Source organism: Bos grunniens, chromosome 21 (assembly GCF_055505025.1).
Source record: "Bos grunniens cultivar Pamir isolate PY7600 chromosome 21, Bosgru_T2T1.0, whole genome shotgun sequence".
Lineage (NCBI taxonomy): Eukaryota > Metazoa > Chordata > Mammalia > Artiodactyla > Bovidae > Bos > Bos grunniens.
Genome location: NC_141185.1, coordinates 22,151,169 through 22,223,257, shown reverse-complemented (window position 1 = coordinate 22,223,257; position 72,089 = coordinate 22,151,169). Strand labels below are relative to the sequence as shown.

At 43.1% G+C, this 72,089-nt stretch overlaps 2 protein-coding genes and 1 long non-coding RNA gene across 4 annotated transcripts; 2 read left to right on the top strand and 1 right to left on the bottom strand.

Moving 5' to 3' along the window:
• The first annotated feature begins 18,932 nt into the window (after positions 1–18,932).
• SSTR1 (somatostatin receptor 1) lies at positions 18,933–25,330 on the top strand. 2 transcript variants are annotated; one of them, XM_086363460.1, is made up of 2 exons: positions 18,933–21,000; positions 21,819–25,330. In XM_086363460.1, the coding sequence occupies exons 1-2, from the start codon at positions 20,555–20,557 to the stop codon at positions 22,948–22,950; spliced, it is 1,578 nt and encodes a 525-aa protein (XP_086219586.1). In that variant the 5' UTR covers positions 18,933–20,554; the 3' UTR covers positions 22,951–25,330. The 2 variants fall into 2 exon arrangements, with proteins under 2 accessions (XP_086219586.1, XP_086219587.1); XM_086363461.1 differs by having other exon boundaries at positions 20,859–25,330.
• Positions 25,331–48,723: 23,393 nt separating this feature from the next.
• Positions 48,724–51,185, top strand: LOC147349218 (uncharacterized). The gene is made up of 2 exons (XR_015149700.1): positions 48,724–49,832; positions 50,726–51,185. It is a non-coding gene; the product is annotated as an uncharacterized LOC147349218 (long non-coding RNA).
• A 15,060-nt stretch (positions 51,186–66,245) lies between these two features.
• Positions 66,246–68,188, bottom strand: CLEC14A (C-type lectin domain containing 14A). The gene has a single exon (XM_086363459.1). The coding sequence runs from the start codon at positions 68,145–68,147 to the stop codon at positions 66,675–66,677; it is 1,473 nt and encodes a 490-aa protein (XP_086219585.1). The 5' UTR covers positions 68,148–68,188; the 3' UTR covers positions 66,246–66,674.
• Between the last annotated feature and the right edge of the window lie 3,901 nt (positions 68,189–72,089).

Sequence of the window (72,089 nt, the reverse complement as noted above, 5' to 3'; positions counted from 1 at the left end):
ACCAAAGACCATTCCTAAGAACATCTTTACAATCCATTCATTTTTTTTTTTTTTTTGGTTGCTCTTCAAATAGTAATTAAACCCTGTTATGTGGCCAGGAATGTGATTTCTTTTTTACTGAGGATTCAAATAGAAAATCAATTATACTTCTCCTTCATATGATTACTGTCCAATTGAGGCAGGGTAGGAACTGAAATATACATTGTAGCAATACAAAAGCTATTGGACTAAAGCTATTAAAGAGTGGAGAAGGGAGTTCTGATAGAATCTGTGGGTGGGGAGGAAATACACACCCTGCTTAGAGTCACTGTGGGAAATCAAGGGAGGATAAGTCCTTCAGCTTTGAGAGAACCGTTAGTCTTACCAACAGGAGCACAGCCAGAGGAGATGAACCTAAAAGGGGGCAGGGAGTTAAATCAAGTTAGTCAAAGAAAATGGAGCCTTAAGCCCGAGAAAGAGAAGAATTGGTGTGGAAATGACAGTTGAGTTTAAATGTGCAAGTGCTGTTTTTCAGGAAGACAGATGTGGTTTTTAGCAGCGCCAGACTGTAAAATTTGGAAATTATCACAAGTATCAGATAGTGGGCTTCCCCGGTGACTCAGATGGTAAAGAATCTGCCTGGAATGTGCGAGACTTCGCTTGGAAAGATCCCCTGGAGAAGGAAACGGCAACCCACTCCAGCATTCTTATCTGGAGAATCCCATGGACAGGGGAACCTGGCAGCCTACAGTCCATGGGGTCGAAAAGAGTCAATGGGGCGATTAACGCTTTCATTCATTAGATGGTTTTCCCAGCAGCTTCTCTTTCTGAGGTTCTACACTTCTGTGCCTTTCCTGGCTCTCGGTCATCTGGCACAACACGGGAAGTAGATGAGGGTGGGGAATATTACTCTTCCAGAGGTACACAGTTTACACAGCCTTTCCTTTCCTCTGTGGCTTTTCTTCCCTAATCTACACAGAGCATATGCAATCAGCAAATTTAAAATGTAGAGTTATTTTAATACGGTGGAAGAAAATGTCAGCGTAAGTAAGATAGAGTAGGTAGGTTTTAAGTTCATAGTCTAACATTATTTAATTAGCATGGCAGGGATTTAAAGAATTAAACAGCCTCTTGCAGACAATTCCATTGCACTTTTTCTTACACTCTTGGCTCCTCTATCTGTATCACCGGGGTTCTGAGTGCTGAATCCTCTCTTACTAATCTAAGGAGAAAATGGACTTATTAAAAATAAAGAAGGCAAGTATTTTATATAAAATATTTTAAAAACTAAAGAAAGGTTATAAAAACTTACCCTCTTCACACAGATGCAATATGCTTGCAGAATTATTCTTACTTTATTAGTTTCCTGGGGCTGTTGTAACAAGTTACTACAATTTGGTGGTTTACAACACAGAAATTTCTCCTCTTACAGTTCTAGAGGTCAGAAGGCTGGAGGTTAGAAGTCCAAAATCAAGATATTCCAGAGCTGTGCTCCCTCTGAAGTCTTTAGGGGAGAATCCCCCCTCACCTCTTCTAGCTTCTGGCAGTTCCTGGTGTTCCTTGGCTTGTGGCAGCATGACTCCAATCTCTGCCTCTGTCTTCACATGGCCATCTTGCCTGTGTATCTCTCTGTGTCCTTGCTTGTCTTAAAAAGCACTAATCATTGGATTTAGGACCCATTCATTGGAAAGACTGATGCTAAACTGAAGCTCCAATACTTTGGCCACCTGATGTGAAGAGCTGATTCATTGGGAAAGACCCTGATGCTGGGAAGATTGAGGGCAGGAGGAGAAGGGGCAGACAGAGGATGAGATGGTGAGATAGCATCACCAACTCAATGGACATGAATGTGAGCAAACTCCGAGAGATAGTGAAGGACAGGGGAGCCTGGTGTGCTACAGTCCATGGGGTCAAAAACAGTTTGACACAACTTAGTGACTGAACATTACCACCAACTAAGTAAGGATGATTTCATCTCAAGATTCTCAACTGATTACATCTGCAGAGATGAGACCCTATTTCCAAATAAGATCACATGCTAAGGTCTTGGGTGGACCTCAGTTTTGGTTAAACACTGTTTAAGCTACTATTCTTGCCATAACTGCAACTGGGCTCTACATGGAGGACCGTAAATTTCTCTCTGATGAGCTTCTCTTCTTCCAAGTCTCCCACTGCCCCCTCCTCGCTATTATTCCACCATTCCTCCATGTTTGTGTGAAAAACATATCCTCCTTTGAGATGTGTATCCTGGATATTTCTTCTTCTCTCTTTCCCTAGCTATAAAAGATAGAAATTTCCAGAGCAGATTTAAAACACCAATGGCAAACTTAGCTATGTATTATTTATGAGAGTGTGGTGGTTTTGGACTGTGTCTATTTAGCTGAGCTAAGACTGTACACACCCCACTGTCCTGGGTAGAAAACTGAGGCTTGAGGGGACAGGGAGGCACCCAGCCAGGGTCTATGCACTCCTCTCTGCCCCACCCAGGTTGGAGATGCCACCTGCCCCCAACCAGGTGCAAGTTCTTCAGCCTGATGGAGACCCCTGAGGATTACACGCTCAAGGTGGACGAGGAGAGCTTCAAAGGTGGAGGCTGGGCTGGGGAGGAGCAGTAAGGGAAGAGACTGTGCTCTTCTCTTTGTGAGATTCTCACCTGAATGCTAGAGTCCAACATCACAAAAGCTGGGGACAGGAAGATGGATCTGGGTTCGAATCTTCCCTGGTGGCTCAGATGGTAAAGAATCTGCCTGCAAAGTGGGAGACCTGGGTTAGATCCCTGGGTTGGGAAGATCATGTGAAGAAGGGAATGACTACCTACTCCAGTATTCTTGCCTGGAGATTTCCGTGGACAGAAGAACCTGGTGGGGTACAGTCCATGGGGTCACAAAGAGTCGGACACAACTGAGCGACTAACACTTTCACTTTCAAACCTGTTGCTATAGGTTGTCAAGGTAAAGTGGGAAGAAGTGAAGCAGGAGCCATTAATTACTCTCTGAAGGTCCTGGAGGTTAGACGCAGGGAGGGAAGAGGCAACAGCTGTCCCTCCACTGATGCATGAGTTCTTAAGGTCCTACTCTGACGAGTGGATGGGTCTGGTTTCAGGAGTCCTGCTTAGTAACTTTCTCAACTTCCTCCAACTCTCTCCTTCAGAATGCAGTATTCCCAGCTTCCTCCATCACTGTGTAAGGTATTATAGCTATAATAAACCCCTGTGTGTTGTGCTCAGCTGCTTCAGATTTGACTCTTTGTGACCCCATGGAGTAGCCCACCAGGCTCCTCTGTCCATGGGATTCTTCAGGTAAAGATACTGGAGATGGTAGTCATGCCCTCCTCCTCCAGGGGATCCTCCAGGGATCAAAACCACATCTCCTGCATTGCAGGCAGATTCTTTACCTGCTGAGCCACCAGGGGAACTTATAATAAACCTCTTAATCTGTAATATTTATAGATTCTACTTCCTTGATCAAATCCTAGCAGACACAGATGGAAATACAATGTTTCCCATTAGCATGTAGATTACATAAAGCAGCCATTTGGGTTTTTTTTTTCTTGTTGTTGTTCATTGCTGTGACCCTAGAAAATTACCTGGCATAAACTAACTGATCAATGCATTTTAGTAGAATAAATTTATGATAAGTAGATTTGAAAAGAAGGTGGTAACTGGTACAGGTTTGAAAATGTTGAGTTGGATATGCACTTAAACCATCTACATGAAGGTGTCTAGTAGGTAGTTGGCACTCAGGAAAGACCCAGGTAAGGATACAGACATGTGAATCATCAGCCTAAAGGTAAAGTTGCAGTTGTGATAATGCCTGAGATTTTCCTTGGAGAACGGACAGAGGGAGAAGATGCTTGAGGGAAGAACCTCAGGGAACATCAACTTAAGTGACATGAAGAGAGGTAAGAGAAAAAATTGGCAAGAGAATATCAAGGAGACATTGGTAGGAAAAATCATACAGAAGGAGAGAATACCAACTTTCTCATAAGCAACTGGAAAGTCTCTAATACAAAGTCTGAAATGTTTCATTGTATTTAGCAAAAAAACAGTGATGACCTTAACAAGAGCAGACTGATGATAGAAAATGAGATAGCAAGTGTTGATTGTTCTTTCTAAAGAGTTGGTCCTGAATGGAAGGAAGGAAATATGGTGCCAAATATAGGGCACAGAGAAGGGTCAGTGGAGGATTTTTTTAAGTGAAAAGCACAGTTGTTAAGAATATTTGTATGTGTGTATAACTGAACATTGCATCTTTTGGAATAAAGACAACTGAATTGAAACACATTATTTACTAGCTATGAGATGCTGGGCAAAAAAATCTTTTTATTCTCAGTTTTCTCGTGTGTTAAATGGAGAGATTTGTGTACCCACCTCCTAAGGTTGTGAGAATTAAGTAAGATTAAACTTGAACAAAAAAGTAATAAAATGAAATTAGGGAAAGTCCTTGGCAGTATGCAGAATGCCTAAAACCAATAAGTGTTATCGACTGTGGTCCTTGCCGGAGACAGCAATGGCACCCCACTCCAGTACTCTTGCCTGGAGAATTTCATGGATGGAGGAGCCTAGTAGGCTGCAGTCCATGGGGTCGCTAAGAGTCAGAAACGACTGAGCGACTTCCCTTTCACTTTTCACTTTCATGCATTGGAGAAGGAAATGGCAACCCACTCCAGTGTTCTTGCCTGGAGAATCCCAGGGACGGGGGAGCCTGGTGGGCTGCCGTCTGTGGGGTCGCACAGAGTCGGACACGACTGACGAGACTTAGCAGCAGCAGCAGCAGCAGCAGCAGTGGTCCTTGCTGATGCTAAGGAGGAAAAGTAAAGAGAAAGTCTACCACGTAAGAATGACAGGGGACAGCCTGTAAAGGAATTCCTCGAAGAAGCTGAAGGGAAAGAGAGCCAAAGCAAAGCGGAGGATTTGCTTAAGAAAGGGATCATTAGAAGGACTGACGCTCACGCTGAAGCTCCAATACTTTGGGCTCCTGATTCGAAGAGCCCACTGACTGGGAAAGACCCTGATGCTGGGAAAGCTTGAGGGCAGGAGGAGACAGGCCATCGAGGACGAGATGGTTGGATGGCATCACTGACTCAATGGACATGAGTTTGAGCAAGCTCTAACAGATAATGAAGGACAGGGAAGCCTGGTGTGCTGCAGTCCGTGGGGTCACAAAGAGTTAAACATAACTTAGCAACTGAACAACGACAAATGTTTTCCCCCAAGAGGAGAAGGAAGAGAAAGATGAGTTTGGATGTTAATAAGTTTGGGGAGTAAAGTGAATGAACATGTGAAGTGAAGTTGCTCAGTCATGTCCAACTCTTTACAACCCCATGAACTATAGCCTACCAGGTTCCTCTGTCCATGGGATTTTCCAGGAAAGAATACTGGAGTGGGTTGCCATTTCCTTCTCCAGGAAATCTTCCCGACCCAGGGATCAAACCCACGTCTCCCACATTGTAGGCAGACGCTTTACCATCTGAGCCACCAGGGAAGTCAAATGAACATGAGGGAGTTTCTATCTCATGGAAGAACTCTGTTTTTTCTGTAAAATGAAATCAGAGGTCCAGAAAGTGAGAGTTAAGGAAGGACAGGGTGAAGTGGGGTATTAGAAAGGAGTAGCATGATCTGAAGTAGCAGTTGTGGGGAACAGGAAAGGGGACTGTGTAGAGACTGATCAGAAGCTTGTCAGGGAAGGTCACAGGCCCAGTTTGAGGTGAAACGTGATTGTCAGTAGTACCGGTCCAGTGCTGTTGAGGAATTTCTCTAGTTGCCACTCAGAGCTTGGGTTTGGAGATGGAGAATATGGATAGGATTGCAGAGGGTGGGGATTTGGCTGGGAAGTTGCAGAAGATGCCCAGCAAAATTCTCACCCTGTGCAATCCTATCCACATTCGCTGGGACATGGAGAGGACCAGCGAGAAAGTGTCTGGAGTAAGGCATCCTGGGTCTGGTCAGAATAGGGAAAGCAGTTACGTTAAGAGGGGCTGACGTTGGGGCGTTCTGACCTGAAGAACATGCAGGGTAGGACAAAGACATCGACCACCTGGAAGCTGGTGCTCGTGTTTAGGGCCCAGATTTTTCTAAAGTTGGTGAGAAATCCTTCCTGCTCTTCCCGGTGCTTCTTTCCCTTGAAGGCTGTGATTTCTCACCCAGATCTAAAGTATCTAGAGACCCTTCTGGACCTCAGTTGTTGGTGCCCATCAGTTACAGCTCAGTCATCCAGGGAGCAGCCTTCACAGTCCATCACCTTGCTGCTCCCATGCTTGTTCCAAGCGCACACTCACGGGGGAGACTGGCGGCCCCAGATCTAAACTCAAGCCTCCACGCTGCAGGATCTGGCCAATGTCTCCAAGGTCTTGTTGTATTCATCAAGCTTTGCCAGGAACAAAGCCTCTCTATCCTTGGAACTCACAGACCTCTCCCTTGCCCTGACCCCATCATGGTGCTGGAGAGCTCCTTTCATTCTGGAGAAATATTTCTTCTCAAACCATATTCTCTCAGTTGGCCTAAGCCCTGCAGAATAAAAGCCAGAAAGCCAGCCACATACCACACCAAGGCAAGAACCTGAGAGTGTGTTGTCTACTGAGCTGAGGAAATAAAGGGATAACACATTAATTCAAATCTCAAAAAAAAAAAAAAAAACAGAAAACCCACTCACATAATATTTTAAAAGATGTGCTTAGTTTGTTTATTATACTGCTTGGGGAAAAGAATATATATATATATATTATATATATGTATATTTGTTTTTTTTCACTCAAGAGTATGAAAAAGTTCATTCATTGGCAGAAATGTTTGAGATGTTTATATGCAGCAGAAATTCACCTCTGAAAATGGCAGAAAGGGAAATATCTGTATTAGAACTAGCACTAGTGGTCTTTATATCCTGTTTTTCAATTTGAAAAAAAAAAAATCTATAAAACCGCAGTTGTAAAATGGAGCATTAGGGACATCCTTACATGTTAGTAGGAGTTAATCAAACTTTGGAGAAGACATTACATCTCAACTCATGTTACAGACTTCTTTCTAGAGATGATCTATTTTTAAAAATTAACTGGAAGTTTGATGGCAGCAGGTTATTGCTGCTTGATACAAACAAGTGATTGGATGAGGCACAGTGATGTTGGTTATCCAGATTTCTGCAATAATATCATCTCTCTCCAAGTAAAACAAAAATCTCTTATATACATTTGTCTCAAAAATGTGTCTCAAAAATATCCCTTATATACATTTTTCATTTCTTTTTTTATCATTCTCGTAGAGAACTGCAGTGTCAAAGCCTGCCCTGAGAAACCGAATCAAGGCATTATGTATCAGCAGAAACTAGGAATTACTGACCGTGTGCATAGTGGCAGTGGCCGGAAATTATTCTGTCTTCTGATTTCCCCTCTAGAGACAGAAGGGCTCATCCCATCCACAGCCAGCTCCCCTGCCCACACACACTCAGACACCTGTGTATTCTCTGACAAGATGGAGCAATATTTCATCAGTTCTCCCTAGCCACTCAGCTCTGGTTTTAATATAGCTGGAATATCTTGAGTAGCTTTATCAAGATGTAAGTAAATCTTATCGTAGAGGCTTAGTTCAAAATTTAAGTGGTTCCAGCTGTCAACTGAAATACAACTATATCAAACCCAGAAGTTCTCTGTTGAAGTTCTCAGTGTTAAAATCTCCCCCTGGTGGATTTTAAAAGCATGTGTTCTCATGAAGAGAATGGGATAGAATTTTCCAAGAAAATAAATAGATGCTAAAATGTTGCAAATGTGAAAAGCAGATCTATGAATCTCAAGTTTAGAGATGAAAACATAGCAATTAAACTCTTAAACAGAAAAAAAAAAAAATTCCAGTGCTAAAGTAGAATTGTTTTGGTTTACTGTTGTCTCAGGCACAAGTGTGAATATTGAATTTTACTTTTTGTTTCCCCTTCTGTGGCTACCCTATAGTCAGTTAAGGCATTTTTATGGACTAAAAATTCTGATTTCCCACTTGTTTAGTGAAGAGAAGCTTAACGTTTCAGTTAGGAAAGAATGTGCCCATCAGAATGAATCTGGCATCTGTATATTCTCAATTCTATTACAGCTGTCAGTCAAGTCAACCAAAGTCCAAGTGCAAAGCCCCTAGACCACTTGAAATGTGCATGCACTTGCTCTAGGGAAGGAAATTTTATTTATTTTTTAATTGATTTTCTTTCAGCAGCAATCCCACTCCTTGTCCTGGGAATACGTTTTGGCTGTAATTTTGTGGAGTCAGTACAAATTTCAAAGCAGCTCCAAGTCCTTCCCCTCAATCTAGTGACTCTGCTGACCCACTGCTTGGTATACATTTGCCTGAGGCTGGGCAAAAGGCAGGGCAAGAACACAAGAATAAAGCAGGAAAAAACTGCACAGAAATTCTCAAGCAAAACAAGTGCTAAGTTACCTATAGTGCTGGCTATGACACATTTAGAACTGAGAAATGGTGGCCAGCATTTAACAAAAAGTGCATTTTCTTTGGTGCAGACATATCAATGGCTCAATCGTAAATGGCTTGAAATAACGTTTTATTAAGGCTAATTTTTTCAAGACATTATCCTAAATTTCTAATCAAGGGCACATTTGTTATTTTCAAACAATTAGGCAATATAAATAAAGGGGAAAACTGAAGTAATTGTTGGATTCATTGAGGAAAACAGAAGTCACAAAATTACAGGTGTGTTGATTATGTAACTTCTGGATGTCAAAAGCATATTTTCACTGAGTGAGCTCTGTAAGCCCTGTTTTGCTGTTCAGGCACTAAGTAGTTATCTGACTCTGAGACACTATGGACTGTAGCCTGCCAGGCTCCTTTGTCCATGGAATTCTCCAGGCAAGAATACCGGAGTGGGTTGCCATTTCCTTCTCTAGGGGATCTTCCTGATCCAGGAATCCAACCTGTATCTCCTGTTTGAGCAGGTGGATTCTTTACCCCTGACCTACCTGGAAAACCCCTCTGTAAGCCCTAAGACAAGAGAAATGTGGCATGGTGGATAAGAGGATAAGCCCTCGGCTAGATTTCTGAGCAAATCTTAGCTCTGACTATAGCTGTGTGACTTGAGCCTGTTATTCAACCTCTCTGAGCTTTGATTTCATCTGCAAAATGAGGGCAGTGAATAGAAAATTCCTCATAGTGTGGCTGGAAGGGTTAAATACCATAAAACTGGGTGGAAAGTCTTAATGTGCATGGATCCCATCAATTTTTTATTCACTTTCAGATATCAGCAGTCTCATTTTCAGACATTGTATAAAACAATTCTTTCTAAATTGAAACTTTAATTTCTGGTTCAACTCAAAGCTCCTGTCCCTGTACCAGCTTCAGCCTGTTCCATGGTTGGATTCTATAATAAAGAAGAGGCGAGTGGTTGGATTCTTGATTATTTCTTTCTTAAAGAAATATTTAAATTGCAGTATGCTATGCTATACTATGCTAAGTCACTTCAGTCGTGTCTGACTCTGTTCAACCCCATAGACGGCAGCCTACCAGGTTCCCCCATTCCTGGGATTCTCCAGGCAAGAACACTGGAGTGGGTTGCCATTTCCTTCTCCAATGCATGAAAGTGAAAAGAGAAAGTGAAGTTGCTCAGTCGTGTCCGACTCTTCTCGACCCCATGGACCGCAGCCTACCAGGCTCCTCCATCCATGGGATTTTCCAGGCAAGAGTACTGGAGTGGGGTGCCATTGCCTTCTCCAAAATTGCAGTATAGTTGATGTATAATGTTACTCTATATGTTACAGAGATGCAACATAGTGATTCACAGTTTTAAAAGGTTATACTCCATGTACGATTATTATAAAATATTGGCTATGTTTTCCATGTTGTACAAAATATCCTCACAGCTTCCCAGAGTCTTTATTATTCCTTTACATTACTTTCTCTCACTCCTTTTTTGCCTTTGGTGCCTGTGAAGGAGGGGGAAGAGCCGTAACAGACATGACGGACATGAAAGCTCTTCCTTGACTGGCAGTTCTAATCGCCACATGGGTGACCACTGGGAGTGGCTCTTTCTCTTGGGGGATTTCTTGGTGGGTTCTTCAGCATCACCCTCACATCTTTCCGGAGATTTTCCCCATGCCCTTCTCTGGCCTGCCCAGCAATCTTCACCAGCTGGTCATGTGCCCACCCCCGCCAGCCCCTCCTCCTGGTACATACCTTCCTGCTGAGGTCATCTCCCTCCACCAGGTACCCGGAGTCCCTCCTGGTGCTCCCACCTGTCTGTCCATCCCAGGTCACCGGAAACACTGCCTCTACCTCACTTTCAGCTTTCTCCAGTTGTAGTCTTTTCCTCGTCACTCTATCATCTGAAGAAGTTCCAGCAGATCTCCTGCTGCTGCTGCTGCTGCTGCTGCTAAGTCACTTCAGTCGTGTCCAACTCTGTGCGACCCCATAGACAGCAGCCCACCAGGCTCCGCCATCCCTGGGATTCTCCAGGCAAGAACACTGGAGTGGGTTGCCAGATCTCCTGCTCACCTCCAAATTTTCCAAATAATAATCAGAAGGAGAAGGGGGTGACAGAGCACGAGATGGTTGGATGGCATCATCAACTCAACCAACATGAGTTTGAGCAAACTCCAGAAGATAGTGAAGGACTGGGAAGCTTGGTGTGCTGCAGTCCGAGGGGTGGCAAAGAGTCACACACAATTGAGTGACTGAACAACAACAACAACAACCAGTCTCTGTGTCTTACCAACCTCAGGGGACACCCGACAAGCTCCCCAAGGGGTTTTATAGAGGCCCCTACGCTTTACTGACTGAGGGAGAAGACACTTTCCATCTTGTGTGGGAGGGAAATGCACAACATTCTGACAGAGCTCTCTAAGAGAATAATCTCCCTCGATCTTCCTTTCTACTCTTAGATATAGTCTGGAGGGAGTGATGGTTGAAAGGGGTGGGCCAGCACTTCTCTTCAGAATTTGAAAGCATTTTCTGGGAATTCCCTGATGGTCTAGTGGTTAAGACACCAGCCTTCCACTGCAGGGGTTTGATCCCTGGTTGGGGAACTAGAATCTTACATGCCTTTCAACTCAGCATTTAAAAAAAAAAAAAAAAAGAAAGAAAAGAAAAGAATTTGAAAGCATTTTCCAACTATAGTTATCAGCTGGGGGGCTTGGAGGTCTCTCTGCAAATTGAGACAAAAAGAAAAGTCAAGTCAGACTGTCCCTGCATAATAATTGGGTTGTTTGAAGCAATGAATGCAGTGGTTAGTTTAAAGCCTTATAATGTGGATGAACTGGCTTCACTGTGGGTATAATGTTGATAGAAGTGACTAACATTTTGGAGTTATTTTAGCTGAATGTGTGACATGCCCTAAAAGCCTGCAAGTGGGACACAGTTCACAGTGCTGAATTATGAGACTGTGTAGGCAGGAGGGAAAAGAAAGAATATGTAACATGCACAGAGTCATTGCTCAGTAAATATTTCAGAATAGGTGCATGCTAGACCTACTGTCAGAGAAGGCAATGGCACCCCACTCCAGTACTCTTGCCTGGAAAATCCCATGGACCGAGGAAAATCCCCCACCGAGGAGCCTGGTGGGCTGCAGTCCATGGGGTCGCTAGAGTTGGACACGACTGAGCGACTTCCCTTTCACTTTTCACTTTCATGCATTAGAGAAGGAAATGGCAACCCACTCCAGTGTTCTTGCCTGGAGAATCCCAGGGACAGGGGAGCCTGGTGGGCTGCCGTCTATGGGGTCCCACAGAGTCAGACATGACTGAAGCGACTTAGCAGCAGCAGCAGCAGAAGCAGACCTACTGTATTAAGTTCTTAGCAAGAGGCAAAAACAAAATTTTTACGTTCTTTTGACTGATTAAAAAATAATGTTGCTTTGTAATTCATAATTAAGACATAATTTTACTAATATACGGGTACCCCCTGCATTTTGAAAGTTCGATTTATGCCACATTACCTTTATGAAAGACCTGTATTTGTACCTATTTTTGTAAGGGAAAGGAATCTGCAAAGGATTTTTTGCTTCTATGAAAAAAGGCAAAAAGCAAAACTATAATTGCTTTCAGTATTTGTTTTGCAACGAATGGTTGTAGAGGCACCATGTACCCAGAGGACTAAGAACAGGGGGAACGACTGCCAAAGTCCTTCCCTGGGAACTACACTCAACATCCCAGCATCAAGCACCCTAGCTTTGAATTGTGTCTGTGAGCACCTGTGTCTTATCTTGATTTATTTTGTGCATCGGTTAGCAAGATGTGTCTTAAGGTAATTGCTTCTTTGCTTTACGCCATTTCAGCTTATGAAAGGTTTCAAAGGAATGCTCTTCTTTCAGATAGCAGGGGAATCCTGTGCTACTAAATACTTAGCTAATGCTTACCACATGCCGGACATGGCTCTAAACATTTTGAACATATTTAGTTCTTTAACAATCATCTCAGGTAGATGCATTATTTTCACTTTACAAAAGAAACTGAGGCACAAACAGGTTAAATAATCTGCACAAGGTTAAATTCATGGAAAATACATGATTTACACTCAGAAGTTTGGCAGTAGACAATTGTACCCTGTTTTCAGAAACATTCTCTTGTGATTTACATGACAATAGCAATTCCAGGAGATGGGTGCAGCAGACTCAGGCACACTTGAGAGACCACGTGGCCATGGGGCTATAGGGGTTTCTGGAAGACAGTATACTACTCCAGTTCCTGTTTCCATTCCTTCTATCACCTTCTACCCGATGCATTTTGTTTGCTATTGAATTTGCATCACAATATGTTAATTTCTAGAGTAAATTTATCAGTGTTTTTCTGAAAGCAAAAATAATTACAGAAGAAATAAATAGGCGAATGCCCCATAAAATAGAGCAGCCACTTTATGGCCTAGAGTCTTTTTTTTTTAATTAAAAAAAAAGCTTTTATTACTTTTATCTTATTCAAAAGCAATACACACTCATGGCTGAAAAATTAGAAAATCTCTATGTACAAAAGGGAGATGAGACATCCATAACCAAACTGCTTCATGATAATCACTTTCAATGCCTTAGTAATTGTCCTTTCAGGCCTTTGCAGACCTACGCTCAGTTGGGGAGTGTGTGTGTATTTAATGGGCTCATATACTTTTGAAATAGATTTTTTACACAGCAATGTTTTGAATATCTTTCCATGTCTATAAAAATTCATCAGCAACAATAGCTTTAGTGTTTAATTACTGTTCAATTGTGTTACGTACAGGAAATATATTTAATGCCTCCTTTGCCCCCTCAGGGCTTCAAAGGTGACAGTAGTGGTAAAGAACCTACCTGCCAGTGCAGGAGCCTTAGGAGATGCCGGTTCGATCGTTGGGTTGGGAAGATCTCTTGGAGGAGGGCATGGCAACCCACTGCAGTATTCTTGCCTGGAGAATCCCATGGACAGAGAAGCCTGGCGGGCTACTGTCCACGGGGTTACAAAAGAGTTGGACGTGACTGAAACAACTTAGCATGCGTGCATGCATTGCCCCATGAAAGATGTTCACTGTTAAGGCTGTGCCATGCTGTTGATTACTGGCAAACTTGGGGCCCAGATGTCAACCATACTTCCAGAACACCTCACTCCTGATCATTCTTCCAAGGGCCTGAACCTCCTTTTGGGCTGTTACTTCTTTGCGTCAATGGTTATTTATGTAATCTGTTGCTTTTCAACTAGAGTAGGAGCCAAATTCTATTTTGGAATGGGGAAGGGCCACGGGACTGGGCAGAAAAGGATGCGATAGCTGCTGGGGCATCCGCTCTCCATGTTCAGTGGCCTGGGTGGAACATCTGTGTTCAAGGTTTTCCCAGAGACCCAACTGTTTACTGTTTTGTGTGGTTGGCTTATCTTAAGAGTTGTAAGTCCAGCTCAGAATTTATTAATATGTGCTATCAGCCTACCTTCCTGATGATCTGGTAAATCAAATGTAGACTCCTGCACACCTCAGGAGCTCTGCCCTGGAACCTGGCCCACCAGCAGCCCAGCCCACTTGAGTTTTCACCCCTGGCTCTATCTTGTCCAGTGAGTAGACACATCCTGGTCCCCACATCCAAGTTCGTTCCTCATCTGCCTTATCTTCCCTCAGACAATCATCCCTTGGCCTCCCCTCCAGCTTAGAGGTGTGTGTACCTGCCATGCAGTTAGCCACACAGGCCCCAAAAGTGGGCTTGGGACCTCTGGGCAGGGAGTCATAGGGACTGTGTTCTTTCGGAAGTGCAGAGTTGATTAATCATTCATCATCGAATCATTAATTATCAACACGTGAGTCTTTGTTATTTCATGTGTGAATTTTGCACTATCACTGATGAGAGAGACGTGACGACTGAAAACCAGGATTTTGTTTTTACTCTGAATTGTTATGGTAGACAGTTGCATATCAAGTGTGATTACAGAGGACAACACCAAGCCCACCTGGCCCCCCATGGTCTAGAAACTGCCCCTCCCCACCCCAGCCCCCTAGCCTGCCTGCCTTCAACCTACCATCTAATATGCTTATCTGCATACACTTCTGGTATGAAGCAGATCCTCATTCTCATCTGTTTTGAAGTCGTGGACGTGAGCACACTGGCCCCTTCTCATGGATGAGTGCAGTGGTCTCCATGCTCTTCACCGGCAGATGATCCGGAGCATGCGTGGTTGTGCCTCACCGCTCAGGAAGGAGTTTTTCAAATTCACTGAGAAGAGATGCATCCTTCAAGTTTTCTCACTTCTAGCATTAGCTCTCACACATGTTGAACTCCTGGCCTTTTCCTTCCTTATCCGCTCACAGATGCCCGTATAATGAGGAGCACAGCTCCAGAGGAGAAAGCTTGCAAGGGCAGTGCTCTACGGAGGCTGTTGTTCCCCTAGCCTACTTTCCTGGAAAATTCAGTGGAAATAGTCACTGGGGTTCACCAGGTTCAAAGAGAAGTCCAGATGAGATCTAAAGGTGTTCTCTAAGTTATTGTCACTTTAGGAAGTCAAAGCAAAACAAAGGAGGGGTGCAGGGGTGTAACTGAAGCGTGCCTGACGTGGACGTCAGCCGAACCACTGCCGTTTCACACATGCGGCTGTAACCGAATCGTGTTCCTTCACCTTCTCATCATCTGGGGCTATTCTTGTCATCACCTTCCCTGACCTTTTGATCTAACCTAGGTCAAGTACACCCACCTCTCCAGCACTCTCTGGCCCCTCATCCCTACTTATCTTCTTGGAATTTATCACTAAATGCAATTACATCATCCATTTGTCCAGTGTTGACTCTCCTGCCTTGCTAGAAATCCACTGGAAACTAGTTCTGTCTCTGCCACTGTATCTCTAATGCCTAGGACAGTGTCTGCTACTCAGTGCGCACTCAATAAACATTTGTTAAATTAATGAATAAATTACTTAGTTTTGATTAAAAATACAGTATTATTCATACATAATGGAATTCTGATATTAATTTCCAGTTCTTCCTCACTAAGAAATGGGAACCAAGAGTGACCACACACAATGTGTGCATGCTAAGTCGCTTCAGTCGTGTCTGACTCTTTGCAACCCCGTGAACTGTAGTTCGCCAGACTCCTCTGTCCATGGGATTCTCCAGGCAAGAATACTGGATCGGGTTGCCATGCCCTCCTCCCGGGGATCTTCCCAACCCTGAGACTGAACTGTCTCTTTCGTCTCCTGCCTTGGCAGGCAGGTTCTTTACCTCTAGGGTTACCTGGGAAGCCCAGCCCTATACAGTACAATTACATGATTATGTCTGTTTTCTACTATAGTCTAAATATTACTCCTATGACAAAAAAAAAAAAAAAAGTAGGAAATAGTATCAGAAACCAGTGCTCTGGCTAGTTGCATGGTGGTGGTGGTTTAGTTGCTAAGTTGTGTCCAACTCTTGTGACCCCATTGACTGTAGCCTGCCAGGCTCCTCTGTCTATGGGATTCTCTAGGCAAGACTACTGGATTGGGTTGCCATTTCCTTCTCCAGAGGATCTTCCCGACCCAGGAATCAAACCTGTGTTTCCTGCATTGTAGGCAGATTCTTTACCAACTATGAGGGAAGCCCATAGCTAATTGCTTAAGTAGTGAAATTTCAGTTCACCCAGACAGCTGTCAAAGAATGGTAACTTCTGTTCAGGCCAGGGTTCCTACCTGGACTGTGTATTCTTCTTACCTGTCTCTCCTAGCAGGAAAGGAAGAGTCAGGCAGTCGCACAGACTGCTTCCTCAAGGTCTAGGTAAAGTGCTTTGGCCCCTATCCCCACCCTCACAATTGCCTAGAAAGGGGAGTACAGAGGCAGGGCCTGGTGTAGGGGAGGCTGCAGGTCCTTAGGAGGAGGGAGTGAGCAGGCTTCCCTTCCTGGACCACTCCCACTGGCTCCCACTGGCTCCCACTGGCTCTGAGCTCGCCACTCACGCCTGCTCTTCCTGCCTCCAGCAGAAGGCAAAGATGCATGCACCACGTGTGTGTTTTTGAGAGCACACAAAAAAAGACAAGGCCCTACTGTTTCACAAGAGGCAACAGGAAAATCATCATCCAGCTAAGGCGGGTTTGCTGAGATTGGTGAATTGAACCACAGGCCACCGGGGCTGTTGAGAAGTGTTGGGGCTTCGCTGGGAAATTATGCCTGGGATCGCTGCTTAGCCCTCTAGCTACTGTTGCACTCTGGTGACTTTCTTATTAGACTGTCATCATGCTAACTGCTTAATGACAGATGGTCTTTAAGTGACATACACCTCTTCTGTGGGTCATGTTGCTGAGTGGTGCTCACCCCTCATAGCCAGCTTGGGCCCATCTGCCCAGACAGGTGTGTGTAAACACAATTCTGATGATGCCAGTACAGAGTATGCTCCAGGAAGCGTTTGTTCCCTTAATCCTTGGCCCCAGCCAGCCCCTTTACCACTGGCATGGATTACAGGAGCTCGTTTGAGGATCATCGTGGGCTACAATTGAAAAAAAAAAAAAACATATTAGTAACGATTTTGACAGAAGCAGAATTTGAGTTCCTGATAATTACTATTTCACCAAACCAACTGGGACACAGAGCCGCAATTAGAAAGAAACAATCTTCCACATATAATGGCTTTCGCACTGCATGATACTATTAAATAACCATCATTAGCTACTAAAGTACATACTACCCATTTTCCAGAGCCCTTTCTCTGCCAGCAAATTTAAGACCAAGAATGATCAATGAATGAGTCATCAGCATGATCACTGTTGATATAGGACATGCAAATTGAAATTAGAAGATTGAAAAGTATAAGGAATTACTACAGATGGTGATATTATACCGATATTAAAGCTCTTCTTGCAAGAGACCCAAAGTCCATTTCTTTGTGTTTACAGTTCATGGATTAGAAAAAAGAAGGTACTATATCCATGGAATGCTATGGGGAAAAAAAGAACAAGGAGGTACTGGGCAATTTTCCAGGTACTGTGCTGGGTGTTGCAGATATAAAGATAAATAAAACGTAGCCACTGTTCTGAACAAGCTTGCAGATTGGGAAGTGGGGACAGACAAGTACATACACACAAAAATCATAGTACAAAGTGATAAACACAGTAATCAAAGTGTACACCTGGTACTTGACAGCACGGTAGAGTGTGCCTTGTAGGAGAGAATTGAGGTGGGGGAAGAAAATCAGTCTGCTTAAGAATGTGCAACTTCCTAAATAAGGACTTTCATTCTCCTCTTCTTGAAAGCCATCTTCTTTCTCCTCTCATATGGAGAAACGTTCAGATCACACAGGCATAGGAAAGATAGTAAGCAAATAAGGGAGAAATGAAAGACAGGTGACTCTTTCAGAGAAAACAAGCTTATTCTAAGCTTTTTCAAGCCTTTAGAGATGTAATAAATTAAGGGGGCAGTTTTTAATCAGAACATGAAACATAGGCTGTGTTCTTTACACATTATAATGATCCAATGACTACAGTAGCATTCTTGTGTCTTTAAGAAACATTTACATTAAATTGAGGTCTGAGAGGAAGGCAGATTCCTAACCAGGCTCCTTCTCTTAATGTAATTTTAAAACAGTTGCAACTCCAAACACATGTTGTTTAGCCCGGAAACATGCTGACTTTTGCTTGGTGTTTTTGTTTGTTCCGGATTAGCTCACAGATACAATGTTAAGAAATAGATGGCTAAAAAGATTTGATAACATGGCATGGCTCCTGTCTATCTCAAACTCTCTTTTTATTTAAGTAAAATTCACATGACATAAAATTCATAATCTTAACCATTTTGAAGTGTACAACTCAATGGTTTTAGTACATTCACAACGTTGTACAAATGCGACCACTGTCTAGTTCCAGAAGTTTTCATAACCCCAAAAAGAAACTCAATATCCATGAAGCATTTTGTTTCCCCTCTCTCTCCCCCTTAACCACGGCCAACCTGCAAAACTGCTCTGTCTCTCTGAATTTGCTAGTTCTGGATGTTTCATATAAATGGAATCATGCAGTACGTGACTTGTGCCTGGCTTCTTTTACTCTGCATAATATTTTCAAGGTTTGTCTATGTTGTAGCATGTTTTGAAATTTCAAACCTTTTTAAGCTAAGTGCCTGCTCAATCATGCCTGCTCTGTGACCCCATGGACTGTATTTCTGCCAGGCTCCTCTGTCCATGGGATTCCCTAGGCAAGAATACTGGAGTGGTTTGCCATTTCCTACTTCACTTTCCTTGTTATGGATGGATCATAAAAGGATATACCACACTTTTTTTTATCCATTCATCAGTTGATGGATATTGGTATTGTTCATCTTTTTGGCTATTATGAATAGTCCTGGTGTGAAGATTTATGTACAAGTTTTTGTTCAAATGTCTATTTTCAATTTGGGGGAGTAAATAGGAGTGGAATTGCTGGGTCATATGATAATTCTAAGTTTAACTTTTTAAGGAAAGCAATCAAGTATTCTAAAGAATACTTGAGAATTCTAAAGAATACTTGAGAATCATCAAGTATTCTAAAGTTGCTGCATCATTCTTTATGCCCACCAGCAACATATAAGGGGTCTAACTTCTCCATATGCTTGTCAACATTTGTTATTTTTCTTTTCCTTAAAAAATTATTATAGCCACCCTAGGGGGCGTAAAGTAACACCTCACTGTCAACCTCTTTTCATGGATTAAAAATTCATCATAGAAACTACTTCACAAAGAAACAAAAAAGCAGGCTCACATCAGGTCTTCTTTTCTTTTGTGTGTGAGGTTACCAGTAAATTGAGAGGAGATTTCCCTAAGATGAACTGCAAAACAAACATATGAGATCCTGAACAGTAGAGCTGTGCTTCATAGGCTCTCATCACCCACTGCCACTGGAGCAGCCATGATCAACACCAAGGGGTCTAGGTGATGATGGTGGAAATGTCAGCCTCCTGAGTAATAGCCAGGTGTCTTTAGTCAGTGATCAGCAAAGAGGCATTTAAATCATTATGAGGTTTGGGTTGTTAAAAGCTCTTCTGGAGAAAAAAATAAAAGCCATTATAAAAAACAACAAACAACCCAATGAACATTTTTATTTTTTTCTCCATATGTGCAGTATTTTTTAAGGAAAATGAAATAAAAGTAACCACGAATTCCACATGCTACTTAAGATAAAGTAATTTGTTGAGGTAAAGCAATGAGTTAAACAGCTTGGGAAATTTCTTAGGAAATTTTGAATTTCTTCCCAGTACATTTCTCATTAATAATTCAGTGTCCATTGCACACACCCCTGTGAGAGTCTGTCATCTTTTCTTTTATCTCTGATTGCTATAATCAACACACTACAGAAGGTTTTCTTTTCCTTTGAGGAGCACTTAGTTTTGAGAACTAAAACATATATGCAAATGATACCTGTATAAAGCGAGGGGAAAATAGAAATTATACTTTTTTTTCCCCTTTCAATTTCTGCATTCCACATTGGCACAAATATCCTTGATGAGGAGTTTAGTTTCTCTTTACATTTGCCTCTGCTTATTGTAAACGGTACTGATGGAAGGGATGATGAGACTCACAAGACAGTGGGTGCTTCCTGGTTGAGAGGAAGAACTAACAAAAACTGGACACAAAGCTAAATCTTGAAAGAGCCCCCGCAGCACTGGGATGCTGCAGGTCAATTTTCCTAGGAACCCACACGATTCAGACAAGGACTTAAGGAGATCTTGAAAAGAACTGGGGAGTTGGAGTGATACTTTTTTGGACTGAAAGAATTGGAAAGCCCAAGGGAACCCAGATTAGGGATAGTGGGAAGTCCTAACAGATCGTTAAAAGTGATGATAACTGAACTGTTTTTTGTTCGTTTACTAACTGTTCAGTTCCTAAATAAAGTCAGAGAGCTTTAGGCGTGCCTACATAGATTTCTGTCTCTTAAGGGTTTAGGAACGTAAACAGCAGCCGGGGCACACATCCAGGGGGCTCAAAAAAGGCTGAAATCTTAGGTATTTCACGGAAAGTCTTGAACAAGGTCCGTCCTCCTGCTGTTCCTGGAGTTGGTGACAGGTCCGATCACCTGCACGGCCGGACCCCGACTGGCACCCCTGCTCGCCCAGGCCTTCACACTCTCCTCCCCCTGGGCCCGCCGACTCTACAGGGTACAAAGTACAGCAGGGACGCGGGCGGAGCCTTTCCAGGCGGCGCTGCCGTATCTATCCCCAGCGAACACCTAGATGGATTTTCAATACCGCGCCTGGCACGTTTGGATGGGGGAGGGCGGGAGAGCGGTTAGGCTCCGGCTCCTCCGCTCCCAGCAGCGCGTCCTCCTTTCGGCAGTCGCTGTTGCTCGGCAGACGCAGGGGGCTCTGGGCACTACCAGCTGTATTAAGAGATTCGCAGTGGGTTTTCTCCGGGCCCCGGAACACTCCCGCCCGCCAAGAGCTGCCTGCGGGGTTATAAGGCAGAAGCCCCTAACGCAAGGTTGCGGTCCTTCCTCCTCCTCGTGCTCGCGGCTTAGGGTCAGTTTCCGCGACTCTTCAGAGTCTGAGTGGGCGCCTGTGCTGGGGTCCCGCCCCAAGAAAGGAGAGGGACCGCACGGAGAACGTCACCGCGCTTACCAGACCGAACCGGCACTTTGCACGGGCCAGCTGCGCGTCGGTCTGGAGACAGCGCGCCCTGGGTAAGGAATTCCGCAGCGGGTCTGAGGGGAAGGGCAGGCGGGGGCGGTGCGGGGTGGGAGGCGGTGGCTAGGGCTCCGGACGATTGGATCCGCGTGGAGTTGGGGGTCCCTCAGGGCGGGGCGGCAACTGAGAGAAACTGAGATGAACTCCAGACATCATCTGTGCCTAAGGTCGGCTTCACGCTTTGCTTTGGCTAGGAGCCCGGTGGGATGGGACAGCATCTACAGCTTTGTTCCCCACCCACCCTCCAGGAAAGCGGAGCCACCCCCCAGGTCTCCCTGAAGGATGGGTAAAGGGGAACCCCGGAAGGAGCTGCTCTAATCGACTGGAGCTCAAAACTGGGAAGAAAAAATTGGGCGAAGGGTGATAAGACACCTCTATCGCCTACCTTCCTCGCTTTCTCCGCCCCCCGCCCCCCTCCCTTTTCGTAGCTGCTGACGCGCTGGTGGTGGCTATTAATCATTCGCCAGCCCACAGCCGCGGCAGTTAATGGCTGTGCCGCTCCGGGCTCCAGTCTCCCGGCCTCCCCTCTCCACGCTCGCGTGTGCCCAGGCGCCCAGGAGCGGCGAGCGGCTGCGCACCGGCAGTTGCCGGGCGATGCGCTCCGCCGGCCGCGGTGGAGCTGCGCTTCCTGCAGTCGCTGAGCGCTTCCCCCAGGCGCCGGGTGACTGCGAGCTGCGGGCGGACCGCCGGGGTGCCGAGTGAGGGCGCCAGCGGCGGGGGTCGCCCGGAGAACGTCCTAGCCCCGGCAGCCCCACCGGCCCCCATCAGCTGAGATGTTCCCCAATGGCACCGCCTCCTCTCCCTCCTCTCCTAGCCCCAGCCCAGGCAGCTGCGGCGAAGGCGGCGGCAGCAGGGGCCCCGGGGCCGGCGCTGCAGACGGGATGGAAGAACCGGGGCGAAACGCGTCCCAGAACGGGACCTTGAGCGAGGGCCAGGGCAGCGCTATCCTCATCTCTTTCATCTACTCCGTGGTGTGCCTGGTGGGGCTCTGTGGGAACTCCATGGTCATCTACGTGATCCTGCGCTACGCCAAGATGAAGACGGCCACCAACATCTACATCCTCAACCTGGCCATCGCCGATGAGCTGCTCATGCTCAGCGTGCCCTTCCTGGTCACCTCCACATTGCTTCGCCACTGGCCCTTCGGCGCGCTACTCTGCCGCCTCGTGCTCAGCGTGGACGCAGTCAACATGTTCACCAGCATCTACTGTCTGACTGTGCTTAGCGTGGACCGCTACGTGGCCGTGGTGCACCCCATCAAGGCCGCACGCTACCGCCGGCCCACCGTGGCCAAGGTGGTGAATCTGGGCGTGTGGGTGCTGTCGCTGCTCGTCATTCTGCCCATCGTGGTCTTCTCGCGCACGGCGGCCAACAGCGACGGCACGGTGGCCTGCAACATGCTCATGCCCGAGCCCGCCCAGCGCTGGCTGGTGGGCTTCGTGTTGTACACTTTCCTCATGGGCTTCCTGCTGCCCGTCGGGGCCATCTGCTTGTGCTACGTGCTCATCATCGCCAAAATGCGCATGGTGGCCCTCAAGGCCGGCTGGCAGCAGCGCAAGCGCTCGGAGCGCAAGATCACCCTGATGGTGATGATGGTGGTGATGGTGTTTGTCATCTGCTGGATGCCTTTCTATGTGGTGCAGCTAGTCAACGTGTTCGCGGAGCAGGACGACGCCACGGTGAGCCAGCTGTCGGTCATCCTCGGTTACGCCAACAGCTGCGCCAACCCCATCCTCTACGGCTTCCTTTCAGACAACTTCAAGCGCTCTTTCCAGCGCATCCTTTGCCTCAGCTGGATGGACAACGCCGCCGAGGAGCCGGTCGACTACTATGCCACGGCCCTCAAGAGCCGCGCTTATAGCGTGGAGGACTTCCAGCCCGAGAACCTGGAGTCCGGCGGCGTCTTCCGTAATGGCACCTGCACGTCCAGAATCACGACCCTCTGAGCCCCGGGTCCGAGCCGGGGGGCCTTGAGCCCAGAGAAGGGGAGGATGAGGAGAATGGGAGGCCAGATGCGAGAGGCGAAAGGACCCCCGGCGTCGGGGTGCGAGAATAAAAGTGGGGCCTTCGGGCCCACTGTGCGCTTCGGGTGGAGACTCGGGAAAGGCGCGAGACAACGTGGACCCGGAGCTTTGTTTATAAGCTGGAAGACTAGCGGGCCCCTCTTCCGCTTCTTCCTCCCCTGCGCTTGCATCTTTGCATCCCTCTATGCTCCCCCCGCCCAAGGCAATTTCGGTCTTTCTTTCCGCCCGGTCCTGCAGGTGCAGGGCGTGAACTTATAAACGTCTCCAACTCGGCCGGACCCTCAGCCCCGTCAGCCGTTGTTTCTGTTTAAGCTGAGCCAAGGTTACCGCCACAGGTTTCCCTCGGGAAAACCCAGCTCGCCCTCAGCCGCGCCCTGCGGCGTCCCTCGCTCGCCAGGTTTCTGCCTGATGCCCCTAGCGGAGCCTGGCGAACCCTCGCTCTCCCTCTCCGCAGCCCTCTTTTCAGGGAACTCGGACTGGAGAAGGATCTAGGCAGCGGGTCTTTCCTCTCACTCTCGAGTGAAGGAAGGTGCGCGCATCCCATCCCCAAACCTACCCCCGACTCCGCATCCACCCAGAGCGGAGCCAGGTGCTTAGTAAAATCGGTCCCGCGCTTCGAGCCCCCCAGGCATTCTGCGATCCTATCCAGACCCCCTCTTTGGAGCAAAAAGGAGCTGAGAACAAGTGACTAGGGGTTTTAAAAAAGATTCCGGAGTTTGATGGGGGAGGAAGGCTTTAATGGAAGTCACCCTCCCGGCCTGGTTCACAAAGGGCGCTTTTGGTTTCAAAAACCAAGCGCAGGGGGGCTTCCGGGGCCAGGCGGGACAGGGTGCGCTTGCCCCGGGGGACGCCCGGGAGCGTGGGTGCAGCTCCACTCGGCCTTCTCCCTCACCCTAGCTCCTGGAGGTGCCCATCCAAGAGTCACAACAGGCACCGGGCGGGGACCTCGGGTGATGCCTTCCCAGTCTCGGCCCATCCCGACCGTGTCACCGCCACCTACAGGCTAGAGGGTGCGGCCTGCCCGACCCCTGAGGGCTGCTGCCTTTCAAGCGGTGCCTAATAAGTTATTCTCTTGCTTAACATTTATTTATTTATTTGTGGTGTTTGAAAAACGTGGTCTCTACTTTCCTTTTCTCTACTTGCCCTAGCCCAGGGCCTTTTCTTCAGGATATTGGCGGTGGGGCCGGCCCGGAGGTGGCAGGGGACCCCCAAGGTCCCCTCAAAACCTCTCCTTTTTGCTAGGCCCTCTTCTCTGATTCTTTCCTCTAGCCTTTCTATTTTGGCTTGTCGTCAGTGAAGTTTGCAGAGTTGTTCCTACTTTTCTTATGTAGTCTCTTGTTTTAAATAATGTGGTTTAGCCTCCTCCCATGCAGAGTGGAAAGTCCCAGCTTTCAACATCACCCGACATATGATTTGAATATATATATGTATATATATACATATATTCAAATCAAAATAGACTCACATACTAGATACATTTATCTTGCTCCCTTGTCATAAGTCCATGAAGCAGTTGCCAAACAACAGGTGTGAGACTGGCTAGAATACTTTTAGATATGAGGGTTCAAATAGCCTCCCCTCAAACTTGGAACTCCACAGCCTGATTCAGATAGACTTTAGCAGGCACTGAGGATGTCCTTGCATAAATTATGTACCTGCTTCTTCTAGGTTCGCAGCATAGGTGATTCTAACAATCTAGGTAGTACCGGCACTTCTTTTGAAGACATTGAAAATAAATTAATTTGTGTCTGTGTTTTATCTGACCAACTTCATTGGAAGCCTGAGCAGGGCAAAAACCAATAATTTTACTTCTTTGTATTACCTGGGTTGCTTTAGATTGCTGGCTTATACATAGTAGGCATTAAATACATGTTTGTGACTGTTTCAGTAAACCAGAGTGTATTACAACACTCAGGAGTTCTCAACACCTGGGGTTCTCAGGTTCCTACATCAACATGATACACAATGGTTGAAAATCACTATGGAAAGATGTTTTGTGTATATTTGCTTCGAGAACATTGTGCTTTCCTGAAAGCAGTAACCAGGAGTTACAATGTCCTTTAAAGTTTTATTTAATGAACAAATATGCTTTTGGTCATAAATTTGAAAGTTTAGATCTGTCATTTAAAAATCATGCATATTATTACTCCTTTGGAAAATAGATTTTTAATAGTTAAGGACAGTGACATTTACAAATAAAAGTCTTGATCATTATCCTCTTCTGAGGACACAAATTCTAGTGCTCTTAACCTGTTTCCATTGTAATATTAACTAAATAAACAAATGTATTATGTTGTTGCAAGTTGTCTGACTTTGCAATTTGAATCTTCCTGTTTCAACAGATTACTTCAAGACACACACATATTGGCTTAGTTGCTCTATGTATCATTTAGATATTAAAAAGTAAGGTTTCTGATTACCTTTGGAATTTTTACCAAGATTGAGGTTATAACTTTACCTATTTTTTGAAGTCTGTTAGTTCTGAGAAAGAAAAAAACTGAGTCAGTATGAATAGGAAAAAGTGTACTTCTTCCCCTATGGTTGCACTCTCTGTAGTTTGCTGTGGTTACCAGACGAAGTAGATGATATCACAATGTCTCACAGATTGAACTACTGGCTGCCCTCATTTATGTCCTCAGACTTTGCTGTGGGAGTAAGTAATTGCTAATTTACATCCCAGGGAAAGGTAGTGGAAAGGGAAAAAAAGTGATGTCCTAAAGATGTTGCAAAGGGCAATGGATAAAGGAAACACAAAAAATCAGATCTCAACTTAAAAGAAGAAAGATGTTTTAAAATATTTTTAATTGTGGAAAAGTCACACAATAGAAAACATACTATCTTAACCATATTTAACTGGACCATTCTGATGGCATCATGTTGTTATGCAACTCTCATCATCTCACCTTCCTAAATGGCAATTCTGTCCCCAGGAAACACTAACTCCTCATCCCGCCTTCCCACCCACCCCCATCCTCTGGCCCATTGCTTCTACTGATGGACTTCCCGACTCTATGAATTTGACTATTCTAGGTACCTTGTGTAAGTGGAATCAAACAGTATTTGTCTCACCTAATGTATACTGGAGTGCATTTTTAAGGTGACCTCAATACATGTCTTAGAAACAGATTGTACCCCTCCTTCCCCGCCCCCCACCCATGCTATACAGTAGGCCCTCACCAGCCAGCTACTTCATAGCAATCCCACTCCTGGGCATATACCTGGAGAAAACCATAATTCCAAAAGATCCATGCACCCCAATGTCCATTGCAGGACTATTTACAATGCCCAGGGCATGGAAACAACCTAAATGTCCATCAGCAGAGGAATGGATAAAGAAGATGTGGTACATATACACAATGCAATATTACTCAGCCATAAAAAGGAATGAAATTGTGCCATATGCAGAGATGTGAATGGACCTAGAGATTGTCATACAGAGTGAAGTAAGTAAAAAAGAGAAAACTAGCATATAGTAATGCATCTATGTGGAGTCTAGAAAAATGGTACAGAAAGACATATTTTGTGCTTTTTTCAGTGATGGCCGTTTCCATCCCTGAAAGAATTTAAGAAGGTACTAAAGGAGTGTTTTTTTTTTTTGTTTTTTTTTTAAACATTTTATTTTCACAGCAAAATAAGGGAAAAGGAGTATTTTCCAAGCAGTGATTCCAGAACCAGGGTGGGGGGATTGTGGGCTTCAAATACCTTCAACTGCCTTGTAACTCTAGGCTTTACAGTTCTACACATAATCTCAGTATGATTAAAAATAGCTGAACTGTTGCTTTTTCACTATTTTTAAAAGCTATAGCAAGGTGGCAAATTGAACTCATAACTCCGATGTGCAGAGAAAACATTCTGTTCTTTTTGTTTTAATTCATCTGACCATCCAAGCCCCTTCCAGCCGGTTAGCTGGGACGAAAAATTAAATAACTGTTCAAACATCCAGCTGAGCTGATAATTTAGCCATTTTCAGATAATTTCAAAATTTTATTTAAACATGTTTCAACAGTCTCTTCGCTGGGTTCCCGTTCCTCTTTTGTTATCTTAAAAGTGGCTTTAGAGTGAACTGGGAGAGGCTTCGTGTCCTAATGGAGGAGGGAATGAGGTGGGGTCCTTGGGAAAGGGGTCCTGTCTGCCCTATGATCTCTGGGAAGAGGGCATTTGTCCACTGGGATGATCCTGGTTGCAGTTTGTTTCAATCTGCAGCTTCTGGAGCCTGTGATCTGACTTCTCACCTTGGCGAGGGTCATGCTTCAACTCCTTTGGGCTACAGCCCTCTCAGGGTCTTAGGGGTCCTCATATAGCCTCCCAGTCTGGGGTCTCTGCCAAGACTCTGCCTCTGCCAAGCAGTGGCCTGGCCTTGCCACAGCAGGCAGCCTCTTGGTGAGCCTCTTGGCTCAGTGACCAGAGGGAATCCAGTGGCTCTAGACTGGTGACCCTCAGGATCTCCTCCGGCTGGTAAATTTTTCTGTGGCTTTGTCTCAGGTCTTTTGCATTTCTCCTGACAAAGGTCAACCTCACTCATCAAAAACATTCCATACACCCTGCCTCCCTGTTACATTAGACAAAGAGCATAGGACTTGAGTCCTTTAGATTGATTAGCCTTTGACGTGTTGTTAAGACTAAAGGACTCAAGCCCTATGCTTTTCCTCTAGTGTAATAGGGATGCAGTTAGTTTTAGCCTGTGATGGCTTCCCAGGTAAAGAATCTGCCTGCCAATGCAGGAGATGTGGGTTTCATCCCTGGGTTGGGAAAATCCCCGGAGTAGGAAATGGCAACCCACTTTAGTATTCTTGCCTGGAAAATTCCATGGACAGGGGAGCCTGGCAGCTGCAGTTCATGGGGTCGCAAAGAGTCAGACGTGACTGAGCGACTGAGCATGCACACATTAATATATTGAGGCAGGAGAAAAAGAATTTGGCAAATCTCTGTGCAACCCCCACCCCCACAGCCTCCTTTTATTTCCAAGCCTTTTCGCATGGCCTAGAAGTTGGTGATGAGCCTCACCTCAGGGTGAGACAAGGCAATGAAACATGATTTATGGAGGAACATAAAATGTATCAGTTTAATGTCCACGCTCTCTCTTCCTGGGGACCTCCGTGTTCTCAGGGTGGAATGTCTGAGGTCATCTTCTCCCACAATACCCCAAGATAGGATCACATTTGAAAATCTTTGATGCCTCATCCAATTTAACAGTGACGATTGAAAAATGCTGAATGTATAGTTTGGGCTTGAGAAATAAAAAAGCAAGGAGTTCTCCTGGAGAACAATATAGAAAATACATTTTAAAAAATTGTGATATATTCCCAGTTTATTCTAAACAACTAATAGAGATGACATACTCATATCAGTGTTTGAAAAAATGCTTCATTAGAAGGGTTATGTGTTGCCAATCTTATCTTGCTCATCCCTTTATTCCAGTGTGCCACATCAGACAGGTTAGGTCCTTAATTGTTATGACTGATAGGCAATCACATAATTGTTACAGTGGTGTGTGCTTTAAAAACAAGGTATCACAAAGCTGCTCTCTTGTTGCACCATACACCTCTGAGCTCATAAGAACCTCTTCCACATATTCAGATGAGTATCTTGCTTTTCACTGAACACATTTCATTTGTTGGTGTTAAAAGAAGGCAGAGAGGTTCAGGATTGTTACATGGCTTCCAAGAGCGAGGCAAGTGCTGAGATAATGTTGTAAGTGATTATTTACTGCTTTGCTGACTATCTAGAGATGGGGTAAGTGTACTTCTGGAAGCAAAATCCAGCTACTGATTTTACCCATAAGAAAAAGGATAATGTTTCTGCAATGACGATATAGTTGAGAAAGCATGTGAACAGAAGCAACTAGTTCAAACAAAAATATCAAAACACCTGCTTGTCAAACTGTTGGGTGGAGAAAAACATCATTGCAAAGGAAGTTACAGCTTTTAAAAGCCCTTTGGTAAAACATTCACTTTGATGATGAACTTAACTATTGTCAAAACGTATATCAAATGCAATCTTCTTGGCCTAAAGCTGGAAATATTATACTTATTTAAGGCTGAGATTACAGGCATGCTTCTAAAATTCTTTGGAATAATAATGAGCTTAAAACTCTAAAAATAAATACCTCTTTAAGCCAGACTGATTCAAGTCTTCTGTTTTGATTGGACAAAAAATATAAAAGAAAATGAGAAATAGGGAATGCCATCAGCTACCACATTATCTCTGCAGTAGAATTTGACTCTATGCCCCTCCTCAGCACCTACATGCCCAGACCAGACACAGATGATGACCTCCAGTGCTCCCAGCCTTAAAAATTTAAGAAAGACTTACCATGTATCAGAGCCCACTTGGAAGAAGACATACTATGGAGATGCTGTAGAATAACATGTACAGAAAAAGTTCTGACTTTCACAATAATATCTGTATCAAAAGACAATAATACTTCATTTAAAGAGGGAGAGAAAAAAATTCTAAGACATCATAGGCAAGCAGGAAAATATTTTACAATAACACATGTGACTGGCAAGAGTCTTCTAGGAAAGGTTGTCCAAATATTGATGAACAGTAACTCTCAATAGTGTTCTGTCTCTATAACCCTTGAACAATTCATTAATCTAGCTAATATTATTAGCAGTGGCAAAATGTCTATTCAAAGTCAATAATTAAGTTAAACATCCTCCTTCATGTCCAGTGAGCCACTGTAACTAGCCAATCAAGCAGATGTCTACACATCTTTTGCAATAGACTCTCAGGTCTCCTTCTATGTAAACTCTGTGTGGAATCTGAACTTAAACACACACAACCTAATTAATGAAGCCAAAAGAAATTTCTTAGGTAATAATTGGTGAAATAGAGCTTCAAACCTCTGCCCACCACCTCCTTTTCATTTTTAAGTTCCCATTTCTTAATGCTTCTCCCTTCAGCCTAGTACTCCTTTTTTGACTTTCCTCACCTCTCCCAATAGAGCTTTTCTCAGAAAAGGATTTCTTTTGATTTGTAGTTTACCTCACTGACAAGGCTTCGGGTGTTATTTTCCAGAAGCAAGGGTTCTTAATAAGGACGTGGTATCAGAAGGTCAGGCAGCCAGCTGTATCCTTGAAATTACATCTGTTTCCAAAGCAAACATTTCTTAACAAGTGGCCCACAGCCCTGCATCAGAATCACCCAAGAACTTATGAAAATGCATATTCTCTAAGCTCTATGTTAGAGACCTTGATTCATTAGGTCTGGGATGAACCTTGGTATTTCTAAAGTACTTAAAAGTGTGAGAACTACCAGTTTAACTGCTAAGAGCATGGAGTTTGCCATCAGCAGCTGTAGCTCTGCTTTCTTCATTGGGTGATGATTAATCTCCATACTCAGATTGTGCTCATCTGTAAGATCAGGATGATAATACCTCCTTTACCTGATATCATGAGACAACCCATGTTGAATGCCAAAATGGAATGAAAACCTAACTAGCTCACATAACTGAAAATTCTTAACGAAGAACTCATGGTGTACTTGATCCGTAACTCAGTACAATATATTTTTTTTCAGTTTCCTTTTCTCATCTCTGACTTTCACAATCTTGGCTCTATTCTCAGATTGGCTATTCCTGCGTAATTACAGACAGCTGCAGAAAACTGAAATGATATTTTTCCAGGTTCAAATTTCAGGGGAAAGAGTACAAATGCTTCTCCCTGATTAGACTCAGATCATTTATCTGTTGAGAGGCATGTCTCCATGTGTCCCTCATCCTCCGTGTTCCTTGCTGGGTACGCAAGAATATGAGGCGCTGACCAATTTTACCTAGATTATTTCTCAGAGTTTTGTTTTTAGCAAGCGATCTTGAGTAAAGGCAAAGAGAAGGCTTGATTACTGCTTACTACAATTCGATGGTTTCCCCAAGATCAGTGTTCCTCATTTTTGACCCAGGCCCATCACTGCACAGCATCCATTTGGGCTCACACTGCCTCACCCCCGTGAGAATCAAGGACAGATGAACTATTGCTAATCATATTGCTTACCGGCTATACCCTGAGTTATAATGTTCTCTGTCTCTGACCCAGAAATCTTGTGTCTTCTGCTGGCCTCTATGAAATAGCAACAGAACAACTTACTAACTTGTAAGTAGAATAAACTAAAATTCCAGATCCTGATAGTATCTACCACTGCACTCATTAGCTAGGCCTGGGGATTATGGTTGGCTGGGCCTGGGTGATACACTCTACTTTTGGAGCTGGGAGTGTCCCTCACAGAAGAGGGAGGGACAACGGGACAGATCTCAAGAAGAAAAGTTGTATACAATTACCCCAAGTAGATGACGAAAGATACGTTATGTGGCAAAAATAAAATTAAATAAAAATCGACAGCTGTCTAGCACAGATTTAGGAGCCAGATATGTGTGTGTGCATGTATCAGATAGCATATGAAAAAAACAGAGATAGCACTTTGCCGACAAGCGTCTGTATAGTCAAAGCTATGGTTTTTCCACCTCTGCTTCCCAGGTGGCAGTAGTGGTAAAGAACCCACCTGCCAACGCAGGAGACTGAAGAGATTCGGGTTCAATCCCTGGGTGGGGAAGATCCCCTGGAGGAGAGCATGGCAATCTACTCCAGTATTATTACCTGGAAAATCCTATGGAGAGAGGAGCCTGGTGGGCTGCAGTCCATGGGGTGGGCAAGAGTCGGACCCGACTGAAGCTGACTTGGCACACATGCATGGTTTTTCCAGTAGGCATGTACAGACTTGGTGAGAGTTGGACCATAAAGATGGCAGGACGCCAAAGAATTGATGCTTTTGAACTGTGGTGCTGGAGAAGACTCTTGAGAGTCCCTTGGATTGCAAGGAGATCCAACCAGTCCATCCTAAAGGAAATTAGTCCTGAATATTTATTGGAAGGACTGGTGCTGAATCTAAAATCTAATAGTTTGGCCACCTGATGCCAAGAGTTGACTCATTGAAGGCAGGAGGAGAAGGGGATGACAGAGGATGAGATGGTTGGATGGCATCACTAACTCAATGGACACGAGTTTGAGCAAACTCTGGGAGATGGTGAAGGACAGGTAAGCCTGGTGTGCTGCAGTCTACAGGGTTGCAAAGAGTTGGACACAACTGAGCAACTGAACAACAACATATATATATGGATATCAAATTCTATTATATCTGAAAGAGAAAGTAGAAAATAAGTGATTCAGGTTTTAAAATTCTTCTGTTTGATCTAGTCATATATTTAAGTATTAAATACTTTAAACATACAAAACTTTACTTCATTTCTTTAAATACAAGCACATATGAAAGCTGAGCAAAATTCATTTTTATTTATGTAATGAAATGATAAGGAATACTCATCATATTATTTATTTGGGAAATTCAATGTATTTCACAAGTTATACTCATGGATTCCATATGACCTCAAGAAAATTTATCACCCTGTGCATCAGATCCTACATCTTTAGAATGAGAATAACTAGATAGCAATCCAGATTAGTAACAATTTATTGCCTTCCCATAAGATTAATAACATTATTTAAATATATTTTAAGATCAACTTATAAAGGCATTTCACTGTAATGCAGAGCATACAGTTAAGCATATTGAAGATCGTATTGAGATCAGGAACACATATGAATAACATGGAGTGATATACAAAGGTCTGGAGGCTGGCTCAAGCTATATTCTATAATCAGCAATTGGGAAAATGTTTGCTTTAAATACAGTTTTAGGTAATAGAAATAAGATTGCCCACCACAGCCAGAAATGGGTACCATGATTAGTAAATAATATCCAGATATTTGGATTTCCTTCTGTTTTACTGCAGCTAACAAATATATGTATGCTACATATTTGGGGCCTGAAATACCATCATGACGATAACCAACGCCCATGAATTAAACTGACAGTTTCAGTTCCCCTCAGATTTTATAGCAGTTACATAAAACTGTCAGTGTCCAGAATTTAAAATATAGCAGCAGAGCAGGCAGGAAAGAAAAGAGAAGTAGCATTTTTTTCAGTACCTACTTTGTAAGTGATACATTTTGCCAGATGCTTTGCATGCTATCTCATTTGGTCTTCACCAAGATTCCTATTAACTGGAAGTCTCTATTTCTCTTACAAAACAAATATATATATAGAGAGAGAAACACACAAAAAATATCCTTTTAAATGGCACACAGATTCAATTCCACAAACTACATGGAAATGGGAAAAGTCTGACTATTGCCTCCAGTTTTACAAATCATAGTGTCCAAAATCAAATGTCAAAATGTACCACTCTACTCACAGTCTGTACCTAAGGAGAAAAAGAAATGAAATAAATTATTGGTAAATATTAAAGAACCGAATTCTCCTCACAAAGACCATCAGATTGCATATGAGAAACACCAGTTTCACCTCTAAGTTAAATGCGGCCATGTCAAGAACTGCTCCAAGAGAGAGCTGTGATGAAGTAGGTGGAATTAAAAATCAGAATGTCTACGTTAGAATCCTTGCTTTGAATATTAGTGGTTATGGAACCACGGGCAGGTTATCCACTCATGCCTCATATATCTTAATTTAAAAAATAGGAATAAAAACAATTTCTGTCCCATAATGTTAGCAAAGTGACAGTCTTTTCAGCATTTTTAATACACTTTAATAATCCTCATTTATATAAATATCAGAGATAATGATAGTTCAAGAACAATGAAAACAAGAAACAGTTTTCTTTTCACTTATGAAGATACACTAAACATATTCCTATTATTAGGAATTATATAATTAAGTAACATTAAAGCAATTATAAGATGCATGGTAAGTTGCTTCAGCAGTGTATGACTCTTTGCAACCCCACAGACTGTAGCCTGCCAGGCTTCTCTGTCCGTGGGATTCTCCAGTCAAGAATACTGGAGTGGTTTGCCATTTTCTCCTCCAGGGGATCTTCCCCACCCAGGGATTTAACCCAGATCTTTTATGTTTCCTGTGTTGGTAGGTGAGGCCCTACCATTAGCACCACCTGCTAATAGCCCAAATACCTTTTAGGACATTAGTTAACAGTTGTAATTTTTTCCCTCTCTATTTAAACTGGTAAGCTGCTCCATTGTAACAATAGTGTAAAGTAATTGAAAAGCATTAAACTAAATCTTTTAATCTGGTACTCTGCCAATTTAGAGGTCATGTCATTTATCAGGATACCAATTAAATAAAATACCCTGAATTAGTCAAATGATAGAGTCTAGTTAAGGAAACATGAGAGACTCAGGAAAAAATTCTTCCCAAATATTAAAAAGTGATTTATAAAAAAGAAAACAACTTATTTTCTTATAAATTCTTCTTGTAAATTATCTCATTGAATCCATGAGCAGGAGTAGCATGCAAAACAAAAGAGGCAAATATGCAAAGCACAATTTCAAACAGCTGTGGACACTTTTAAGCTGTGGTCTGCCAAGTTTTTTGTTTTTTTTTTTAAATGAGTGCTCTCTCACCTGCAGCTGCATCTCTCATCTCATTTGCAAACCAAGGCTGGATCTATAAAGAATTAAATTGATGACTGCACCCATTCCAATCCTACTCCTATGGCAATACCTTCTCCAAAATGAGAATCTCTAGAATCATCACAACCAATATCCAGTTACATCCCATTTCAAAAGGAAATAAAACCGACTCCACTTGAATGTATATTCAAGCTTTCCTGTCATTTATTTTCTAGCAAAAAGCACCGGGGAAGCCAAGGAGACGCATTTGGTAAGCCAAGTGACGAATTCTTACAAAGATGGTGAGTAGCATGAGGAGAGATAAAGTCAGCCAGGATTTGCTTGGGCAAGACCTAAATCTTGACCTCTCTTCCTAAAGCTCTGATGGCGGGAACCTGATTTCTCAGTTGTATTCCATTAGTCAGTCTGCGGAGAAGGCAATGGCACCCCACTCCAGTACTCTTGCCTGGAAAATCCCGTGGACAGAGGAGCCTGGTAGGCTGCAGTCCATGGGGTTGCAAAGAGTCGGACATGACTGAGCAACTTCACTTTCACTTTTCACTTCCATGCACTGGAGAAGGAAATGGCAGCCCACTCCATTGTTCTTGCCTGGAGAATCCCAGGGACGGGGGAGCCTGGTGGGCTGCCGTCTATGGGGTCGCACAGAGTCAGACACGACTGAAGCGACTTAGCAGCAGCAGTCTACAGTTCCCTCTGAGCCATTCATCTTGGATTCCTCAGAGCCTAGCCTGCCATCTGAACGGTCACAGGACCCAGCACTAGGAGATGGAGTTGTGAAGCTCATCCACTTAATAGCTCGGATAAATGACTTCATATCTTCACCTTAGCTGTAGTTTCCTCATCTGTAAAACAGGGGAAATATTAATAAAAGAACATACATCATAGGGTTTTTATGAAGATTAAATAAATGAATATTTGTAGAGTACTCAGAATAAACTTGGCACATAGTGAGTTTTCTAAGCGTTCAGCAAAATACCATTACATTAAATTGATGGATATATTAAGACAATGTAAAGTCTTAAAGTCACTGATTTTGGTAATTGGGGCCATTACTTAAATCTTGAGGGTTTTCTTTAGTCTTCTGGACTCTCACTGACCAACCATCCCCCCCCCTTTTTTTTTTCCTTTTTAAATCATTTTTTTAATACAAGCTTTTTTTTTTTTTTTAAGCTGCATCAGATCAGGTCTTAGTTGCGGCACATGGAATCTTTGTTGTGTCACGAGGGACCTTTCATTGTGGTACTTGGGGTTAGTTGCCCCACAGCATGTGGGACCTTAGTTCCCTGACCAGGGATTGAATCCACATCCCCTGCATTGCAAGGCAGATTCTTAACCGCTAGACCACCAATGAAATCCCTCAACCATCCTTTCTAAAGTACAAGTTATGACTGGCTTATTATGAATTCCCTAATCCTAAGCATGCTGGCTTCCTAATGGGAGATAATAACAATGGTTCCTGAACCTGGCTGCACAGCGAGCACACTTAAGACTTTGAAAACCATACATTCCTAATGCCCAGTTTAGGAAACTTGAAAATAAAGCCCAAGCATCATTTGGAAACAAGGTTTCTGATACAGGTGGTTTCACTAACTGGTATTGAATCTCAACTACAGATTTAAAAGACTTCATAAAGCAAAGTGTTGTATTTCCAGTGAATAAATTTAAGGTGCAGTGATCAGACTCTCAGAGAAGGCAATGGTACCCCACTCCAGTACTCTAGCCAGGAAGGTCCCATGGATGGAGGAGCCTGGTAGGCTGCAGTCCACAGGATCGCTAGGAGTTGGACACGACTGAGAGACTTCACTTTCACTTTTCACTTTCATGCATTGGAGAAGGAAATGGCAACCCACTCCAGTGTTCTTGCCTGGAGAATCCCAGGGAAGGGACAGCCGGGTGGGCTGCCGTCTATGGGGTCGCACAGAGTCAGACACGGCTGAAGCGACTTAGCAGCAGCAGCAGCAGATCAGCCTCTAAGTGGTGGAGGTATATTTTGTAATATGGGACCTTCTCTAGTCCTTCAAATTGTACCACACCATCATCAGAATTGCCTGGCACTCCGGTGGCTCTTTAGAAGCCTTCTGTAGCTCTCCTAAGTACAAGAGCATTGTTGCCAACCCCTCTTTTACTGGTATCCTTTTCAAATGTGATGGGAAATATTCATCCTGACATTCTTCCTGCAAGACACTTCTCTTCGTGGGAACCCAGTTTTGTAAATGTGTAAATTTCTGTAGCTCCCTTGGGTCTTGGTTTGTGCCTCAGCAGTTATTTAAATCAGGAAAAAAAAAAAGAAGAATACATAACATTCTTAATCATAACCTTTTCTACTGCATCTTCCTCTAGTTCTCTCACATGATTAGCATATACAATACAAAATCCCTGAGCAAATGGAGACTATGTGTCTTCAATACTTTAGCTCATTAACCATTATTAACATGGAGATGGTGCTGGGGCTTGGGGAAGCTGTGCTTGTGACTGTTAGGAATCATGTGGTGGTGAAGATAGTGACTATTACTCCATTATCCTTATTATGACTTCCTGGCTATAGTAGAAGCTGCTTCAAAGAAGTGGTTTATTAGTGTTCAGATAAAAATCATAGGGTCTCACTGGATATTTAAAGCCATGATAGAAAAAATGAAATGAAGGACTAATGACTTGGAAAAAAATCAAATGACAGATAAGACTATAAAAGGAGGGTGTAGAGGTCTACATTTAATATATCAAAACAATATTTAGCTGAGGTATAAGAGTATAACTCAACACTGAATAAAAATTCAAATAAATGTAGTATTTCATTTGTTTCCCATAAGCTGCATAACACTAGAAAAATAAACATTGACCAAATAGTGTGAAATAGAAGGCATTTTGCAAATAACTCTCTAGAAATCTTTTTTTTTTTTTTTTTTGGTCAAAAATATTACAGAAAGAAAACAAGCACCTAAGAATCTGATTTAACTTATTTCTCAATTCTTTGGTAATATATAATGACTTTTTAGTACTGGAATATATTTTTTCAAAAGTCACACCTATTTACTCCTATTTATGATCATATGAGCACCGAAGAATTGATGCTTTTGAACTGTGGTGTTGGAGAAGACTCTTGAGGGTCCCTTGGACTGCAAGGAGATCCAACCAGTCCATTCTGAAGGAGATCAGCCCTGGGATTTCTTTGGAAGGAATGATGCTAAAGCTGAAACTCCAGTACTTTGGCCACCTCATGTGAAGAGTTGACTCATTGGAAAAGGCTCTGATGCTGGGAGGGATTGGGGGCAGGAAGAGAAGGGGATGACAGAGGATGAGATGGCTGGATGGTATCACTGATTCGATGGACGTGAGTCTGAGTGAACTCCGGGAGTTGGTAATGGACAGGGAGGCCTGGTGTGCTGCGATTCATGGGGTCGAAAAGACACGACTGAGCGACTGAACTGAACTGAACTGATGATATTTTGTCACCATTTGAAGGCTACTTCTGAGTTAGAAAACACATATTTTAATATTATGTCCAGTAAGTTAAAAGCTCATATATTATTCTTAGAAATCAAAGATTAGTGATAACACGACTTTGTAAATAGCCTGATTTTGCATCTTTGTTTTAATCACTTGTTCTCAACCGTGCTTCATTTCTTTCAGAAAAATGACAAATTTTGACAGCAAATTTGTAAATGTGTATCCTTAAATTAGTATCTTGTTTGAAAAGATTGTATTCAATTTATTTCCTCACTGGACTAATGCCCTACCTGTGGATTAACAACCCTATTGTAACAATCCTAGACAAGTGATATTGGTTAATAATACTTTTCATCGCTGAGGAGTTATGAGAAAAAAAAAATCCTTAAAAGTATATATATTTTTTTACCTTGGTATTTGACTTTTTAATGAAACCAGTGCGAGTCATCATCTATATTGGCCCAAAAAGGCCTTTGTTCTTTAGGGTGGAATATTATTTGTCCTGTGTATAGTGCTCAGATGCAGCAGTTCTTTGGTGTGAAAATGAGACAATGTTGAGAAATACACATTTATTTCACATATTAAGAGAGATATTTGGCATGACCCTGTGTTGTTATCTTTATTAAGCAAATTCTGGTTTCTATAAGGGCACATGAGTCTTTAGGTTATCATGAAAAATTGCTCTGAATTTCATGAATTGTGTAATTAATGATTGACAGATTATTTTAGTTGATTTAATTTTGGTTGAAGAAAAACTAAATTAAAAATTTACTCAAGTTTTCTAGATTCTCATTTCTAGAATTTATTTTCCATCTCAGTGTCCAGAGTTAGAGAAATGATTAATCAAAGTTATAAATTAAAGAAAGAATTCACATAATTTATGGAATATATATTATTAATATGCTTTGCATTAAACAATGCCACAAAAATAATCTAGAACTGCACTTAAATAAGTATATTTAAGTTTAAATCTTAACATTTAAGCTTTAATTTGGAGTAGACAAAATCATCCTTGTGGTGTATTTGTCTATGATTTACCGAGAAATCTTAGGCTCCAAAATCACTGCAGATGGTGACTGTAGCCATGAAATTAAAAGATGCTTGCTCCTTTTAGAAGAAAAGCTATGACCAACATAGTATATTAAAAAGCAGAGACATCATTTGCTGACAAAAGTCCATATAGTCAAAGCTATGTTTTTTCTAGTAGTCAGGTATGGATGTGAGAGTTTGAGCACTGAAGAATTGATTCTTTTTAATTATGGTGCTGGAGAAGATTCTTGAGAGTCCCTTGGACAGCAAGGAGATCAAACCAGTTAGTCCTAAGGGAAATCAACACAGAATATTCACTGGAAGGACTGATGCTGAAGCTAAAGCTCCAATACTTTGACCACCTGATGTGAAGAGTTGACTCACTGGAAAAGATCCTGATGCTGGGAAAGATTGAAGGCAAAAGGAGAAGGGGACAACAGAGGATGAGATGGTTGGATGGCATCACTGACTCAATGGACGTGAGTTTGAGCAAGCTCCAGGAGATGATAAAGGACAGGGAAGCCTGGTGTGCTGCAGTCCCTGGGGTTGCAGTAATTAACCTCCAATTAAAATGAATAAATTTATACTAAAAAAAAAGAGTCGGACCTGACTTTGCGACTGAACAACAACAATAACACTGTCACTGCTAGCAAAGAGCTTTTCTTTTTTAAGAGTGGGTCTTGACCTATAAAGGATAAGCATTACAGTTCCTAAGTTAGTATTTAAAAACAAAGATTGAAGTAAATGCAGTGATTTCTAAAACTTTATTGAATTCTAGACCCTCTTCGAGTTTAAATGGAAAAGAAAACCAATCTTATTTTGAGGATAAATGAAAAAATTTCCATTCACATGGCATCAAATGTTTTGACAATAACAGCAATGCAAAGAAGATGTAGTTGTTAATGAAAAAGTATTAGTTTTTACTGTGCAAGCCAATATTAATTTTTTCATTCACACAAGAAATCTTTTTAGTTGCTTAGAACCGTGAACAGGATAGACAAATTCCCTACTTTTGTGGAATTTTTAGTGGGATGAGACAATAAACAAATACATTAAGAACTATTACAATAGACAAGATAGAGTTTCTGGAAAAACTAAAATCAAGTTGTCAGAAAATGTCGTTCTGCAGGGCTTCTATTTAAATAAGACTTAAATGACATGTGGGATATTGAAGGAAAGGGAATTCCCAGCTGAGGACCTAATATGGGAATGCCGTATTCTGGGAACACACTGGAACTGAGCAGAAGAGGATGAGCAGGAGAGGAGAAGTGGCCAGTGAGAAAGGAAAGTCAAGAGAGGAAAATGTCTCTGTAAAGATTTTTCACCTGTGCCAAACGCTTATGAGAAATCTAGTAAGACAAGGATGATCAAGGGACCATTAAATTGGATAGAACGTAGGTTGTTGTTGACCCGACACAGTACAGTTTCAAAGGAATGGGGATAAAGGCCAGTTGGAGTGGGCTGAGGAAAGACAGGAATGGAGAGGAAATGGAGACAACTTCAGTCAACCCTTCTGGAAAGTTTTCTTCTGAAAAGGAGCTGAAAAATATAGCAGGAGCTGGAGGAAGGAATCGAGAACATGTCTGTGCTAGTGGGAGTAATTAAGTCCAGAAGGATAAAGCGATGAAAAGCAGGAATATTCCAGGAAGAGGGTCCTGGAATAGCAAAGCACGGGCTGGAGAGCTTGTGCCCAAGTGGTGACTTTGGTGGAAGCTGGCACGCTCCTCTCTTACAAAGGAAGGCACGAGAATTCAGGTGCGCCGAGGGTGCGCTGCACCCTGGGGTGGAGACTGGCGGTTTGAGGAGACAGGAAAATCATGACACGGGCTCATCGCGAAGAGTGGGAAGTGAGCATCTATTAAAGTATTAAGGTAACCAAGCAGTACTGAAGACCCAGTAAGGATACATGATCATGAATTTAAACTGGAATCAGTAGACAGAAAGCACATGCTTTTCTGCAGACTTGTTCTGCGGCCAGTGTGGAGTAAGAGCTAGTGGGACAACCAGGGTTAGAGTTCTCTGGGGGAAAGTGAACTGGAAGAAAAAGAGGGCAAGAGAGTTAACTTTTGAAAAGTTAATGGACCTAGAGACTGTCATACAGAGTGAAGTAAGTCAGAAAGAAAAAAAAAACCAAGTACCATATATTAAGTCACATATGTGAAATCTAGAAAAATGGTACAGATGGACATATTTGCAGGGAAGGAATAGAGATGCAGATATAGAAAACAGATGTGTGGACCCAGGAGGTGGCGGGGTGGTGGGATGAACGGGGAGATTGGGATTGGCATATATACGGCTAATGGGAAGCTGCTGGTGCTCTGTGATGGGTGGGATGGGGTGGTAGGTGGAAGGGAGGTCCAAGAGGGAAGAGATATAGGTATTATACATATAGCTAATTCACTTTGTTGTACAGCAGCAACTAACACAACCCTGTGAAGCAACAATACCCCAATAAAAAAGCACATAGATATAGGATGATATAGTTGAATAAGGAATAAAGAAAAGTGAGAGAGATCATGAAGAATGAACAAGAGTAAAGACTGATGATTTAGAGAACTTGGTGTGATCAAAGCACAGCCGGAGTAGGGATGAGAGAATGTGAAGGGGAGTCAGGTTTAACAATCGGATATAAAACTCAGGGACAGTACAGTAGTCAGTGATACCAAGGTCCAGGGTCTACCTGTGGGGGTGGGTGGTGTTAGAAGATAGGGGGAAAGGACACTGAAGGTGAGGAGGGGCAAGGCCATGTGAGCAATGAGTTTTTCTCAAGGATCTTGAAGACATCAATAAAGATAATAGCTTGAGGAGCAGAAAAGATGACAGATTCACATACTGACATCTTCTGTGAACAAAGGAAGGTACCAAGAGGTCTGCAGATGGCAGCCACAAGACAGGTGAGATAGTCTGACGTGAACTGCAAAGATGACTGAAGGCTTCCGGAGGGACACGTACAGAGAGGACAGGGACACCCACCTCACTACCGAAGCCCAAGGGTTATCTGTGCGTGCAGACGTGCTAACTTGCTTCAGTCGTGTCTGACTCTTTGCGACCCTAAGGACAGTAGCCTGCCAGGCTCCTCTGTCCACGGGGACTCTCCAGGCAAGAATTTACTGGAGTGGGTTGCCATTCCCTCCTTCAGAGGATCTTCCCGACCCAGGGACTGAACCCTCGTCTCTCTTGTCTCCTGCTTTGGCAGGTGGGTTCTTTACCACTACCTCCACCTGGGAAGCCCCAGGGTTATCAGTATTAATGACTAAGTTATTCTCTTTGTATCTAAATAAGTGATATCATGTGGACACTATAATATCTGTTCCCCCAACAGCTATAGCTAGAAAGGGATAGGATTGATTAGAGTTTAACACTCATGTTTCATTTTCATTATATTACATAAAGACATTTAACTTCACCCATTCTCAGAGGTACTCTAGAGAATAACTAGCTGTTCAACACACAAGTGTTTGAAATTATAGTATATTCAACTCCATTATTCATTTTAAGATTTGCTTGTATGAAACTTTGACATTGTAGGGAGGTATGAAGAATTGTGAAGCAATTACTAGAAAATACTAGACTAGGAAGAAGTTACATTCCCATAGATTACATTGCATATTTATAATTTCCTTTTCCCTCTCAAATTGTGAACATAACAATTTAACACTAAAGAATGAACATTCTCTTTGGCTGTGTGAAGCTAATAATGCAAAATTATCATTATATCTGGGGTAAAATTTATAGGAACAACTTAAAATACACACTTCTCTTAAGCCAAATGTATTGGCTCTGTTGATACCCTATGATATATCCATTTCTATCTGTTCTTTTGAAATAATGTATCTCACAAGGAGGATAAGCAGAAAACATATTATACAACACAACTGTTTCTTCCTGTTGCGTTCGTGATTACCTGAGGCACAGATGACATATGATCCAAACCAGTGACATATGTCTGGGCCTGACAGAGGACATTTTTCATCTTCTGAGTCCAGGTTACATCTTCAGCAGCAGGTGTTATGAATCTAAGTGAGGTGAAACAAGCTTCTAAATTCACTTCTCAGGTTCAGCATACTTCCAGAGTGTTTCAAGGGACCAGAAATCAAAGGAAGATTTTTGTCTTTCTATTCTAAACCATGGAAGTCTAGCTTACTGCCAGACTTGATAAGCTTGGATAATTCATTTTATTTTTGTAAAAATTATTTATATTATTATATTTATGGGTCTTCGTTGCTGTGTGTAGGCTTTCTCTAGTTGGGGCGAGCGTGGGCTGCTCATTGTTGCAGTGTGCTGGCTGCTCACTGCTGAGGCTTTTCTCATCATGGATCACAGGCTCTAAGCGTACAGGCTTAGCTGCTCATGGCATGTGGGATCTTCCAGGACCAGGCATCGAACCTGTGTCCCCTGCACTGGCCGGTGGATTCTCAACCACTGATCCGGCAGGGAAGTCCCTCATTTTATTTTATGTGGTGCTTCTTCTTTTGGTCAGAGGCCAGTTACCTGGCTCACCTTTCCTGTCCTTTGCCCCAACCCTTTCCTCTGCACATCTTTGATCCTGTTGGATCACAGAGGTGTGGGAGCAATTCCTCCACCCCAAATGATTGTTCATACCTCCTCCCCTTTCCTGGTGCTTGGACTTGCTTAGCATCTAGAGCCTCTGGAGCATTTCAACACATTCTTCAATGTGCAGGGAAAGCACTGCCCTCCTTATGAAGCCTTTCCAATCCACTGCTGCCCCCTCTCTCCCAGTCAGTCATCCCTTTGTCCTTCTTTCATGCACATTTGAAGATACATCAGTTACTGTTAGTGGCCACAAAACACATTGTCCAAACCAGGGCATTTTTGAGACAAAGGCAGTCCATTGTTAATAATTATGCTGGGACACCAGGCGTAAACTATGACTGCCTTGGCTAGCCAAGATGTGTGATCAGCGTAATTACCTTATGTATGGCATTGCGTGGTGGAATCATGCTTTTCCTGCATTGTTTGTGAGGGCAAGCTTGTTTTGTACCTCGTGTCACTGAAGTTTAAATACTTTGTGGATATCTATTGCCTTGCTATCATCTTTCTTCTAACAAAGGTGTCTTTAGGGAATCACCAAGCCACATTCTTTGCAGTCTTCTAATTTGGGCCATGCTGTTTGGATGGTGATGAACCTCCCCGCTTTGCCCCATGTGGATAAGGACATGACTTAAGTTCGATGGGTCAAAGTGACACAGGTCACTGGCCAGCCCCCTTCTGTCAGTGATTGGTTCAGATCTGCACATGGTGGTCTAATTCGAGGCAATCTTAGGGGTTTTGTTCCTACTGTGAAGGGGAAAGTCAACTTTCACTTTAGTTGTTATACTGTGAGCCAGCCTGGGGACCATCAGCTCTAAGGAGAGCTACTCATGAGAATGCAGGGAACATGGAAGAAAACAGAACCAAGAATGGATCTCCCCCCCGCCCCCGCTCAAACCATTGGAGCGTTAGTCTCCAGTATTGACTGAAGCTGGCTTTGTTTACTCTGCACTTTTGAGTTACATGAACCCATAAACTCCCTTTTCTCTAAAGTCAGTTAAGCTGTGTTTCTTTGCAGGAAAAAAAACCAAAACATTTTTTCTTGACTGATGCCTGGATCATTGGAGGCACTCTAAGTATTCAGTGAATGAGTTGAATAAACGGAGTCGGGGTTCCTTGTAGGCGGTCTCAGGACTGGGAACGACCAGAGGTAACCTCCCACCTGTAGCTTCCAGGAGCCTAGAGTCGGGTGACCTGTCTTGCAGGAGTGCTGTCCTAGCAGTGCTTCCTTTAAGGAGGAGCTCAAGGTAGTAAACAAAGGCTCTCACTTTTGTTTATTTCTTTATTTTTCTACTTTATAGGCGCTTTTTTTTTTTTTTGCCATTGGTGACTCAATAGTACTTTGGGGACAGCCAGTGGTTAAGAACTTGTTGGCCAATGCAGGAGATGTGAGAGACGTGGGTTCGATCTCTGGGATGGGCAGATCCTTTGGTGGAGAGCATGGCAACCGACTCCAGTATTCTTGCTGGAGAATCCCCATGGACAGAGGAGCCTGGTGGGCTACATGGGGTCACAAAGAGCCAGACATGACTAAAGTGACTTAACACTCATGCACAGTGAGGTAAAATGAGGTGTTACCTCTAGCTATTGCTTATAAAGGTAACTAACTCAAGGTCTGAAGTACAACCTCAAGATAAAAACCATCTTCTCCCAGATACATTAGGAGTTGGGGATTAAAACATGTACACCACTCTATATAAAATAGGTAAACAAGGACCTACTGTGTAGCACAGGGAACTGTAATCAATTTCTTATAATAACCTATAAAGGAAAAGAGTCTAAAAAAGTGTATATATATATAAAACTGAATCAGTTTGCTGTACACTCGAAACTAACACAAGATTATAAATTAACTATACTTCAATTAAAAAAATCTTCTCCCCAATAATTCTTCTACCCCTTCTTTTACCAAGACAAAGGAACTTTATCCAGGCACATACACTTTAGACAGCCAGTTTGGTCTCAGTGGTTCCTGCATTGCAGGTGGATTCTTTACCACTGAGTCACTGGGGAGAATATCTATTAGGAACTTTATTTGGGGGACCCTTGGATAAAAATTCACCTTTACTCCTTTGAATGAAGCACTAAAGAGTGTTAACATTAGTATACAAAATGATAGGTTAATATCATCTCACCAACCATCAGTTATTAACCAACTTGGCTCTAATGACCCACGTAGGTGGCAAGAGCTCTTACCAGTGATGACCGTGACATGAGAGCTCTGGGGCTACACTCCAGAGGCCCAAAGGACACCCTGTCCCTTCTCCTCTGTGACTTTGCCAGGTGGCTCATATTACTTCATGGGGGTGCTGCTGCTGCTCAGTCGCTTCAGTCGTGTCCGACTCTGTGCGACCCCATAGACAGCAGCCCACCAGGGTCCCCCATCCCTGGGATTCTCCAGGCAAGAACACTGGAGTGGGTTGCTATTTGTTTCTCCAATGTATGAAAGTGAAAAGTGAAAGTGAAGTCACTCAGTTGTGTCTGACTCTTAGCGACCCCATGGACTGCAGCCTACTAGGCTCCTCCGTCCATGGGATTTTCCAGGCAAGAGTACTGGAGTGGGGTGCCATTGCCTTCAATGACTTCATGGGGGTATTGATCTTAAATGCTTCCAAATCTATTCTTCACAGAGTTTAGTCATTTTTAGCGTCATAATTTAGAGCATATTTTCCCCTAACTTAAATTTCTTCACTAGATTTTCATTCTCTCAGAATAAAATCCAAGCTCCTTGGCATATTCTATAATGTCCTGCCTGCCTGGTACTACCATATGCAAATTGTGTCAGTCAGATTCTTCCTCAATGAACTCTTGGCCAGTCTTCATCTAACATCTCAAAAGTGCTGTATCCATCCCAGTCTCAGGGCCTTTTGCACCTGCTATTCCTTCTGCCTGGAAGTTTGTTTCTTGTCCTTCCTCCAACTACCACCCTCCACTTTTTCTTGCTTTAAAGCTCTTATTGATTTGGTAATTGTACTTTCATGGGCTTGCTTATTTAATATCTCTCCTCCCTAGAGTGTGGGCTTCCCAGGCGGCGCTAGTGGTAAAGAATCTGTCTGCCAGTGCAGGAGATGCCAGAGATGTGAGTTCAATCCCTGGGTCAGAAAGATCCCCTGGAGTAAGAAATAGCAACTCAATTCAGTATTCTTGCCTGGGAAATTCCATGGACAGAAGAGCCTGGTGGGCTACCGTCCATGGGGTCACAAAGAGTTGGACACAACCATTCGTGCACCCATACATCAAACACACTAGAGTGTAAGCTCTGGGAAGACAGGTGGGGATCTGATCTGTTTTTTTTAATTACTCTGTTCACTGGCACATAGAAGGTACTCAATAGATATTTGTTGAAATATAATAAAGCCATATGATGGCATACATTTCATATACTTAGGTCAGGAACACCTTCCCCATTCTAAGTGACCCACAAGAGTGCTGTCCTTCATACTCTAGTCCTAGGTACATACATGCCTCTCAAAGACTTTTAAACAATAACCCGGTGTACGAGACAGCAAAAGAGACACTGATGTATAGAACAGTCTTATGGACTCTGTGGGAGAGGGAGAGGGTGGGAAGATTTGGGAGAATGGCAATGAAACATGTAAAATATCATGTAGGAAACGAGTTGCCAGTCCAGATTCGATGCATGATGCTGGATGCTTGGGGCTGGTGCACTGGGACGGCCCAGAGGGATGGTATGGGGAGGGAGGAGGGAGGAGGGTTCGGGATGGGGAACACATGTATACCTGTGGCGGATTCATTTTGATATTTGGCAAAACTAATACAATTATGTAAAGTTTAAAAATAAAATAAAATTAGAGGAAAAAAAAAATAAAAAAAAAAAAAATCATAAATATTAGAGTGAAAAGATACACTGGAGATATTAGTTCAAAAATGGAAAACTCAGGTTTATACAGCTGAGGGACTCACCTTGGGAGGGGCCTCTTCTTCACGCCTCCACGTTCTTTGAAAAGGGAATTTTTCCTAAGCACTCCTGCCTTCTTACTTCCCCTTGGAGGTCGAGCGAGTTGATTGGAGTGAGTTGGAGAGGAGCTAGGTGTGTGGGTTCAGCCGTCAGCCCCTCTTGAGCTGGGGCTCTGTCAAAGGGCGTGTGCCTTCTGCTCATCCTCCCCTCAAGCTTGCGGGATTAGGCTTTGCTGTGGGAGGCCCGCAGCTGGCTAGTTGGGCTTCTGACTGGGTATCGTGAGGCAGGGTTGTCTAATTCAGGTTCCATATTTTCAGGGCCATGGTGCCTACACATGTCTATCTTTTCTTAGTTTTTTGGCTGTGCGGGGTCTTTGTTGCTGTGCGGGCTTGTCTCTACTTGTGGAGAGTGGGGGCTACCCTCTGGTTGCGGTTCACAGGCTTCTCATTTTGGTGGCATCTCTCCTGGCAGATCACGGGCTCTAGGACACGTGGGTTGAGTAGTTGTGGCTTGTGGGCTCTAGAGCACAGGCTCAGTGGTTGTGGATGAGCTCAGTTGCCCCTCAGCATGTGGGATCTTCCTGGACCAGGGATGGAACCTGTGACTCCCGCATTGGCAGGCAGATTCTTTACCACTGAGCCACCAGGGCAGCCCTGTCTTTCATTAGTTTAAAAGGAAATAGTTTTCTGATTCCTCTTCCTGTTTGACTTGGCTTGTAAGTGGGTGAGCTTCGGCCCCTTGTATCTCAACACCAAAGCTCCACAGTTGGTCGGGGTTAGGGACTAGAATTCCAGCCTCCCCAGGATCCAGCTCTGATTTCCAGGGTCAAGTGCACACCTCCGTCAGCATCACCCCAACTACCTTCCCAGATACCCTGGAACTGCCTCTCCTACGGTCAGCACCCCAACCCGGGGCTGCAAGGGGCAAGACTGTCCTCGGATCCGTGCTTTTCCTCCACCAATTTTGGTTAAAGTCATATTTATAATAGTTTCACCATGAGGCTAGTGAAATAAATGTTTATAGAACCAACATTATAGAAAAATTGGGTAATGATCAGGTTAAAATAAATATAAATATCTCATTATGAGTTACTCTGGTTATAAATACGTTGTTTATTATCATGTTCATTTTTACTTTTCCCCCAATTATTTTGTCAGTTCTCTAATTCTGCATTTTATTTTAGATTGTTTCATGCAGCCTCTTGAAAGCTATCATTTCACTGACATTTATCTGGATATGAGGTCAGGATATTAACCCTCTTGTGGCTGATGCATATTTCAGTTAATCTTGACTAAGAAGACACTATAGTCTGTTTTATTATTACTATAACATTAATATTTTTAATATAATATTTCTAATGAACCAACAGGTGAAACTTTTGCATGTTTAAATGGAGTATAAAAAAATTGTTGGGTGTAATTATGACCTTACTTGTCGAAACAAATACCTTCCCTAATCATACCATTAAAAAGGGGAAGAGAAAATCACTTATGAAGAAAAATCAAAAGAAACACGTCTTCATTGAGAATCCTTAACCACTCTCTATTGTTGCAACTTAAAAAGCAAAAGAAATAATAATAATATAAATAAAATAAAACTTGACAAACAAAAAATGCTTTCTCCTATGTAGTCATGCTCTTTTTCTCTAGTGGCTCAAAGGGTTAAAGCCATTTCACATTGTACCTTTGGAGAAGCAATAGAGCAATGGATGGTTTTCACTGAAGTGTTCCTTCCTTTTCAGTTAGAAGACTGTCTAAACCTTTTTCTGTGTCAAGGTGGTATATGTCCTTCTCAGTTTGGAGGCTGTGTGCTATGTTTTGGAGACTCAACTGCCTTCAGTATAGTTAGATCTAGAGCTTTGATTTCTCGTATTTTTGTTTCTTCCTACTATCAATCAGCCAATAATTATCCACAAAAAATACCCTCTGAATGTAGAAATATGCTAGATCTTAAAGAAACCAGAAAAAAGTTTTCTGTTTTTAGTTCATACTAGCTCAAAGCTTATCATTGGGTTGGAACAGACAGATGTGTCTTGCTGTTCCTTTTTAAAAAAATTAATTCTTTATTTTAATTGGAGGATAATTACTTTACAATATTATAATGGTTTTTGCCATACATTTATATGACTCAGCCACAATCCCAAACCCCCCTCCCACCTCCCTCTCCACTCTATCCCTCTGGTTTTGTTCCAGAGCCCTGGCTTTGGGTGCCCTGCTACATGCATTGGACTTTCCCTGGTCATTCTTTTTGTTTATTTTAAAGCAACAATACTACTCCCTTACTTACACTAACTCCAGTTAATGCCATTGCCTGTATTGGTTGGGAGTTTCGGCTAAGCTGCTGAGAGAGACTTCAAGACACAGGGGCTTGAACCTGATAGAAGTTTATTTCTCTCTCCCACAGTTGTCAGGAAGTGGATGATCCAGGTTGGTATAGTGATTCTGTCCCATGAAACCATTCATCAACTTGAATTTCTTTCATCCTGTGTTTCCACCATCCTCAAGGGCAGTTTCCTCATTTTCATGGTCAAAGACTGGTCAATGCATACATGTGTCTCAGCCTTCAGAAACTAGACATTAATTGATGACACGCACCTTCATTTTGTGTAAGTATAATATACACTGCAGTATTTACTAGTATCCAATTCTTTTCTGTTGATAGGCACATGGAAGATTACAATTCTTCATTCGTGTGATTAGGCACAGCCATGTGACTAGTGTTGACCAGAGGGACAGGAGCTAGTGTAGCATGAGTTACCTACCTGCCAAGATTTCCATTGATGGGCTTGATTCTCCAGCCCCTGCTCCCCTTGCCAGGATGACCAAAACACATGTTGATGGGCAGATGTGACAGGACCCTGTGGGGTACCTTTCTCAAGTTTACGATTAACTTTTTTATTTGAACCTGTATTCCTTTTCTTGTTCAAAATCTGTTTTCCTCGAGATTGAGGAGAATCAAAGAATCAAAGATTGAGCAGAGAAGGCTTCCCTGGTGGCTCAGAGGGTAAAGCATCTGCCTGCAATGTGGGAGACCTGGGTTTGATCCCTGGGTTGGGAATGTCCATTGGAGGGACATGCCTTGGAGGAGGGCATGGCAACCCACTTCAGTATTCTTTCCTGGAAAATCCCATGGACAGAGGAGCCGGGCAGGCTACAGTCCATGGGGTCACAAAGAGTCAGACAAGACTGAGCTACTAAGTACAGAGTAGGACCTTATGGGGCCTTCCTGAGACAGGCCTTCCCCCATCTCCTCTGCTTTAGCTCCTCTCAAAGTACCTAGATACTAGTATTTGATGCAAATTTCTTGAACTGTTTTGCAGATATGAAAACCCCCCACCAAATAGAAGAAGTTCTTGAAGACTATAAGCACATACCCCAGGTCTCCTGGAGCCTAAGGACTGATGATGTAAATCCCTGGGACACCACCCTGCTGCCTCACCATCGGTCAGTCAGAGAACTGTGCACAGCCGACCACGTAGCCTGCAACCTATGCCCTTCAACTGCCCTTTAAAAATGCTTTGCTGAAACTCTTTGGGGAGCTCTAGACTTTTCAAGGCATGAGCCACCATGTCTCCTTGCATGGCCTTGTGATAAACCTTTCTCTGCCCCAAATTCTGACGTTCAATTTGGCCTCACTGTTAACAATCTGATATGGAAACCTGCAGGAATCCTGAGTGAATGTGAAAAAGCCCCTGGGCTTGCAACAGACTTTTGTGAGCAAGAAATAACCTTGTGCTGTTTATTCCACAGCATAAAGTATCCCCCTCTGATTTTAAAGCAGATGCTGTGGACGCTGTATCCATGATTTCTGCTCACATGTTATGGATGAGAACATTGTTGCACGGATAGTCCTAGTTCAAGGGCCAGCAGGGCTGTGTATACTCCATCACTATGGAAACAGAGAGGGCAGGTAGTTGGGGCAGTCGGCACCTCACTTGCTTGGAATGTTCTCCCACGCCTTGCTCTGTCCATAGCCTGCATCCTTCAAAGCACAGCCTTCTGCAGACTCCTCAACATTCTGCTTTCTCTCTCCTCTGAATTCAGATTGCTCTGTTTATAACCTTTTATTATGTGTCATTCATTTTAAAAGGTATAGAGGGACTTCCCTGGTGGTCCAGTGGTTAGGACTCTGCATTTCCAATGCAGGGGGCACAGATTGATCCCTGGTCAGGGCACTAGCCTTGGGGCATGGACAAAAAGTATATATACATATATACGTATATGCTGCAGCTGCTGCTGCTAAGTGGCTTCAGTCGTGTCCGACTCTGTGTGACCCCATAGACGGCAGCCCACCAGGCTCCCCCGTCCCTGGGATTCTCCAGGCAAGAACACTGGAGTGGGTTGCCATTTCCTTCTCCAATGCATGAAAGTGAAAGGTGAAAGTGAAGTTGCTCAGTCATGTATGACTCTTTGCGACCCCATGGACTGCAGCCTACCAGGCTCCTCCATCCATGGGATTTTCCATATTTTGACTTTTATATATATAAAAGTCAAAGGTTTTGGACTACTTACCCACATCCAGGCATTGTGCTGGGTGTGTCCTGAAGATGTAATCTCTAACTTCCAGACTTGAAGTTTCCCTTGCCTAGCATGGTGCCCTCCCCAAATGACAAGGCTAATAAATACCCTTTGGTTTTTTTTTTAATAATTTAAAAAAATTTTTGGCTGTGCCACGTCTTCATTGCTGTGCAGGCTTTTCTCTAGTTGCAGCAAGTGGAGCCTCTCTCTTGTTGTGGAGCCTGGACTCTAGGGTGCCCAGCCTTCAGTAGTTGTGGTTCCTGGGCCCTAGAGCACAGCCTCAATAGTTGTGGTGCATGGGCTTAGTTGCTTCGAGGAATGTGGGATCCTCCTGGATCAGATAGAATCCATGTCTCCTGCTTTGGCAGGTGATTCTCTACCACTGAGCCACCAGGGAAGCTCTTCTTTGGCTGAGTATATGAAGAGTCAGCAGTATGATGGCAAAGGAGTGTATGTTCAGTGGCAGTGCCCTACTGGCAGACCTGGAGAAGGAAGGAAAATCCCGAGGTAGACTTCAGGGTTCGTGAAGACAGGGATCAAGTCTGTCTTGGATCCTACCTTATCTCCCTCCAGTGCCAATCACTGGGCCTGGCACAAACCATGTGCTTAATACGTCTTTGTTGTTTCCCTGGGGAATATGAGGTAAGTCTGATGGGTGTCTACAAGAATCTTGGGACACAAGATTGGACCAGTACATAGCGTGGGACCACACTTTGAGTAGTTGGTCATGGATTTTTGGGTCTTCATGTGCTAGAAAATAAGAAGCATCAGCTGTTTTGCTTTTTTTTTTAAAGGGAGCCGCAGAAAGATTAAACTGGTTTGCTAAGTGAGTTTAGATATAAATATTAAATTTTAAAAAATGAGTAAATTGGGATTACAGTGATAAAAATCTAGGCTGGGATGGCAATGGTAGACCTCAATACAAAAGGGCAGATCTGATGCATATTTCAAAGGGAGGATCAACAGGAATTGGTGATGGAGAATTTAAAGGTTAAAGAAAGAAAGGAAGGGATGTCCCTGGCTGGCCAGTTTAAGACTTTGCCTTCCAATCAATGCAGGGGGTGCAGGTTTGATCTCTGACTGGGAGGCTAGAATCCCACTTGTCTTGTGGCAAAAAAACAAAACATAAAACAGAAATATTATTGTAACAAATTAAATAAAGACTTTGAAAATGGTCCATATAAAAGAAATCTTTAAAAAAAAGAAAAAATTGATTGAAAAGGGCATTTGAGGTTTCCAGCCTAGAATTCCGAAATAAGCACTGTATCTTTAGAGGTAAATGTTACAAAAGACACCTGTGATGAGTTTAATTTGAGGCCCTGTTGAATCTGCCCTGGGGGAGGAACTCTACAGGAGAATGTGGAGCAGGCAGCTGAGGCCTGGAGAGCAGGTGTTGTCGGTAATGAAGATGCAGCCTGGGGAGCCACATTCTGTGAAAGACCCAAACAGACCTCTGCTCAGCTTTGATCTTTTCCAGCATATGTTATGGTAAGCAGGACAAGTCCTCAATACACTGTCAAGTGGGCCTTGCCCTCCCATGCACTCTTCTGCTAATGAATCTCCTGGACTGTCTGTAAGGACTAATGTATAATAAGGGACAGGAAGATGCCAGAGTATCCAAAGGAAGGGCAGGGCAGAGGATAACTGGAGGGCTAAAGAGGGCTTCCCTGGTGGCTCAGTGGTAAAGAATCTTCCTGCCAATGCAGGAGACCCTAGAGACAAGAGTTCGATCCCTGGGTTGGGAAGATTCTTTGGATTATGAAATGGCAACCCACTCCAGTGTTCTTGCCTGGAAAAATTCCATGGATAGAAGAGCCTGGAGGGCTACAGTCCCTGCGGTCACAAAGAGTCAGACACAACGGAGCTATGGAGCACAGACAGAGAGTGTCAGAAGGAATGCATCCCTGAAAGAATGGCATGGTTGCCACTGCAGAGGTCTAGAGAAGAGGCACATAGGCAACTTCTAAAGAGCTATAGAGATAAAAGATGTGTGCATCTACCTGTGTATATATAGTCAAATGCAAATGTATTCAGAAGAGATCAGCAAAAGTATCTCCGCCCACCCACCCTGCCCTTCAGCTGTGTTTCAAACCATCTACCTATTCCTCCATTTATTCAATAAGGACTTAGTACCATTTACATGCCTGACACTGTGGATGTGGAAAAAAACAGGCAGACGTGGTCTCTGTCCTTACAGACCTATATATTAAAAGTGATACAGATGACAAATACATACAAATTAATTAATTCACTAAAATCGTGGTAAGTGAAAAGGAGAGAGCTATGTGCTCTTAATTCTATCAACCTTGCCTGAGAGTAAGAGGGAAGATAAAGCCCTGCAGAAGCAGGAGGCACTCTGAGTCAGATCACTGGGAAGACTGGTGGTCTGGAGCCCTGACCATGGACGCACAGAGCCATAGCCACCCCGCACACCACCTGTGGTCCTGGCACTGAGACCAAAAGGCAGTCTTGACGAGAGCAGAGGTCTGCCTTCAGCTTCGAAGGCTTGGAAATACTCACCAGCATTCTCCTCACTTGCTTCCAGTTTTAATCTGTAAGTCTGTCTTTGGGTTCAAGAAATGAAACAGAGGGACATGAGGGTGGTGAAAAAGTGGGCGATCAAGAAGAGACAGTAACAGGGGAGGCTTTGGGTGAGAGCAAAAGGAGTACAGATGTGTAAATTGTTTTAAGTTTAATTTCTGTTTTCTCCTTTTCTAACCTTTGGATCATAAATTTGTTGGGTTATTGAGTCTGGACTGGTATTGCTGGCTGGGAGCACTAAAGATCCTAGCTCCACAGACTCTGAAGTGTCTGAAGCCAGTGTGCCCAGAGACCCTGTTCTCCCCAAGTTACAGCTGTGGGACTATCTTGTTGGCTAAGTCCTTCTGCCAGGGGATCTTATCCCCAGGGACCAAGCCCATTGCCATGTATCCGTTAGGTTAGGGGTCACTGTCTGCCTTGGATTTGCTCTCACCTTTACTCCCCCAAACAATGGCCAAACTGCTGTTGGAGCTATCAGGACATCTGACACTGATCTTCAGAGGGGAGGATGTTGGGCGTGAAGCAGGCAGGTGTTGGAGGATTTTAGGAGAAACAGATGTCCTCTGGATGTCTCATCTTTTAGGCATGTCTTTGTAAGAAAAGAGATGGTCTGGGGAGGAAGAGTGTTTCCGTTCTTAGCGATGTTGGAGGGTATGTGTGGATATGAGAAAGTCAGACTTTTTGGAATACATATCAGAGAACCTGATCTCAAACTTGTCTGAGTTAATACATATATATCATGAAGTGAAAACTTTTATAAGGAATCTGGGAGAGCTTTGAGTAAATATAATACATAATATAGTTACTACAGTGACAGAGGATGAGATGGTTGGATGGCATCACTGACTCAAAGGACATGAGTTTGAGCAAACTCCAGGAGATAGTGAAGAACAGGGAAGCTTGGAGTTCTGCAGTCCACAGGGTCAAAAAGAGTCCGACGCAACTGAGTGACTGAACAACAACAATAATAGTTACTAAATTATTGTTAAGGATTTAAAAAGAGTAGAATCTTGATTATTCAATATAAAAATTGATATCCATTTAAACAAATTTATTATCATTTCTGCCTATTTATAATTTATTTAGAAAACCTCTATGTATAGCTTGCAATGTAAAGGCAATTTTTTTTTTTACAAAATTTGTAAGGTGTAGTTTTTCAGTTCAACAGCGTACAATGTAGTGGAGGTGATGAAAAATATGTATACTGGTAGCTAAAATAAGAATGATTTAAATGAAGTGATGAGAGATTTCAGAGAATTGGTTTGAGCCTCAGGTGACTGGGGAAAATATCTTGCTGGAGGCAGCATTTAAACTAGGATTTGTACTATGGACACATTTCAGCACAGGCCAGCTGGCGTTCCAGGTAGAAGGAATTTGTGTTAAAATTACAGAGCTGCAATAAACCAACACTAAGCAACTCAGTTTGGCAAAAAAAAAAAAAAAAAACACAGAATAAAACAGGAAGCAACCCGATAAGGTCTCGGGTCCCTGGGTGAGGCTCAGGAGTGTGGACGTCAGGGAGAAAGCCTGGCATCCTTTCGAGCCACAGAGCTGAATGATGTAGTGGTGTGTTATGAAGGTCACACTGATAACAGGCTGGGGTAACTCTCCAGGAGGACAGAAATGAAGGGGGAAAGCAAGGAAATAAGGTTTCTGTTTGTGGCAGTGATTTAGGATAGGGCAGACTTAATGGCTTCCCTGGTGGCTCAGTGGTAAAGAATCTGCCTGCAATGCAGGAGACATGGGTTTTATCCCTGGGTTGGGAAGATCGCCTGAAGAAGGAAATGGCAACCTACTCCAGTATTCTTACCTGGAGAATTCCATGGACAGAGGAGCCTGTTGGGCTATAGTCCATGGGGTCGCAAAGAGTTGGATACCATTGAGTGACTAAACCACGATGACAGACTTAATGGAGGGGCTTCCCTGGTGGCTCAGACAGTTAATAACCTGCCTGCAATGCAGGAAACCCGGGTTTGATCCCTGGGTGGGGAAGATCCCCTGGAGAAGGAAAGGCTACTTACTCCAGGATTCTTGCCTGGAGAATTTCATAGATAGAGGAGTCTGGAGGGCTACAGTCCATGGGTTTGCAGAGTTGGACACAACTGAGCAAGTAACACTTTTACGAGACTTAACAAGTAAGTAATCCAAAGGGAAGGGCAGTTCAGAGAGGAAATTTAAAGATAACAATGAGATGAAGTCTCAAATCATTGAAAGAAATGTCAAGACCATAAATAAAAGGGTTGATCATCCCACTCCTGCCTACCCTGTGACCTCAAATAGGGAAAAAGTGGTGTGAGGGGGTACAGATAAGGGTCCTAACAGCTGAGAGCAAGGAGAGCAAGGATTTCCTAGCATTGGTCCATGACTTATGAGTCACCTGCCAAATACAGGAGAGGCATGAATAAGAAGGTGTAATCCTGACCTAGCTTCCACATAAACCCGAGGAGCTCAGTCAGATGTGACTCAGCCTTAGGAACAAAGAGATTCCAATCCATAAAAAAAACTCCTTAGCTTCTTACCCTCTCAAGGAAGAGGACCTCCTGTTAAAAGGAAAAACCTGGCAAATGTGCTATATAATGGTCTCAGTAATTTAGCAAGTCTCAGTTTAAGAAAAACTGTCACAGACACTACAGATTTCTACCCATCTATCCTTCCCCATTTCCACAGGGATGTTGTAAGGATATAGAAAACAATATACTACATGTAAAAAAGTTACTTTTCTATAAAAAATTGCTATGTAGGATATTATAGATCTATAAAAAGTACTACATGGATATTACAATATATCAGAAATTTGGAATTATTTTGTTTTGTTCTTCTCAATTTACATTTAAGTTTCTTGCAAAAAGAATGTAAAGGAGTTTGCTTATGGTTTATCATTTTTAAGAGCTTTCTGTACATGTTGTTGAGGGGAGTAATAGGAAAGAAAATACTTTAAACCAAGCTCAGCGTTCTGGTAATAGTAGTGTCGGCCAAACAGACACTCGACACTGTTGAGGGACCCACGACCACAGCACTAGACCGTGAGGCCACATGGGGCTTGTCCAGGGGCTAAATTACAGTCCCTGCCTCCTGAGACACTACTATGCCTGGAAAATTTACCTACTGAAGTGGTTCATATTAAGGACATGTTCCTACTCAAGGCTTTGAGAAAGAGGCTTCTGGTTACTTTAAGTATTCACTCATCTAGTAGCCACGGGCTGATACTGCATGCTCCCAGTTCTGCCATTTGAAGAAAAATATGAGAATTGGAAATAGATCATTTTAAAAATAATGAGTATTGCTACTAGCTCCATCACATCCTCATATAACTTGTTAGTTAGCATACTTGGGAAAAAGAACAAAAGTATGTTTATCTTAGGGGCAGCATTTGCTCTCTTTGGACATATTTAAATGCTTTTGTTGTTGTTCAGGGTTACAGACCGGTAGACTTGTTTTCTTTTTTCTTGACTTGGTAACATTTATTCAATATTCTTTGAAATTAGAAAGAATCAGAAGAAGCACGTATCAATCAAATACAGCCACAAAAATGTCCTGGATATAAATAAAGATGCACTATGAGATATGCTCACTACTGAAGGAATTGGTACGCTCTTAACAGTTACTACCTCTTAGCAAGGAACAACTCCAACATAAATTTAATTTACTCACAATTCAAAAACCTTGACTGGTAGAGGAAAATACAGATTCAATTCGATCACAATTTGCCTCACTAGACCCTGTCATCATGTATGTTTTCAAGGCCTAGCTTGATGACTGTTACACAAACAACAGGAAAACAAACTCAAGAGAATGTTTGACTTGTTTTCTGATTGTCAGCACTCTTGAGTTACATTCACTAGTTTCTAATGACATTAATAAGACTTCCTAAAGCTCTTGTCTGAATAGTGGTGGCTTAGTCACTAAGTCATGTCTGACCCTGTGACCCCATAGACTGTAGCCCGCCAGGCTTCTCTGTCCATGGGATTTGCCAGGTAAGAATACACAAGTGGGTTGCGATTTCCTTTTCCAGGGGATCTTCACGACCCAGGGCTCAAACTCAGGTCCCCCACATTGCAGGCAGAATCTTCTGTATTGCAGATGGATTCTTTACCAACTGAGCCAGCAGGGAAGCCTTTATTAATACCATGATGAGGGCACTTCATAGCTTCCCTCCTCAATCTGCCACTAGGGCATTTGAGTGCTTATTCTACTTCCTTTGTGGCTCAGAATCTGCCACAATGGAGGAGATGTGGGTTCGATCCCTGGGTCAGGAAGATCCCCTGGAGGAGGGATGGCAACCCACTTCAGTATTCTTGCTTGGAGAATTCCATATACACAGGAGCCTGGTGGGCTACAGTCCATGGGTTCACAAAGAATTGGACATGCCTGAGTGACTAACACTTTTGACTTTTCTCTACCCTACTCCAGGTTACTGTAATAAGTCTCTATATTCATTTTCTCATAACAATTTTATGAGGCAGTTAACAGTACCTCTAAGTTACAAAGTTAAAAACATGTATACTTCTTTGTAAGATAAAAGCTAATGAAACATACCCACAAATAGAAATTTATTTATTTCTCAGTAACAGAACTCAGTTCTTAAGCGTCATTTCTGTTGATGACAGAAAACTTAATCTTGCCACACAGAAGCAAGTTCATGTATTTCTGATTTTACTTAGTGCTTCCTGGTTAACTGGTCACTCTATGATTCTCTTTCTTTCATTTCTGCAAGTATCCATGGGGAAAAGATGAGTTCTAGGAAGTATGTATATTACCCTTGCATTGGAGGATAGATGATTAGTCCTATGGTCATTAGATCTGTCCAGCCTGGTTTATAGTGGGACATACAGTCTTCAGTGGTTTTCAGCTGTCTACATCTTCGGCAGTAAGGTACCAGTTCCCCTTTCAGTTAATTTTTGTGTGTTGGGTCTATTCAGGTTATTTGGTGTCATGATTGCTCCAACCCTAAGGTTTCACAAGGTCCATAGGACAACTCATGGACAAAAGAACTTTAGCTTCTCTCTCACACCATTCTGTGATGCTTCCCTCTGGTGGTCCATCTACATACCCCTCTTAGACACTGCTATTCTACAACATCAGCACCAAGTTTGACTGCGGTTTCTCTAAGAGGTTTTCAGTTCCCCTGGGAAGTAAGTTATCATTTCCCTTTACGCTCATTACCCTTCAGTCTGTCCAGTTTCTATCACCACATGCCCCACCACACCCAAAGCATATGCCCAATGAGAAAGTGAGCAAGTGCCCACTTAGGCAAACTTATCTGAATACTTCTGTCATCGTGTATGTTTTCAAGGCTTAAAATATATATATATATTTTTTTCTTTCTCTTGCTGGTAGAATTCTATCTTATTTCAGGAATTACGACACTCTCCAGATCTTTCTTCTGAAAAGGCCTAGAAACAATGACCAATTCTATAGCAGTGAAATTCTTATAGAGTCCAGATTGTAGTCTTGAAATATCATCTTTCATTAAGAGACACCAAGACTTCCTGGAGAAAGGGCTAATTCCAGATCTGGGGCAGGAAATATACATAATGAGCCTGGAAAGTCTTGTTACACCAGATGGCAAGGAAATCATCAAAGGACACTAGAATCATGTCAAAAGGACTCAGGAGTCAACTTAGGAAGCTCTCACTGGCCAAAGATAGGATAATTTGAGTTTCAATAAAAATATGAATGGCAATTGATTGGAACCCATCAAATATGTTCAGTACTATAAACTCATCTTAATAGTTAAAATATAATTGATCTTTTGAAGATTATAGGGAAATTAATTACCTAAAAATTGATGAACATAAAGAAATAAGTATTTATTCTGACTTTCTTACATATGGCATGTATAATTTGATAACCAACTAGTAAATGAAAGAAAGTGTCTCCTTAAAAAGGTTCCTAGGTAATTCATGAAAAAAAATAAGCACCATTTTGTAATCCTGATGAATTGATGTATCTAAGCTTTAAGCATCAGTGGCTGCTAAAAGTAAAAAACAGACATTATATGCTCTTGTTAAGGAAACACACCACTGCATTTAGTCTTGTCAAAGATATAATAAGTAAGTCTGATTGAGCCTCTGAATCTAAGTATCAATTTTCAGGAAATATAGGAGACAGAAAAAAATGTCAAAATGCGCCATGAGTATGAAATCAGCAAAATTCAGACTGTGGTAATCTTGACAGGTCAAACACCCCAAATTCTCCAACATGAAAATTATAAGAAGGAGGAATGGGATGGAAGGGGAGCATATCTAGAAATCAAAAGATACTTGAAAATAGACTGTTCAGAGTACATGGTGATGGTTTAGTCACTCAGTCATGTCTGACTCTTGAGACCCCATGAACTGTAGCCTGCCAGGCTCCTCTGTCCATAGGATTGTACATATAAGTGATATCACACGATATTTGTCTTTCTCTGTCTGACTTACTTCACTTAGTAATATAGCAGAAACAGAGCCACAAATGTAGAAAACACATTTATGGTTACTGGGGGGGAAGGGGAAGGAGGGATAAATTAGAAGATTGGGTTGACACATACCTACTACTATATATGTGTAAAACATAACTAATAAGGATCTACTGTATAGCAGAAAACCCTATTTAAAACTCTGTAATAATCTATATGGGAAAAGAATCTAAAATAGAATGGATATATGTGTAACTGATTCACTTTATGTACACCTGAAACTAGCACAATGTCGTAAATTAACTATACGCCAATAAAAAATTTTAAAAAATACATAGGATGTGCATACAACATGGTATCTCCCCCTAATGGAATCCCACACAGGTGTAACAAGGAATAAGGAAGATCTATGTGAACTAATGATATGGACTGATATGTCATGTATATGTGTGTATCTGTGATATATATCATAGTAGTATGATATAAGTGATAATTTCCTGATTTTGATAATAGTATGGTAGTTATATAAGATGTTATCATTTGTGGAATCTTGGTAATTGGTATTTATAATTGTTCTATTTCTGTAACAATTTTGTTAAGTCTGAAATGATTTCAAAATGGACAAAAAATTGTAAATAAAAATGTTAAAAAGAAAGTATATAAACTCAAAATGGATTAAAGATCTAAACGTTAAGACCAGAAACTATAAAACTCCTAGAGGAGAACATAGGCAAAACACTCTCCGATATACATCACAGCAGGATCCTCTATGACCCACCTCCCAGAATATTGGAAATAAAATCAAAAATAAACAAATGGGACCTAATTAACCTTAAAAGCTTCTGCACATCAAAGGAAACTATTAGCAAGGTGAAAAGACAGCCTTCAGAATGGGAGAAAATAATAGCAAATGAAACAACCGACAAACAACTAATCTCAAAAATATACAAGCAACTCCTACAGCTCAACTCCAGAAAAATAAACGACCCAATCAAAAAATGGGCCAAAGAACTAAATAGACATTTCTCCAAAGAAGACATACAGATGGCTAACAAACACATGAAAAGATGCTCAACATCACTCATTATCAGAGAAATGCAAATCAAAACCACTATGAGGTACCATTTCACACCAGTCAGAATGGCTGCGATCCAAAAGTCTACAAATAATAAATGCTGGAGAGGGTGTGGAGAAAAGGGAACCCTCTTACACTGTTGGTGGGAATGCAAACTAGTACAGCCACTATGGAGAACAGTGTGGAGATTCCTTAAAAAACTGGAAATAGAACTACCTTATGATCCTGCAATCCCACTGCTGGGCATACACACTGAGGAAACCAGAAGGGAAAGAGACACGTGTACCCCAATGTTCATCGCAGCACTGTTTATAATAGCCAGGACATGGAAGCAACCTAGATGTCCATCAGCAGATGAATGGATAAGAAAGCGGTGGTACATATACACAATGGAGTATTACTCAGCCATTAAAAAGAATACATTTGAATCAGTTCTAATGAGGTGGATGAAACTGGAGCCTATTATACAGAGTGAAGTAAGCCAGAAGGAAATACATAAATACAGTATACTAACGCATATATATGGAATTTAGAAAGATGGTAACAATAACCCGGTGTACGAGACAGCAAAAGAGACACTGACGTATAGAACAGTCTTATGGACTCTGTGGGAGAGGGAGAGGGTGGGAAGATTTGGGAGAATGGCATTGAAACATGTAAAATATCATGTAAGAAACGAGTTGCCAGTCCAGGTTCGATGCACGATACTGGATGCTTGGGGCTAGTGCACTGGGACGACCCAGAGGGATGGTATGGGGAGGGAGGAGGGAGGAGGGTTCAGGATGGGGAACACATGTGTACCTGTGGCGGATTCATTTTGATATTTGGCAAAACTAATACAATTATGTAAAGTTTAAAAATAAAATTAGAAAAAAAAAAAGAAAGTATAAAGTGTGTAAGATTAAAACACAATGTCTAAGGATACACACTTGCGTAATACAACCATCCAAATGTAAGAAGGGGATTTCTACAAATGTCAAAATAGAGGCTACTTCTGAATTGAGGAAGGGGCTGTGACTGGAATGGGACACAGGGAAAGGCTTCTGGGGTGGCTGGCAAAGTTCTGTTCTTGGCCCCTGTGGTCTGATGGTTACAAGGGTGTTCTCTTTATCATAATTCACCAAGCCATACATTTTTTCTGTGTAACTTTCTGTATCTTCATTCTATTTTATGAAGAGAAACAAATGAAAAACCAGAAAAGAAAAATATGATTTTGCTCTGCCTTTCAAGATTTTCTCTTTTATGAATATCAAAAACCTGTTTTGGAATTCAAAAGCAACTATTTGACTCTTTGCTCTTAGGCTAAACAACCTCTTTTAGTGATGTAAATACCATAACCACTACAATATGCTTTTAAATGAGAGACATGAGCTTATCACCTCCCCCACCACCATTTTACAGAGCTTGATAGCTGTTCTTCTCCATCCTATTCTGGACGAGCTTAAGCAAAAGTGTCTTAGAAGTAGAAGAACAAGACTACAGCAAAATTATCAAGAGGACATGGCCACAGAAGGACACTTCAACGTCACTGTGAGACTTGAAAAAATAAAAAACTGTAATTCTGCTTGTTGATTAAGCACCCTCTATTCTCCAGACATAGTGGGAATGGAGAAAAGAGAATATGAAACTTTTGTGTTGAGGTACACACAATTGCATCGAGTGGTTTGCAAACTTTGTTTAAAATCAGTTACCTGGGTAGGGTTAAAATTTATAGAGAGAGATTCCAAAGCCCAATCTCTAAAGACTAATCTAATAGGTCTCTGAACACATGCCTGCCCACACAAATGCCTGCATTTGTGTTTTCAGATGTAGAACAGTTTCAAAATCATCTGAAAGGCTCAGGTGTGGCTGTTGAGTGGAGGCTGAAATAAAGTGGAGCTTGTTAGAAGTGAGGAAAGCAAGGAACTGAAACACACAGGCACTGGAAGAGTCATACACGAGGGTTCAGAGACTGGAAGATGATAGGACTTGCTGCTGCTGCTAAGTCACGTCAGTCGTGTCTGATTCTGTGCGACCCCATAGACAGCAGTCCACCAGGCTCCTCCGTCCATGGGATTCTCCAGGCAAGAACACTGGAGTGGGTTGCCATTTCCTTCTCCAATGCATGAAAGTGAAAAGTGAAAGTGAAGTTGCTCAGTCATGTCCAATTCTTCACGACCCCAGGGACTGTAGTCTACCAGGCTCCTCCGTCCATGGGATTTTCCAGGCAAGAGTACTGGAGTAGGGTGCCAATGCCTTCTCCTTAGCAGGACCTAGCCAGAGAAAAAGACTGTAAATGAGGTTTCAAGTTTTCCTTCTAAGAAAATGAACAGGCAGCTGTGAAATAAGTGCAGGAACAGAAGGTTTTAAGTAAGAAAGGAATCAACCTCAAAGAGGTTGGAGAAATAATGAAGAAGCAATAGTAGAGACATATTCTGAGAAGGACACTGACCTCAACCTAACAGAGTTTTTAAGAGATCATGCTTGGTTGGCTCCATTCTGCCATGGGTTCGAAATTTTATGAAAAATGTCACAGCCGGAAAGCAGACAAAATTATATGGAGCTTGGTCTGCAATTGCTATTTGTCAGGAAGTCAAATGTAAAAGCATACAGTGTTCTGTAATTCTTTCCTGACTTACTTATATGGGGAAGTAATAGGGAAAAGCAGTTAAGTTATTGAGCTGACACCTATTTATTCTTCCTTAGGACATTTGGACCCCCAAATGTGTAATGTCACCAATGGCAAGTTGCATAATAAATTAGTGATGCATTCTCTATTGTATTGTAACAATGGTACAAGTACCGACTTTAAGACAAAGTGTGTGTATACACATACACAGAGGTGGATATATATACTTCTAGATACAGATAGTACTAGCTATAGATAATTTACATTCAGTTCAGTTATAGTCCATGGAATTCTCCAGGCCAGAATACTAGAGTGGGTAGCCTTTCCCTTATAGATAGGCTATTTTTCACCTTACAAAAGAAAGTACCATATATTCTATTCAAATAGTTACCTTCTCTGTGGAGAGGTTTTATGGGAAAGAGCAAAGATAAAATACTACAACTGAAGTGAACTGAGACACATTCATTCAAACAAGCTGGGTACATTGGATAAGCCATCTACTTACCTGATTTTAGTTATCTTTGTGAAATGATTTTACATAAAATTTCTTTGAAAGTTGTTAATTCTAATTCATTTGTGATTTTGCTTAAATTTAACTGTTTAAACATATATTTAGTATATGAAGCAAATTACCTATTACTTTATTCCTTTAATGTTATACTTTATATAATGTATATATGTACATATCTAATACATTATATACTCAAGAGCATCCCAATGATTTTATGTCAATCATAGTGTAAACTTCTTCCTTGTTTCCAATCTTCCTGGTTACTTAGCTTGTTTCTCTATCTCCATCCATGCACCAACCCTCAAATATTTAGTTTTAAAGTGCTAGCATATTAATAAAAGTGGGATATTTTCTGGGGGGGTGGCCTCAGTCTCACTAAATAGTGATTATCATTAAATCTTGATTGTTTTGTAGAAGAATGCTCCGTTTAGACAATTTTATAATATCCCAAGTCCTAACAAGATAAGATGATAGATATTTGTATTTCCCACTTATTTCTTACACTATTAATTCTTATGGTAAGCTGTTTGCCTATTCTACGTGCCTTTGCCCACACAGAAGCTTGTTAACCTGTAATCATTCCAGTATGGGCATGTATGGTCACTGCACACACTTTCATGAAGTGGGGGAAGGAAGTGGTATGGAATTCAAATTTTCCTATGGATTAAACAGTGCTCAAGAACCTAGCAACTGCGGAGGAAACCCAGTTTGCTTTTGCTTTAACGTACCCAGAAGATTTCAAATCAATACTCAGCAGTAACACTTTAATTGAAAATTAACACTGCCATAATTGGAAGTGAGGGTCAGCATCCTGATGTTTGGGAAAGGTCTATTTGGTTGAGGAGGTATTGCACAGAGGAGCACAAAAAATGGAAGAGGGAAACACAAATCATGTGTTTCCTTGAGCAAGGACACTCAGTAAACACTTGAATTGGTGGTCAACTATAATTTGCTTCTAGAGCCAGCACTCTGGCAACGCTACAGTTTGGATTTATAGCAGAGTACCCAAGTAACAATGACTTTGAAAATAAAGCATAAAAGAACCAAGGAAAAAGTTCTTAAAGATCTACTCCTCATTACAAGGACTTTCTCCTTCCTGTAAAAGCAGGAGGCACTCTTATTGCTATTCCCAGCATGCCCCTCTGCTGGTCTTCCTGAATAATTACTCCTCTGGGAAACCAAAGATATTTGAGTCTGGGTTATCAACAATACTTTATTTTTTGCCTAGGAATTTCAAACCAATATACTCCCAGCCCGTACAATGTAAACAGAAGGTTTCCTTTCCATTTTGGTGGAAAAAAAAAAAAAACAACCCACTTCATTCGTTTCCCATGTCATAAAAAGTTCAACCACCTCTCCAAATTCCCCAGAATAAACACAAGAAAATAGCTCTCCCTAGTAGGATCCTGGCCCCCCTCTACTACCTTGAGGCCCTTCCGCTTCCTCCATCTTCATGGAAGGAGTGTTCAGTTCAGATCCGGCTCCTCAGTGGAATAGAGGGAATTTAGGGGACAGAATTTCTGTAGGAATTGTTAGCCGCACAAATAAGTTCCTCTTTCCCCTTTTCACTAAACGTGAAAACTACTCACAAGGAGCGCTCCCTGTCCCCCGTTTCCCTATGTGTCACCAGAGCCAAGAGAGGACCCCGTCAACGAGGCTCCCTCTACTTTGTCCCGCAGACCACAGTCTCCGGCCTTCACCCCATTGTCCGTGGAACATGCAGAGCTGGAGCTCAGAGGAGCCGCCTCAGCATCACCCTCCGTGCCCGGCGAGGCCAAAGGCCCCTTCCTTTGTTGAGGGGAAGGGCTCTTGTGGAAGCAGAGTTTGAAAAGCCCCAGCACTGTCACGGTCAGTATCACCAACACTACTACAGCCATGCTCACAAGTACGAAGACCACGGTGGAAGAATCGAAAGCCTGGGGGTTGTCCGAGGGAGACGTAGCATTAACCTTAGGAAAGGCTGTTCCTGAAGAGTTCACGTCCGCCTTTACCTCTGTTTGAGGGGACATCTGAAGGGTAGATAGCGTGCTCTGTGCTCCCCACCGAGGGATCTCGGGAAAAGATGCTGTTGCACTGCCTTGTCCGGGGGCACTGGGTATCTCTCCCGGCCTCTTCTGGACACTGGGTGACCACGTTCCCTTCGGCGCGAGGCTGGCTGCAGTGGCTGGCGGGTGCCAGGTGACCACCTGGGTCCCTCCAGGGGTCGGCTGTCCTTCCCCATTGGTTACACAGGAGCGTCCGTCTTTCCCCAGCACGAAACCCGCAGCGCACTCGCAAGCAAAGCCTCCCACTTCGTCTAGGCAGTCAGGGAGCTCAGCGCACTTACCAGCCCGTAGATACCTCCCGGGACAGGGACAGAGCTCGGTCCCAGAGGGTATCCCTTCCCAGTGCGCGTCGACCTCGGTCGCGGTGCAGGTGGCCGTGATGGAGAGCTGCCCAGGGCAGAGCGCACTCACCTCCGTCCCGGGGGGACTGAAGTCCAGCGCCGCGCTGTACAGCTGGAAGGGCGCGCGGTAGCTCAAGTTCGAAGCGGCCCCGGGGCGCGGTGCGGGGCACAAGCTCTGGAACTGGTACTTGCACAGATAGCCGTCGGCGCGCTGGTGGCATCGCATCTCCTTCCAGCCCGCGGGCTCGACTCCCCCGGTGGCCTGGAGTCCCGCGCACCTCCGAACGGTGCAGGAGAGTAGGGGCTCCTCCACCCAGTGCAGCGTGTCGCTTTCCGACCCGCCGACGTCGGGGGACAACCAGGAGAAACCCCGCAAAGGCTCATTCTCCAGGGTGCAGTCGGATCGCCGGCGCTCCAGCGCCACCCAGAAGAGAAGGTCTTTGGAGCCCCCTCCAGGGCCCGGGCCGGCCCGCAGGAGCGCGAGCACTGCGCGGAGCTCCGCGCCCCCGCGCACCGTGCTGAGCACCCCGTGGCGCAGGTTGCAGGCCTCCTGGGCCTCCTGCCGCTTGAAGGTAGCGTGGTGCAGGCTATAGCAGGCCCCCGAGGCCGAGCAGCTCGCGCGGTCGGCGGTGGGGTGCTCGCCACGGCCGGGCCGGGGCCAGAACGCCTGCCAGAGGAAGCACAGGGCGAGCGCCGGCCTCATCTTGCAGGCCCAGCGCCCACAGCTGCTCCCAGCTTGGGTCTGTCCCGTCCGAGGGCGTGGGGATGTCCCGGGAGCGCGGGCACCGCCTCCCACCGCTGGCTCCCCCCGCTTCCCGCTCCCCAACCCCACCCCACCCCCGCCCGTCCCCTCGACCGCCAAGCCTCCCCTCCAGGGTCCTGGCGACAAACCGCTTCCCTTAGGCCTCGACAGGAAACGTGTCTGAGCTCTGCGAGGCCCCACGGGCAACCCTGATTTATTCTGGGGTCAGGAACACAGCTGGCTTCAGGGCACGGGGAACGCTGTCCGCCAGAAGGTCAAACACCCTGGTCAGGGCCGGAGAAAGAGAAAAGAAAATCGCTCCTGGGAAGAAGCGTTTGTGGTTTTTCCCCCAGCTCAGGGAGTTTGGCAGCCTCAAACCCCCAAACATTTTGGCGAACACTGGCAGGAAGGGCTGGAGAAGAGGAACTAGCTGAGCGCCCACGCCCACCCATTGTGCTGCGTCCGGAGCCGCGGAGTTGGCCTCACCACAATTTCTAGACGGCTCCCGTCTTCCTCAGTCCCGAGACTCGGGGTGGGGGTGGGGTGGGGATGGGGGAATCTTGTGCGAAGTATAAGCACCTCCTCTCGCCACCAGAGGCAGTACTACGAAACCCCCCGTCTCTCCTTGGCTCTGCTTCTCTGTGCTGTCGAAGCCAATATTGCAGTGCGAATTGCTAGTCAGAGGATGAGCAGCAGAGGATGAGATGGTTGGATGGCATCACCGACTCCAGGGACATGAGTTTGAGCAAACTCCGGGAGATAATGAAGGACAGGGACGCCTGCCATGCTGCAGTCCATAGGGTCGCAAAGGGTTGGATACGACTGAGCGACTGAACTGAACTGAATTGCTGGTCAAAGAAGTTCCTTTCTGGTATCTGAAAAGGGAAAGCCGGTTTCTTCTGGCAAGGCTCGCCTTACAACTTTGTTTTTGGCTTCCATTTCTTTCTCTTTGAAATGGGCTTATTAGTTCATTCAGGAAAGGAAGTGTGTTTCAAGGCCTAAATGAAAAATAACAATCATTGATCTTAACTGTTATGTTAGGTTTCCTTGCCACTATATTGATTCATAACTTCTTTAAGCTTATAGGTTATATATAAATGATATCATGGCCTGTTTGAGAACAACTACCCCACATAGGATTTTATCCTTGAACTATTTTAATATCATTTTTCTTCTATGATTAGGTGCCAATATTTGTAGCAGTAAGTTGTAAAAGTCCCCTCTAAGGGACACTAGAGTTCAATATCCTTAAGAAATTAAAATATTTATTACATTAGCATGTCTATTGTATACTGTAAAAAATACCCTGCAGTTTAAAAAAGCTTAAAAAGAGATGGGTCCATTTCTTCAGAGTTCCAAGGGCTGTTTTGTTTTAATACAAACACTTCCACTCAGTTGGAAGCAGAGAAGACTTAAAGGTGAATAAAGAAAGTTAAACAGGGCATTGTCTATGAAAGGATTTTCTTGTTAGCACTTTAGACAAAATGCATCATTTTAGAAAATTGTCTGCCTTAGCCCACAGCAACCAAATAAGTTTCTATCAGAAGTACATAGTTTCAACTAGGCGCTCTTCACCATGCCTGATGCTTGTAAGTATCTATAATCAGAGTGAAGGTTCCGATTCCACAGGTAATGCACACCAGGCTCTAAAACTCACTGTTCCTGGATTGTCAGGTTAGTAAGGAGGAATAGGAAGGAAGCTCTCGGGACCACACTGGTGTGCTTCTACCTCACTTTAGACATGACCCAGCCACTGAACAACAACCACCATCTCACTTTCATCACTACTCTCACTCTTCCTTTTGGAAATTCTACGTACTGTATCTTAACAAATGATAGTGAACACCAAGAATCATCATCACACTTATGGTGCTTTTGCTGCCTGTGGAGTCTTGTAGCAGGATTTTTCTCCTACCCTTGCTGTTTCCCCATTTATTTTTTTTTTTTTTATTTTTTATTTTTTATTTTTTTTTGTTTCCCCATTTAAAGGACGTTCAATAGTCTTTCATTTCAGATGCCTGAGAGTCACCTTAAACATGACTCTGCATTTAAATTAAGTATGTTAAGGAACATGGAAATCTAGAAATCTAACTGAATGGATTTTAAAAATACCTAATTACTTGGGCCAGATCTCTATACCTTTGCAGTCTAATGACTGCATGTTTGTAAACGTGTCTATGCGGTACTGTATATTTTAACAAAATAAAACTTTCTACAAATCTAAATAATCAGTGGAAATTTCTTAGATATTTTAAAAATCACTTGAGATGTGGTGAGGGTTCCAAAGTAAGAAAGACCAAATGATTGAAAAACTTACAGTAAATGCATGATTCCCCTATGGGCATTCTGCCTAGAGAGGTGGGATATTAGAAGAGAAGATAGTGGCCATAATGACTGCCTATCACAGTCCTGGCCATGCTGTGATGATGTGAGAAAAACAAATTAGGTCAAAATAAGACATATCATTATGTAATGAATTACTTTGTATTGACCTATGTTAAAGTTGGACTGTAAAGAAGACTGAGCACCAAAGAATTGATGCTTTTGAATTGTGTGCTGGAGAAGACTCTTCAGAGTCCCTTGGGCAGCAAGGAGATCAAACCAGTCAATCATAAAGGAAATTAACCCTGAATATTCACTGGAAGGACTGATGATGAAGCTGAAGTTCCAATACTTTGGCCACCTGATGCAAAGAGCTGACTCACTGGGAATACCCTGATGCTGGGAAAGATTGAGGGCAGGAGGTGAAGGGGGTGATGGAGGATGAGATGGTTGGATGGCATCACCGACTCAATGGACATGAGTTTGAGCAAACTCTGGGAGACAGTGAAGGACAGGGAAGGCATGCCGCAGTCCATGGGGTCACAAACATGCAAACACGACTTAGCAACTGAACAACAACAATTGACCTATAACCACTAACATATTTTGAAATGTGTAATATACCTGAGAAAACTAAAAATGAATGGATGTTTTAATTTTTAATGTTTTTAATTTATTATTGATTTTTATTAACAGCTCACTTGATTGAATATTTATCTTAGCAATTGCAGGTTTAGTGCTCATGAATGCCATTGGAGGTTACTGTTACTTATATGTCCATTTTTCAGATAATAAAACTGAAATCCAGAGATCATGTATGGATAGTTGGTGTGGGGTCAAGTGAGCAAGGATGAACTCAGAACCTGTGGGTTTATTTTTTTTAATGGAGGTAAAATTTATATAACATAAAATGAACCATTTTAAAGATGCTTACTCCTTGGAAGGAAAGTTATGACCAACCTAGATAGCATATTAAACAGCAGAGATATTACTTTGCCAACAAAGGTCCGTCTAGTCAAGGCTATGGTTTTTCCAGTTGTCATGTATGGATGTGAGAGTTGGACTATGAAGAAAGCTGAGCACCGAAGAATTGATGCTTTTGAACTGTGGTGTTGGAGAAGACTCTTGAGAGTCCCTTGGACTGCAAGGAGATCCAACCAGTCCATCCTAAAGGAGACCAGTCCTGGGTGTTCATTGGAAGGACTGATGCTGAGGCTGAAACTCCAATACTTTGGCCACCTCATGCGAAGAGTTGACTCAATGGAAAAGACCCTGATGCTGGGAGGAATTGGGGGCAGGAGGAGAAGGGGACAACAGAAGATGAGATGGCTGGATGGCATCACTGACTCTATGCACATGAGTTTGAGTGAACTCTGGGAGTTGGTGATGGACAGGGAGGTGATTCATGGGGTCGCAAAGAGTAGGACATGACTGAGCGACTGAACTGAACTGAACTGAAGGTGTACATTTAAGGTGATTAGTTAGTACATTCTCAGTGTTATGCATGGAGAAGGAAATGGCAACCCACTCCAGTATCCTTACCTGGAAAATCTCATGGACAGAGGAGCCTGGTGGGCTGCA

Coding starts and splice junctions, on each gene's coding strand:
- CLEC14A (XM_086363459.1), bottom strand. CDS start 68,147: ATGAGGCCGGCGCTCGCCCTGTGCTTCCTCTGGCAGGCGTTCTGGCCC.
- SSTR1 (XM_086363460.1), top strand. CDS start 20,555: ATGGATTTTCAATACCGCGCCTGGCACGTTTGGATGGGGGAGGGCGGG. Junction 21,001..21,818: donor CTGGAGACAGCGCGCCCTGG/GTAAGGAATTCC, acceptor CTCCTCTCCTAG/CCCCAGCCCAGGCAGCTGCG.